The 72,089-nt window shown below is 38.1% G+C and overlaps 1 long non-coding RNA gene across 3 annotated transcripts; it reads right to left on the bottom strand.

The window, feature by feature from the left end:
• Positions 1-32,451: 32,451 nt before the first annotated feature.
• On the bottom strand, positions 32,452-56,483 carry LOC145626935 (uncharacterized). Of its 3 annotated transcripts, none has more exons than XR_014111193.1 (3): positions 56,469-56,483; positions 33,914-34,036; positions 32,452-32,692 (listed from the first exon to the last, which is right to left on the bottom strand). It is a non-coding gene; the product is annotated as an uncharacterized LOC145626935 (long non-coding RNA). The 3 variants fall into 3 exon arrangements; XR_014111191.1 differs by lacking the exon at positions 56,469-56,483 and adding an exon at positions 34,500-34,924; XR_014111192.1 differs by lacking the exon at positions 56,469-56,483 and adding an exon at positions 34,520-34,924.
• Between the last annotated feature and the right edge of the window lie 15,606 nt (positions 56,484-72,089).

Here is a 72,089-nt window from a genome sequence, read left to right as displayed (position 1 = left end):
CGTGCCTCACATTGGTGTGGGCCACAACCAAGCTGAGACACTACATGCTTGTGCACACAGTCTTTGTAGTTTCTCAAATGGATCCACTTAAATATCTATTCAAAAAGTCTACACACAATGGGCGCATATCAAGGTGGATAGTCAATTTAGCCTAGTTCGATGTAAGATTCATGCCTCTAAAGGATATCAAAGGATCCGTGGTCTCGGACTTCCTAGCGGATTTCCCAATAGAAGATTCGACGCTAGTACATAAACGAATTTCCAAACGAAGACTTGATGGTCATAGAAGATGATACTTGGAATTTACACTTCGATGAAGCCGGAAACCAAAAGGGATATGGCGTTGGAGTACTCTTAGTATCACCTAAAGATGAGCACGTTCCAATCTCTACAAAGCTAGATTTCGACGTTACCAACAACGCTGCCGAATACGAAGCATGCGTAGCAGGCCTTAAAACAGCTTTGGCACTAGGAGTGAAGAAATTACGAATATTCAGAGACCCTTCGGTTATCATTAACCAAATTTCCGAAAGATGGAAAGTAAGGAGTGAAAGTCTAGCCCCTTACCAAACTTATCTGGAAACTCTCACCAATCAGTTCGAAAAGGTAGAATACACCTATCTACCCAGAGAGGAAAACCAATTTGCTGATGCCCTGGCAAGACTAGCCTCAATGGTTAGGATTCCTACGGAAATCGAGAAAATGCCTCTAACTATAGAGAAAAGGCATAAACCGACTTATATTCAAGTCATAGAAGACGATGAAGGGGTCCAAGATGAAGAAGAAGAAGAAGAAGAAGAAGAAGAAGAAGAAGAAGAAGAAGAAGAAGAAGAAGAAGAAGAAGAAGAAGAAGAAGAAGAAGAAGAAGAAGAAGAAGAGTGGTATACGGATATACTTAATTAGGTCACCAAAGGAAAATACCCTCCTCATGCTGACAAAAGAGCAAAACGAGCATTAAGACTCTTGGCTTCCCAATACGTACGCATAGACAACGAGTTACATAAAAGGGTACCTAAAGTTCGAGCTCTCTTATGTGTAGGGAAAAAGGACGCCCAAAGAGCTATGAGGATAGTCCACGAAGGCATTTGTGGAACCCATGTTAATGGGAAAGTGCTAGTCCAAAAAATAATGCGAGAAGGGTACTATTGGACTACAATGAATAGGGATTGTCATCAATATGTAAAAAGATGCCCTAAGTGCCAAATTTATGCCAATATACAACATGTTCCTCCATCTCTACTTTACACCTACACTTCACCATAGCCATTCTCCACATGGAGAATTGATATTATAGGTAAAATTACCCATTCTAGGACAAGAGGTCACGAATACATTTTTGTAGCAATTGATTACTTCACAAAGTGGGTTGAAGCACAATCATATGCTAAACTCACTGTGAAACATGTAGCACTCTTTATCGAAAGGAATATTATTTGTCGATACAGAGTCCACATAAGATGATAAGTGACAATGGAACTCACTTTCAAGCCGAATGTGAAGAATTACTACAAAAATATGGCATTCAACACCATCATTATTCTTCCCTCTATAAACCTCAAGCAAATGGAGCAGTTGAGGCAGGTAATAACAATCTAAAGACTATTATCGAGAAAATGACAGAAAATTACAAGGATTGGCCTAACAAACTCAATTTCGCACTTTAGGGTTATTGCACGTCAATTTGCACATCAATAGGAAATACGCCATTCTCCTGAGTTCATGGAATGGATGTCGTACAACCTGTAGAGCTAGAGATACCATCTTTACACATTGCACTAGAAAGTAAACTCGATGAAGTCGAATGGACTAGAGCAAGGTATGAAGAGCTAATTCTACTTGACGGAAAGCGACTAGAAGCTTTACATCATACCCAATGCTATCAAACCCATATGGCTAGGCATTTTAATAAGAAGTTCAAGACAAGAAACATCAAAGTAGGATACTTGGGGTTAAAAGCATTAAGGAAAAATGTTTTGGATCCAAGAGGCAAATTTAGGCCTAATTGGTCCGGACCTTATATTGTCAAAACCATCCTATCAGGAATTGCAGCAAAACTAACTGACATGGATGGAAATAAGTTATCAAACATGACAAACCTTGACCAACTTAAAAAGTAGTACCCATAATTACTTGAGTAGGACACTTAAGAGAGCTACGTTTGGCCTGTTTTCTTAGGAAATGATACGTAAGCAACCCTTTACAGGGTGCGGCCATTTTAATTTTTGCAAACCTCGCATCCCAGAAGAAATAGAAATTCGACAAAATAGCAGCACCACAGAAAGAGGTCTTTAACCGGCCAACGGACTGCAGCGCGAAGCGACATCCTTTGTCACTCGGGGACAGATAGCAACGCCTGGCGACAACTGCAAAACGGCGGCGCTGTTTTTCTGGGAATATCTGGGCAAATGTCGGTGTTTTCTGAAAAATTTCGACTTCCGTACTCGAAAAAAAAATTCCTAGAAAAATAAAATAATTTAATTTATTTTCATTGCTTTAATAAATTAAATTTGAAGAAGTTGATTTAAATAAAAAGCTGAAATTTCATTAATAAAAAAAAAAAATTACATTATTGATGGATTTTAAATGAAAGCTTAATAAAACAAAATAAATTTAAATTTAAACTAGTTTAATAAAAAGAAAGTTAAGCAATACTTCAATCTTTCTTATCTTTCATTGCCCTTTTCTAATTTTAATCTACATCCTCTTCATCATCCATGACTTTAGCTAGTAGGCATCCTTTAGAGGACCAACGTTCAATCTTAGAATAAATGGTTTCTCCCTTAGCTAGGACTCCATGTTTCTTTTCTACCTAAACCTTCTTTTCTGAAGTGTCAGCTTTTCTTTTCCCTTTATCCTTTGTAGAGTCTTTCTTCTTAGGCATCACAGGTGTTTTGAATTTAATCTTTTCACCCATGCGTTCCTTAACAGGAATCACCTTGTCACCTAGACAATTCTTCACATTGGTTTTACACTAATTTTTCTTCATGTCCTTTGCAGGCTTATTAAGAAGCCATCTCTTCACATCATCGGGCAAGGAAGGAGGGAACCTTTGGGTAATCACTTCCCATAAAAGGCCTAGCACTCCAATATGTGTCAAATTTCTCTATTTCTTGTAAAACAGGGAATTCATAGGGACGACGGAGATCCCCAGAAGGAATTGTTTGAAGTAGACCGTACTACCTTTTCACCCTGCAGGGACAATAAAAAGTCATCTTGGTTAAGCTAAGAAGGCGGCAGAAGGGTCGCTTGTTGTAGGGAATAGTTTCAAGCCTTTATCATACACTAAAGTACGGTGGCGTCCAAAAGGGAAGAAGATAGAGCAAAAGAGTCGCTAACAAGTTTTTAAGGAACCTGTAAACCGTTCACGAGGTGAAGGTTACACCCCTTAACGATCCAAGAGATCGTCAACTCCATAAGGCCATGAACCAAATAAGGGTCCGGGGATGATGGTACAAATCCAACCTAAAAGAGATTGAACCTGCCCTAATAATAGGCCTCTACTTTATTCTGCTCGTATTCATGTGCGCTTTCTGATTAACATACAATCAATAGGATTAACCCTAAACCTGTTTAATCTATGTTGGTTGAATTTAATGCACATACAAATCTATTATTGGCGATCACTTGAATTATAATCACAATTAACCTAATAAGATTATTAATTATCTTATTAAGCGTGATTGCAAATACCAATTCCCTTTAACATACATAAAAGGTGATCAAGCAATAACAATATATAATATATATCAAGCAACATAATAAATAATCAACATCATTAATAATAATATTACTAATCATAATCATAATCATCATAATCATGTTAAAGCACAGCAAGATCCTAGGCATGATACTAACAAGATTAATAACAAACCCTAGCATGTCACTAAGCAATAAAAATCAAATCTTTAACCCTAACATGATACTAACATGAATAAATATTAGGAAGAGAATAAAAGGCATCATAGCAATCATATTTAACATTAAAAATACCCTAGACATGATACTAGGAATCATAATAACAATATGAACATTATTTCTACATCATAATATCAATTAATCAATTAAAGTACTTACTTTGATGCCTCGTACCTCTTTCTAATAACAAAATACACACGTTAGTAACTTCAAGGAAAATAATAATCAAAACAATTAAATTAAATAATTGAAAGAGAGATTTGGGACCAAACCCTCAGAAATTAAAACCTTTCACGTCTAGGGCGAAGGCAACTTCGAATATGGCTAGGTGCTTCAAGATCTTGTGAATGTAGAATTTTGTATGAAAAAGCGAGAAAGAAAGAATGCTAAAAGACTAATGCTATTGAGAATTGATAAAAGAAAGATGATGAATAAAGAGAATTGGATGAATTAGATGATTGAAGAAAAATAAGGAGAATTGATGAATGTTGATGATTGTAGATTGTAGATTGTAGATGAATGAAAACGGAGTTTTCGATACGATATTTATAAAGAAAATCGGCCAAAAAAGATAATTTATCAAAACAGAGTCTGAAGATCACAGAAACAACTTGGCGCCAGCCCTGGCTCATTGGCTTAGGACCAGTGGCTAGCGCCAGGCGCCAATGGCTGGCGTCTGGCGCCAATCCTGGTTCCAGGCGCCAAGGCCTGGGGTTGGACGCCAACCCGGCTTTTAACACGTTTTCGAAACTATGATAATTTTACCGTACTGGAAGATAAAATAATATAATTTCAGTCGAAAATGCTATTTGATCTAATTAAAACTCTAAAGAATCCTAATTGAATTAAGAATGAAAATAACCTTCTAGAATGTACTAGAAGACTAAAAGCATTCCTAATTACATTAGGAATGATAAATCATATTAGGCCCTCCCCTAGATCATTGGGCCGTACTTAAAACTCAAACCGGGCCCAGTTTAGTAAATTGGCCATAACTTCCTCAATATTCATCGGAATTGGGCTTATAATATATCGTTGGAAAGGTCTTTGCAAGCCCTATCCAACTACACCACTATTGGACCCTTATCATGGACCAACCAAACTGGATTGGCTGTTTTCTTAAAATAAAGTTTTCAAAAACAGAGAGAAGAGAAAGGAAAAGAAATAAAACTTTCCGCAACACTAGACCTTTCCACACTTTCGTTTCATTCGATCATGATTCGACGTGAAAGGTACTCATCACTGGGTTTGGTTTTTGGGGAGACACAAATGGGTGTCTACAGAAGCCCCCACTTTGACTAAGTTTGGAGAAACGCAAGTTTCGAAAACGAAAGTCAAAGTAGCGATAGGGACGGAGAATGATTCAGAACGTTATGCGATCCTAAATCAATCTTGTAACGCCGATACCTGCAAAACTTAGCATTAGTTAAACAGATAAAAGAGTTAAGAAACGCGTATCTTGCACCGTCGAGCACACGTCTCTGAAAGTAACCGATTTGCTGTTGCTGTTGTTGTTTTGACGACCTCCTGCAAGCTAGAGAATGCCACCTCGCTTGAAAACCGCTACGCCTTGTAACTGCTTCCAAATTAGAAGATTGCTTCGCTTGAAACTACCTTCTCCCTCCGCAATGATAATATTCCGCGTCCAAGGGAATATCATCGAAGATTATTTCTCTCGAAACAATCCTTTGTGACAACTTTCCACAATCTAGGGAACGCCACCTTGCTGTTTCGATGTTCACTCGTCTCTGAACAAAGAGCTTCTTTTGCCCGCTGTGATAGTCTTCGAAAAGATCACTTCTTCTTAATGTTTAATGATGCTATGCCAGTACGTCGGTGCTTTGCTGCTTGTGAACCAGTATGTCGGTGCTTTTGCTGTGATGACAATCCTCTTTTCTTTGGGAATAGTTGCCAACACAACTCTTGTATGATGTATGACAATCCGATTTAGGGAAAGTTGTCAATGCCACGTAACAATCCATCCATGGAAATGTTGCCACGATGAAGTGACAATCCGTATCTCAGAAAATTTGCCAAAATCCAATTTTGGGAAAAGTTGCCAATGTTGTGCGACAATCCTTTTGGGAAAATATTGCCACTATTGACGATCCGCTTCTTGGAACATTTGTAAAAAAGAGTCGACCGACAATCCACTTCGGGAAAATTTGCCACTTACTGAAATGAATGACAATCCACGTTGAGGAACTTTTGCCGATATTTATAATGAATAGAGACCTACGACAATCCTTTGGGAAATTTTGCTATAGGGAACTGGGTGTATGACAATCCAATTTCGGAAAACTTGCCAGAGATGACAATCCAATCTTTGAAAAAATTGCCAAACAAAGAAGGAGCACGACAATCCACGCTTGGAAACTTTGCCATAGATGACAATCCAATCTTGGAAAAATTGTCGTTGAAGAAGATGCACGACAATCCATTTTTGGAAATATTGTCAGTTGGGGATGACAATCCAATTTTTGGAAAACCTTGTCATTTAATAAGAATGCGCGACAATCCATATTTGGAAATATTGTCGTTTAAGTGCTTGCTTTTGAACCGATTGTAATGAGCCAATATTTTAGGCGCTTAAGCTAAGTGACACGATTTTTTGTCAGGTCAATCACTTACTACGATTGTAATCGAGCCGACTACTAATCATGTCAAATTGCTTATAGGGGCTAACTAGCGTACCAAGGAACCCGAAATTGTTGCATGAAGTCGAAATCACCTTTCTGAGAGGCTTCGAGCTCTGTTGTTGTTGAGATATTTCTGGCGCCAAGAATTGATTCTGTCGCCCAACGCTGTGATAGGGTCTTCCCTGTTCTGCTGCACCTGTATTTATTTTTGACTATAGAACTTTGGCAATTTCTTTAATTATCTTAGGGTTGACCTAAGGCTTAGAATTATCTTAGGGTTGACCTAAGGTTTAATGTTGCTTGACTCATCGACTTGACACGACTCAAGGTATAAACTTGACTCGATATGATTGACTGACTCGAGGTTGACTCGACTCGAAGTGTAATGACACATGTGTTAGACTCAAATCAAAATGATATGACACGACATGACTCAATGTGTACATGACTCGTGTGTGCATTGTAATGTGATCGTATGACTCGAAAAAAGCAAAAAAGAAAAAATTTTCCGTCATTTTGTGGAGGGTACCGACTTTCTCCCGAAAAAGAAAGACGCGAAAAAGAATCGAAAGTGAAGTTTGAAGATGCATGTTGAATGAGCTTAGTCAAATGTTGTTTGATACTATCTCTCAAGGTTCAAGGATTAATTCATCCTAGGCTATCTCAACTGTTGACTCCATGATGAAAATATTTGGGTAACTTAGGCACGGAGGGTAAGCACTTCATACTTCTATGTAATGACAATTATGAGTGATGAGTGATAAGGCATGCTTCAATGTTGTGTTAAGATTTCATGACAAAGGGTTCCTAAGGGAAAGACTATTTGGTCATGTATCTGTGCGGTGTGTGAAAGTGACACTAAAGCTAGGCCGCAAGAGCTAAGTGTGTGGAAAGATATTATTGTTAGAAGAGCCAAATAATGGTGACTCTTAGGCTAGGTAAGCTAATGATGTAGGGATCAAGCCCCCAAGTCTAGCTCTAAGTGAATAGGGATGAGCATTGGAGATCCCTTGATATGATCATGGTGTAAGTGTGTGAATGTGAATATGAATGCATGTTTATTGCGGCCGCACCTCGATGTAAGGTTGCCTACGTATCCGTTAGGAATCAGGCCGAACGTAGCTCTAGCCAAACCTCGCACAAGTGTGTATACCTCAAAAAGGTCTTTTTTAAGGGTTGTAACGTGGTTAGGCTAAAGGTTTAAAGAAGAAGGGGATAAAGGCTCAAGACCCTAGATAAGCCCCCAAAGGTGTGCAACCTTGCTTTTGAATATTTGTATTTTCATGCTTGAGGTTTTCTACTCTTTTTTTTAGCTCTTTCGTTTGCTTTAGCATTTATTTTATTTTAATAAGTGTGGGCAATCTCGATCATGCGGTCTATCACTCACTTGGCATTCATGTTTCTCAGGCACGATACCGAGTACTCGATAAGAGACGCAATCTGAGACGTGTTCTTATCGAAGATACTTTCATATCAAAGACATTGGAACACTTGCCCTTTTGTACACTTGTTTTCGTTTTTTTATTATTGCTTATTTTTTTGCTATTGCTTTCTTTTGAATTTGCTCAAGCTTTCTTTAGAATTGCATAAGTTGCACACCATCCCATCCCAAGGTTAGGTAGATGTAGGTTGAAAAAAGAAGGGTCTATCGTTAGACGAGGCTCAAAGGGGTTTATGAAGAAAGGATTGTATAATTGAAGGGCGAAAGGAGATATGATGTGGCTACAAGGGGTGCCTCAAATCATTAGTATACCTTGTGCTTAATTCGACATGGATTTTTTTTTTATTTTATTTTTATATTTGATGCAATATAATGAAATGATCATATATAAGGAAATAAATGCTCATTTTATAAAAAAGGGAAAAGAAAAGAAAAACTACAAAAATAATCTTAAGGAAAAGAAAAGGTGCCTATGCTAGACTTATTGGGGAAAGGAAAAAATGAAAAAGAAATAGAAAAAGAGGTCATGAAATCTTTTCGTTGAAGCTCGCCTCTTGTCTTGTGTTGTTTCATCATTACCCTCATTTTTTGTTTGTCAATCATATGACTCAAACTCGATTCAACACACATGGATGGAAGAAGTGAAGAAAGATGGAATAGAAAGTGAAAAAAGAACAAAATGATGGAGGTGGAGGGATATGAAGAATTAGGGATAGAATGTACCCCCCAACTCAAATGACGGAAAAAACCGACTCATGCATGAACCTAAGACATGGCCATGGTGACATGTGCTCGAAGTGTGTGCTAAGACTAGTGAGTGTAGATGACATGTTAAGGCTCGTGTCATGACCATGTGGCTAGACTATGTGACTAGACTGAAGCAAAGACTAAGTTAAGACTTCACGTATATGCATTAAACTGGACAGACTGTGGTATTTTAGTCATAACTTTTGATCTGCGACTCTGATTGGGATGAAACCAACGCCAAATTAAAGAAAACACTCGGGGCTACAGATCCATAGGTTGTACGACTCGTAGTTCTTTCTAGAACTCCATCTATGACCAAAACAAGTTGACGTTTGTGCAGTATACGGGAATAAAAATCCGGGTTGACTTAAAGGAACTTTGACTCGATTTTATGTTTATTTATTAGCTCAAATTAATTATTTAATTAATTAAACAGAGTCCTTTTGTCATTAATTAGTTTATTTAGTCTTAACACAATTCAAACAAACGGTTAGGAAAAATCACATAGAGTATGCACAACAAATAATGCACAATTAGTCAAGTAGGCACAATATGATGCAATGAGTTTGCAACCTAACCATGGCTCTAGTTCTCTAAAGTTCGGGATATGGTTTAGTCAAATAGGGTCCATGGTTAATTGTCCAGATGCACCGCGTAGAAGCCTAACCGTGAAAGGTTAACGCGTGTGGATAGGACACCGCAAGTTTTTAGAAAAAACTCAGTTCCATGGTTTGGTGAATTCAACATCTCAGATGTACCCTTTGTTGCCAGGAGCGTTCAATCGGGTAGATAGAGCATGAATTCCCAGAGGGTTATGTCCATATGTAGAACACATATGGGTTTCAGAAAAGTGAGAAAAAATTCAGTCAGGAAGTAGGATCGAGCAAACAATACGAAAAACCGGTCGAAATTAGAACGCATATTTCTGGCTCGGTATTGGGGGAAATTGGCGCCAACAAACAGAGACTGGCGCCAACTTTTAACTGTAGCGCCTGGCGCCAATACTGGCGTCTGGCGCTACGGCTAAAAGTATGGCGCCAAGCTCTGGCCCCTGACGCTACGTCCGACATGCCTCAGCAGCTTTCTATGCTCAATAAAATCATCCAATTTCGCGCGGTGTTATTTCAGTCCTAGTTGTGAAAGACATTTCTCAAATTTCCTACGTGTAAAATCCTTATGTTTTTGACTCATTACGGATGGTCTTTCCAATGAGAACCTTTTTATGCATATGCCACAATGTTAATCAAAATTACGCACATGAAATACTTAGAACTTTTCGAGTCTCATCCACTCATTCTAAATCATTGCCGAAACAAATTCAGGAATTAAAATAGAAATCCTCCCCAGTGGAGTCGCCAAAAACTGTAGGGAATAGTTTCAAGCCTTTAAAATCCCACTAGCTTGAACCCCACTGTGATCATACACTAAAGTACGGTGGCGTCCAAAAGGGAAGAAGATAGATCAAAAGAGTCGCCAACAAGTTTTTAAGGAACCTGTAAACCGTTCACGAGGTGAAGGTTACACCCCTTAACGATCCAAGAGATCGTCAACTCCATAAGGTCATGAACCAAATAAGGGTCCGGGGATGATGGTACAAATCCAACCTACAAGAGATTGAACCTGCCCTAATAATAGGCCTCTACTTTATTCTGCTCGTATTCATGTGCGCTTTCTGATTAACATACAATCAATAGGATTAACCCTAAACCTGTTTAATCTATGTTGGTTGAATTTAATGCACATACAAATCTATTATTGGCGATCACTTGAATTATAATCACAATTAACCTAACAAGATTATTAATTATCTTATTAAGCGTGATTGCAAATACCAATTCCCTTTAACATACATAAAAGGTGATCAAGCATTAACAATATATAATATATATCAAGCAACATAATAAATAATCAACATCATTAATAATAATATTACTAATCATAATCATAATCATCATAATCATGTTAAAGCACAGCAAGATCCTAGGCATGATACTAACAAGATTAATAACAAACTCTAACATGTCACTAAGCAATAAAAATCAAATCTTTAACCCTAACATGATACTAACATGAATAAATATTAGGAAGAGAATAAAAGGCATCATAGCAATCATATTTAACATTAAAAATACCCTAGACATGATACTAGGAATCATAATAACAATATAAACATTATTTCTACATCATAATATCAATTAATCAATTAAAGTACTTACTTTGATGCCTCGTACCTCTTTCTAATAACAAAATACACACGTTAGTAACTTCAAGGAAAATAATAATCAAAACAATTAAATTAAATAATTGAAAGAGAGATTTGGGACCAAACCCTCAGAAATTAAAACCTTTCACGTCTAGGGCGAAGGCAACTTCGAATATGGCTAGGTGCTTCAAGATCTTCTGAATGCGGAATTTTGTATGAAAAAGCGAGAAAGAAAGAATGCTAAAAGACTGATGCTATTGAGAATTGATAAAAGAAAGATGATGAATAAAGAGAATTGGATTAATTAGATGATTGAAGAAAAATAAGGAGAATTGATGAATGTTGATGATTGTAGATTGTAGATGAATGAAAACAGAGTTTTCGATACGATATTTATAAAGAAAATCGGCCAAAAAAGATAATTTATCAAAACAGAGTCTGAAGATCACAGAAACAACTTGGCGCCAGCCCTGGCTCATTGGCGCCAGGACCAGTGGCTAGCGCCAGGCGCCAATGGCTGGCGTCTGGCGCCAATCCTGGTTCCAGGCGCCAAGGCCTGGGGTTGGACGCCAACCCGGCTTTTAACACGTTTTCGAAACTATGATAATTTTACCGTACTGGAAGATAAAATAATATAATTTCAGTCGAAAATGCTATTTGATCTAATTAAAACTCTAAAGAATCCTAATTGAATTAAGAATGAAAAGAACCTTCTAGAATGTACTAGAAGACTAAAACCATTCCTAATTACATTAGGAATGATAAATCATATTAGGCCCTCCCCTAGATCATTGGGCCGTACTTAAAACTCAAACCGGGCCCAGTTTAGTAAATTGGCCATAACTTCCTCAATATTCATCGGAATTGGGCTTATAATATATCGTTGGAAAGGTCTTTGCAAGCCCTATCCAACTACACCACTATTTGACCCTTATCATGGACCAACCAAACTGGATTGGCTGTTTTCTAAAAATAAAGTTTTCAAAAACAGAGAGAAGAGAAAGGAAAAGAAATAAAACTTTCCGCAACACTAGACCTTTCCACACTTTCGTTTCATTCGATCATGATTCGACGTGAAAGGTACTCATCACTGGGTTTGGTTTTTGGGGAGACACAAATGGGTGTCTACACTTGTTGACACCAACCATCTTCTATATTTTCCACCATGGGACAACCCTTTCATAGCAAAGTTGCAAGAATCAAAGACTTTATTCCACTCTTGGCGCCCCATCTTAGAGAAACGTTCTTTCTCCTCCGAAAGCAATTTGGAGTATATTTTTCATTATTGTTAGGAGGACTAATTAATTCTAGTCTCTCCATTTGTCATATCTGCAAAAAAATAATGCAAATAAATTAGTAATACTATACAAAAATATCTAATTGATTTCTATAATTAAAAACATTATTTTTCAACCTGTAATAAAATTGAAGAGCCCCGAAAAGGTGCTTTTGGATTTTCTTCAATTCGTCAAGACTAAGCATAGTCTCTCCAACAATTAATGGCATTGGATTTCTTCCAGATTTAATTTGTTCCAAAATAGTTAATATAATTGCTTGACCCTCATTAGTTCTACCACTACTGAGAAGATATTGATTAAGCATGAAAAAGAGAAAAGCCCTTCTTCTATAAATATGAAAAGATTTAGAATAAGGTCTATTAAAGTAGTGGCGTGCAAATTCTTTTGAATTAACTACGCTACCCATAATATTTGCTAGATCTATGTCTCTTAAATTAAAGAAGCGCTCAAAATCTTTATAAAAATATTCATTTACTCTAGGGATTACCGTAAGATTTAATGAAGGGAAGCCTAAGATAGCACCAAATTATTCCGGTAATAGAGCTGATTTCATCACACCCTAGTCTAAAGCAATGTGTATATGTATTCCAATATTCTAAGGCGGTATGAATAAAATCTATATCAAGATCTACCCCCTTAAAACCATAAATACCTCCCATGTGGAAAAAGTCTAGCTCTTTTCTCTCTTGAGCAGTTAAAGATCGACACCATTCACGAGTGAAATTGCTAAAACTCTTACTAACCAAAGATATGATTATTTGTTGAGAACCTAAGATTGTAATAAATCTGTTCGAATTGTACAGAAAATCGGCAGATTAGGGGGCTATTTATTTACAAAAATAATGCAGTTTGACTCTGGAAAGGACTCGGAATCAGCTCACTGCAGCGCCGAACGACATGCTTGTCGCCTGGCGACAGCAGCAGCGCTCGGCGACAACACAAAACGCGCGGCGACATGCGGCGTTGCAGCGCTTCCTCAACGAGTTATGCAAACCGCGTTTTTCTGGATACGATTCAAATTCGTACAATGACTTTACAATTTTTCCCTTTGTTCAAATAGCCCATATATATATATTAATTTAATATATTTTCCTTCTATTTTCTTTTTGGATTTATTCAGACTTAATTAAATTTAGGTTTGTTTTCAAATTCAATTTATTTTTCATTTTTTTTCTTTTTGGGGGAGAAAGTGGGATACCCTCCATTAGTAATAAAAATGACGGAAATTTTTGCGTAAAATTAATCACAATTTTATCACAATTTTTTTGCACACAAACATATGCACATAAAAATGAAAAATAAATGCAAAGATAATATATTCATAATAGATAAAAGTCTGTATATACAAAATACGTCTAACAAATGTGGATAACAAACGAGTCGGTTTGGCAAAGTCCTATAAAAGTCAAAATAAATAAAAACACAGGTACAACTAAAGCGCTAGAGGACGCAGATGATGAGGAATTATCATCATATCGAAGAACTACGCAGATCGCGGAGTATGCTCCCTACCAGCTTCGGTCTCTCCATGAGGAGGAAAACTCAACTCAGGACCAATCCACCCAGGGTTTCCCTGGTGATGAATCAGTAGCAGCAGAGGCTGCGGAGGCTGCTGCGACGACGAGCCGACCTCGTACGTCCCACCACCTCACAGAGCTGAAGTCGCCTCTCCATGGCCCATCGACCCAGCTTGTGCACTCTCAAATGAAGAGCCCGAGCCCTCCACCGCCTCGGTCCGAGCAGCATCAGATCGGCCACCCTGACCACCAGAAGTAGTGCGCGACACCTCGAACTAGACCTAGCCAGCTCTCTCCGAACCTCAGGTCTCATCCAAATACGGGAAGGAATAGGCTGTCCTTGCAAAAATAAATCATGTTAGACGCAAAGAAAATATAAATATAAAAAATAGAGAAATAAAGAGGAAAAGCTACCTCCCGAACAGTGTCATCGCGACGACAGGAAGCCACATTCCTCACCCGCACGAGCTGGATTCGAAAGGCGTCTATGCACCTCGCCATCGTCGTAACCACCTCGCGCGAGAACTTTCAAAGAAATAAAATCAGTAACAATACAAGAAAGATATAAACAAATAGCAAGTAAATAACTCACCCGAGTCGGGTGACGAGGGATGGATCGCTCAAAAAAATGCTGATCCTCGAGTGCCGGAGGGTTCATCTCCTCAATAGGCCCGTATGTCCCCTTATAGTGGATGGACATTCAACGGGGAACAAACTTAGTAGACTCGGCCTGGCAAAAAGCAAACCAAAGTGAATAAAATTCCATTTTGGGGCTACTTAGTAAAAACATAAAAGACAAAAATCATACCGTAGCCTCCTTAGATAAAACAGGGGTCGGAGCTAACAACGGCAGCAGATCCTCCTCGTAGCATTGCCCCGAGCTAGCATGAGATCGCCAAGGGGTACTAGCAGGTGACCTCTCCGATAAGTTGAGGAGCATCGCGTCATGGAACATGTGGCGTGGCGGAGGAGCAGGGACGAAAAAAATCTCTAAGGAGTGATGAATAGCAACTCTTTCTCCTAGGTACACCGCCGCCTCATACGTCCCCTGGAAGTAGCGACGCTCAGTAATGTACTGCGCAGCCAGCGCAAGAATAACCAAACCGCCCCATTGCAGGTATAACACATCAGGCTCCTACAAAGAATGTCTATAAGATAAAGATCTACCAAAAGCGATACAAAGATGTTAATTATTCAAAAAAGAACTTATCGAGAGGATCAACTCTCGAACACGGGCAGTAGTTGCCTGGTTACTAAAGCGACCTCCCCAACAGGAGCCAACAGGGAACTCGCGTGGAGATGGTCTTGCCGGTTCAAGTGAAGGAAAATACTCGTAGATCCAAATCTACAAAGATAAAAATATATCCGAAAGTGCTAATAAAAGTTTAGAGCCAACTTTTAAGAGATAAAGTATACCTCTATGACTCTCCAGAAGCTAGGGAGAGCGATGTCTCCGGTGTAAGACCGATGTCAACGAGAATTTGGCAATCCTCGCAAAAAGTCAGCATACGCTTAGCTAGCCAAATCGTAAGTCCTGATCAGCTGAAGATCGCGGACAACAGGAAGGTAGTAAAGCAGCACCCTACTACCATTGTTAGGGGAAAAGGTCCCTGATAGCAAAATAAGTGCAAAGATGCACACCCGCTGCTCTCAAGTGGTCGCATCGTCCTCGAAATCCAACTCCATAGTCGACCAGTGAATGCACTTGGAGCTGAATCGTGATGGCTTCACCTTAGCACGGGCTCGAACAACAGTTGAACCTAACAGCTCATCGACCTCAAGAGAGAAAACGCTAATGGAGCTATCAAACGGCAGCGCGGTTGAGCTAAACTCCAGTCCCGAGATGAGAATGAAGTCGGCTGGGGTGACAGTCAACTCACCCCAAGGAAAGTGAAAAGTGTTGGTGGTGTTCCAAAAGAACTTTACCAAAGCGCGAACCACGTGGTGGCTCGCGTCAAATGAGTACATGGCCTCCGTGGCCCAAAACAGGGCAGTCAGCTTACAAGACTTACAAGGAAGGCGCAACCCCTCATCACTGCTGAAATACTTGTCGTACAGCTTGCCTAGGGTGTCATTGCCCGAGCCATGGTTGCGCGTCGTACTGCTAGTGTTCCCGCGATGCACCCTCTCTGAAATTTGATGCTCGGGGGCAAAAGACAACGTCCGCTTGTCCCACTCAGGGAAGGGACTGAGTCAAGTGGATGGGTCGGCATCCACCTTAACGAGCTCGTGCTCCTGTCGTGTGTCTCGGTACCGGGAACCAGAACCTCGCTGTCTAGCTATACTACATTGTACAAAATTGACAAAAATTAAGGTTCTATATTATCTAAGGTTCGCCTAGCCGCATGATACTATGTTTGCAAAAAATAGAGTATGTAGTACTTAAACAAAGCACAATTTCAATTCAAGCATATATGGCATTTTTCAAGCAACCAAACAATTTCTTACAATATGATAATAATTATTGTGACAAATTGAACAAGAATTGCAAGCAAAAACATCAAGAACAAGTCACATTGTTTTCCCGACCTTAAGAGGTTCAACATTGGTGAATCGTTTTTTTCTTCACCAAATTGAGTAAAACAAGTATCAAAATACTCCCAGGGCAATATACAAATATAATCAAGCAATTTCAAGCCATAAAATTTGGCAAACAAAGCAAATTAAGAAATATAAGTTTTGAATTTTTGAGAAATTTGTGAATAAACATGTGCGAAATTCATCAAAATTTGAGTGAGTTGGGAAAAAACTTACATAGATCAGCAAACTAGGTGCACAAAGCTTAGATTTGCAACAAATTTGAGTGAACTTGGTTAAGAAAAGAGCCAGAACAAGCAATTTGAAGTTTTCGCGGCGAACTTGAACGAAAATGAAGTAGTAGTTGCAACACGAGGAAGAAAGGGGATTTATATGAAAATCTCGACTATAGCGTCTCACGACAGCTCTATCGCCGTGCGATAGAGTGCAGCGCCAAGCGACAGGGAAAAATCGCGGTGCCAGTGACATTGCAGCAGCGACAGAGTGTGAAGCCTCTCAGAGTGATGATTACGACCTCATACAGCAATTGTGGGTTCCTTGGTACGCTAGTTAGCCCCTCAAAGCAATTTGACATGATTTAATAATCGGCTCGGTTACAATCGCATTAAGTGATCGACCTGATAAATGATCGTCTCACTTAGCATAAAACGCCTAAACATTAGCTCACTACAAAGGCATCGACATACTGGTTAACAAACAACAGAAGCACTAAAATACTGGTTCACAATTCAGAACCACCGACATACTAGTTCACAAGCAGCAAAAGCGCTGACGCACTAGCATAGCAAAAGTAAAGTTCAAGCGAACTTTACAGGATTGAGAGGCGTTGGTCTTCAGTGATACTATTCTGATTATTATCGCAACAAATGAGGATAGCTTTTGGCAAAGCAGTCTTCGATCATGTTCTCTAGCTTGCAAAAAATGGTCACAAAGCGCTAGAAGATCGTTTCAGGCAAAGCAATCTTCGATAGGGTTCTCTAGCTTGCATAACATTATCAAAGCAGAATTAGAGGCAGTTACCGGCGTAGCAGTCTTCAGGCGGAATCCCCTAGCTTGAGGAAGATCGTCAAACAAAAGAAGCTCTTTGTTCAGAGACGCGTGAACATATCATAAAAAGCTTTTTGCTTAAAGACGCGTGAGCATATCATAAAAAGCTCTTTGCTCAAAGACGCGTGAGCATATCATCAAAGCTCTTTGTTTAGAGACGCGTGGATACGTCAACAATAAAATAGCAAGATGGCGTTCCATAGCTTGTGGAAGGTTATCAACAGCAAATGCAACAAATCGGTTACCTCAAGAGACGTGTGCTCGACGGTGCAAGATACACGTTTCATAAATCTTTTATCTGTTTAACTAATGCTAGTTTGCAAGTATCGGCGTTACAAAAGTGATTTAGGATCGGAGAACGTTCTGAATCATTCTATACTTGCGTTTTGTTTTTGAAACTTGCGTTTCTCCAAACTCAGTCAAAGTGGGGGCTCCTGTGGACACCCATTTGTGTCTCCCCAAAACCAAACCCAATGATGATTACCTTTCACGTCGAATCATATTCGAATGAAGTGAAAGTGTGGAAAGTCTAGTGTTGCGGTTAGTTTTTAATTCTTTTCTTTCTCTTTGTTTATGAAAATCTATTTTATTAAAATAGCCAATCCAGTTCAGTTTGGTCCGTGGAAAGGGTCCAATAATAGTGTAGTTGGATTGTGCTCGAAAAGATCTTTCCAACGATATATTATAAGCCTAATTCCGAGGAATAATTAGGAAGTTATGGCCAAATTACTAAACTAGGCCTGGTTTTATTTTTATATGCGGCCCATTGATCTAGAGGAGGGCATTTTATGATATATGATACCTAATGCAATTAGGATTGATTATAGTCTTCTAGAATCTTTTAGAAGGTTCTTTTGAATCTTAATGTGATTAGCATTGATAATTGAGTTTTAAGAGTTTTATTTAGAATAAAAGAAGTGTTTTAAAGGAAATTACAGTTTTACCCTTCGTGCGCTTAAATTTTATCAAAATATGAAAACGCATGAAAAAACTATCTGCAGCGCTGCACTACAGGCTGTCGCCTGGAGACAGGCGCTGCGGCGACACGTCGTTCGCTTGGCGACATGCATTGTCGTTTGGCGACAGGGGCGTGTGTGGCGACAGTGTCGTGTTTTATTCTTTTTGAAACTCTGATTACTTACGAAATAAAACTTGTGAATTTGTGAATTACAGATGTCAATTTTTTTTTATCGGCTAGTCCGAAACTCTGATTCTTTTTCTAAACTAGCCGATAAAAAATTCACAAGATCTAGACACACCTAGCCAAGTTCGAAGTAGCCTTCGCCTTAGACGTTAATGGTTTGATTTCTAAGGGTTTGGTCCCAAATCTAGTCTAAAATTTCTTAATTCTTTCTTTCAATTATTTAATTGTATTGTTTTGATTTTCCTTGAAGTTACTAACGTGTGTATTTTTTTATTAGAAAGAGGTACTAGAAATCCAAGTAAGTGCTTTAATTGTTTAATTGATATTATGATATAGAAATCATGTTTAGATTGTTATTTTGATTTCTAGTATCATGTTAGGATGTTTTTCCCAGTATCATGTTACGATGCTTTTCTTAGTATGATGTTTAGGGTGATAACAATAAGTTCCTGTATCATTTTTAGGGTAAAGAATATAATGTCAATTATGATTTTTATTATGCTTCCTATTTTCTTTCTTAATAGCATGTTAGTATCATGTTAGGGCTAAAGCTTTAATTTGTTATGTAGAATGACATGCTAGGGTTTGTTATAAATCTTGTTAGTATCGTGCCTAGGATCTCACTACTATTATGCTTTAACATGATTACGATAAATATGATAATGATTGTGATGATTATTATTTTGATGATTTATATTAATTGTTATTGCTTGATCACGCCTTTTATGCATGTTTAAAGGGAATTTGTACTTGAAATCACGCTTAATAATATAATTAATAATCTTGTTTAGGGTTTATTTGATTATAATTCAAGTGATCGCCAATAATAGTTTTGTTTGTGCATTAATAATCAACCAACATAGATAGACAGGTTTAGGGTAAACCTATTGATTGCATGTTAGTCAGAAAACGCACATGAATACGAGAAGAATAAAGTAGAGGCCTATTTTTAGGGCAGGTTCTTTCTCTTTTAGGTTGGATTTGTACCTTCATCCCCGAACTTCCAGTCATGGTTCCAGACCTATTGGAAGTGATCACCACCTAGATTTGATTCAAAAAGCTTTGTTTGAATGTGTTTGACTTTAATTTCATTCAAAAAGATTTGTTTGAATGTGTTTAACTTTCATTTGATTCAACTGGCTTTGTTAAATGCATTTGACTTTCATACGATTCTAAAAGCTTTGTTTTAATGTGTTAAAATTTCATTTGATTCAAAAAGCTTTGTTTGAATGTGATTGACTTTTATTTGATTCAAAAAGCTTTGTTTGAATATGTTTGACTTTCCTTTGATTAAAAAAGATTTGATTGAATGTGTTTCACTTTAATTTATCAATTTTCTTCATTAAATGCATTTAACATTCATTAGATTCTAAAAGCTTTGTTTGAAATACCTTGATTGAATGCATTTGAATTAAATTCAATTCCAAAAGCTCTGTTTGAATGTGTTTAAATTTCATTTGATTCAAAAAACTTTATTTGAATATTTTTTACTTTCATTTGGTTCGATTCGCTTTGTTGAATGCATTATATTTTCATACGATTCAAAAATCTTTGTTTGAATTTGTTTTCTTTCATTTAATCAAAAAAGCTTTTGTTTGAATGTGTTTGATTTTTAATTGATTCAATAACTTTCATTGAATGCATTTGACTTTCATTCGATTTAAAAATCTTTGTTTGCATGTGTTTGACTTTCATTTCATTCAAAAAGATTTGTTTGAATGTGTTTGCCTTTCATTTGATTCAATTGGCTTTGTTGAATGCATTTGACTTTCATTCGATTCAAAAAGCTCTGTTTGAATGTGTTTAAATATTATTTGATTCAAAAAGCTTTGTTTGAATGTGTTTGAGTATCATTTTATTCAAAAAGTTTTTTTTGAATGTGTTTGACTTTCATTTGATTCAAAAAGCTTTATTTGAATGTGTTTAATTTTCCTTTGATTCAAAAAGATTTGTTTGAATGTGTTTGGCTTTAATTTTATTCAATTTTCTTCGTTGAATGCATTTAACTTTCATTCGATTCAAAAGGCATTGTTTGAATGTGTTTGAATTTCATTTCATTAAAAAAAACCTTTGTTTTAATGTGTTTGACTTTTATTTAATTCAAAAAGTTTTGTAATAATGTGTTTGACTTTCATTTGATTCAATGAGCATCGTTAAATGCATTTGACTTGCAATCAATTCAAAAAGCTTATTTTAAATTTTTTTGACTTTCATTTGATTCAACTAGCTTGGTTGAATGCATTTGACTTTCATTCAATTCTAAAAGCTCATTTTGAATGTGTTTAAATTTCATTTGATTATAAAAGCTTTGTTTGAATGTGTTTTACTCTCATTTGATTCAATTAGCTTCGATGAAAGCATTTGATTTTTATACGATTCTAAAAGCTTTGTTTAAATGTGTTTATCTTTCATTTAGTTCATAAAGCTTTGTTTGAATGTGTTTGACATTTACTTGATTCAGTAAGTTTCGTTGAATGCATTTAACTGTCATTCGATGGAAAAAGCTTTTTTTTAATGTGTTAGAATTTCATTTGATTTAATTGGCTTCGTTGAATGCATTTTACTTCACTCGATTCAAAAAGCTCTGTTAGAATGTGTTTAAATTTCATCTGATTCTAAAAGTTTGTTTGAATGTGTTTAACTTTCATTTGATACAAAAAGCTTTGTTTGAATGTGTTTTACTTTCATTTCATTAAAATGATTAGTTTTAAAGTGTTTGACTTTCATTTCATTCAAAATGATTTATTCAATTGGCTTCGTTGAATGCATTTGGCTTTGATTCGATTCAAAAAGCTCTTTTTAGATTTGTTTAAATTTCATTTGATTTAAAAAGCTATGTTTGAATGTGTTTGACTTTCATTTGATTCAAAAGTTTTGTTGGAATGTGTTTTACTCTCATTTGATTCAATCAGCTTCGTTGAATGCATTTTATTTTCTTACGATTTCAAAAGCTTTGTTTTCATGTATTTGTCTTTCATTTGATTCAAAAAGCTTTGTTTGAATGTTTTTGACCTTCATTTCATTCAAAAAGCTTTGTTTGAATTTGTTTGACTTTCATTTGATTCAATTGGCTTCGTTGAATGCATTTGACTTTCTTTCGATTCAAAAAGACTTTGTTTGAATGAGTTTGACATTCATTTGATTCAAAAAGCTTTGTTTGAATGTGTTTGACATTTTTTTGATTCAATAAGCTTCGTTGAATGCATTTTAATTTCATTCGATTAAAAAAACTTTGTTTAAATGTGTTTGCATTTGATTTCATTCAAAGAGATTTGTTTAAATGTGTTTGCCTATCATTTGATTTAATTGGCTTTGTTAAATGCATTTGACTTTCATTCGATTCAAAAATGGGTTTTTTGAATTTGTTTGACTATCACTTGAATAAAAAATCTTTGTTTTAATGTGTTTGACTTTCATTTGATTCGAAAAGCTTTGTTTGAATGTCTTTTACTCTCATTTGATTTAATTAGCTTTGTTAAATGCATTTGATTTTTATACAATTCAAAAAGCTTTGTTTGAATGTGTTTGACATTTATTTTATTTAATAAGTTTCATTGAATGCATTTGACTTGCATTCGATTCAAAAAGCTTTGTTCGAATGTGTTTGACTTTCATTTCATACAAAAAGATTTGTTTGAATGTGTTTAATTTTCATTTGATTCAATTAGCTTCGTTGAATGCATTTGACTTTCATTCGATTCAAAAAGCTCTGTTTGAATGTGTTTAAATTTCATTTGATTCAAAAAACTTTGTTTTAATGTGTTTGACTTTGATTTGATTCAAAAAGGCTTTGTTTGAATGTTTTTTACTTTCATTTGATTCAAAAATCTTTGTTTGAATGTGTTTGACATTTTTTTGATTCAATAAGATTCGTCGAATGCATTTGACTTTAATTTCATTCGATTCAAAAACCTTTGTTTGAATGTGTTTGACTTTCATTTCATTCAAAAAAATTTGTTTTAATATGTTTGACATTCATTTTATTTAATTGGCGTCGTTGATAAGTGACTTTTATGTCACTCTTAGGGAGTAGTTTTAAAGTCATTTGCGTGCTCGTTTATTTATCTTATTTTCCTTTTTATTCTTATGTTTATCGTTAATAAAATTTCTAGTAATTTTGATATGTTTTAGTTTAATTTCTTTATTTAATTGGTTTCTAGTTTATTTTCGTATTTTATTTGCTTTCGATTTATTTTATTTCGTTCCTTTTCTTTGTTACGTTCATAGTTTTAATTAGCTTTATGTTTATTTTGTTATTTTATTTTACTTTATTCGCTTGTATAGTCTTTGTCTATTTTTTATTAGTTTTAGTTTTATTTCTCTTATTTTCTTTTTTTTTTTTTTTTTATTCCCATTTCATTTATGTCCTTTTATTTGTCTCGGTTTCAACCTCGGATTTGTTTATGTGTAGGTTCGAGGTCCAAGCCGAATTCCCAAGCCTTTCTCATCCACCTAGCTGCTATCACCTTAATTGATAAGTGACTTTTATGTCACTTTTAGGGTATTTTTATACTTATTTTTCGGTTTAGTTTCTAATAATTTTCCTACTTTTAGGCTTTATTTATCTCACGTTCTTATTTTTCTTATTTGATCTTTAATTTGAGTATTTTTGTAATTTTTAATAGTTTTTAGTTTATTTTCGTATTTTTAGTTAATAATTCGTAGTTTCTCTCATTTTCTTATTTTATTTTATTTTCTTATTTGTTTTCTTTATTTTATTTAATTTCATTTGATTTTATTTTTTAGTTATTTTATTTTATTTTATCTTATTTTATTTTATTTTATCTCTTGGTATTACCCTCGTGTTTTTGTTGTAGGTCGAGTTTGGTGTTCCGGGTTTCAAAGTCATATTCGAGTTCAAGGTCCGAGGTTCGAGGCACATAATTTGAGCCAAGCAAGCTGCTGCCCCTTACCTCCTTTTGCTGCCAACTTATCATACACCCCACCTTCCTTATCCTCCACCACATCAACCTCACACAAATTAGCCCAACAATTCACGCACCCACCAATTCACCACCCCTGCTTTCCTCACCAACACCAACAGCTACAACAACAAACACAACACCATCAGCCACAACCGCACACCTCCCATTTCGCCACCAAAATCGCCAACAATTACCACCATGAACCGCTCCCCTGCTCCCATAAACCGCACCTTCCACCAGCCACCAAAATCACCACCAACACCCCGCAACTCCAATCAACCACCAATCTCAGCCACCTCACCCAACGCGCACCACCTCAACTCAGCGCACCCAAACCACCTCAACTCCAATTCACTTGCTGCGCCTCCCTTCACCAACCAATCCCCTGCTTCTCCAATCAATCAATACACCAGCCCTTCACCCACAATCAACCACCAACACCCTGCAACATCCAATTCCCCCATTTAATCCACCTGAACCACCAATCACCCCCCGTAACAATCTCATCCAGCCCTTCACCCACAATCGACCACCAATCTCCAACCCAATTACTTACCAATTACAGCCGCAATTCGCCCAACACCAAAAATCACAGAGCAGCTAATCACGGCCATGCAGCCCTGTCAGAAAGCGCAAAAAATAGAGTTCAAAATTGAGTTAAGGCAGTAGCTTTGCGCGACTTGCTGTGCGACTTCTGTGCGGGCGCGCAATTGTGGGTCAATCACGAGCTTTTCACGTGATTTTTAATAAAAATCGGACGGCTGCGAAGAAATAATTGCTGATGATGATGGAGTATGAACGGTGATGATGATGCATGAATGGGTGTTTGAATTGGAGCAGCCAAATTCGAAAGTGAAGGGGGAAAGGAGGTCTGGTGAAATCGTGGGTTTGGGTGGGAATTTTGGGATTTCTTTCTCCAATTCTTTTTCTTTTATTTTATTTTATTTTAGTTTTGTTTTTTGTATTTAGTTTTAATTAGTCTTGTTTATTTTTTTTATTTAACTTGTATTATAAATACCCCTTTGGGGTTATTTTCTCACAACTTTCAATCAACTTTTTTATTTTAGATAGATTAGATTAGTTTAGCCTAATTTTATTTTATCTCTCTTAGGGTTAGTTTAGGAGTAGTGTAGAGAGAGAAAGCTTGGATTTCCATGGAGTTTTTGAGAAGTTGAAGAAGCAACTTTGTGGAACTTATTCTCATCTATTCAATGAGCATTTTCTAACTTTCTCTCATCTTTATTTCTTTGCTTAATTCTTAGTTTTTGCTTTTTGTTTGTTGATTTGAGTAGATTAATTAGTTTGTTTGTTTAAGCTTGTTTTTATTCTTATTTTACCTTGTTTTCCATGTCTTTCTTAATTATGTTAGCTTAGATCTTGTTCTAGGGAATTGGATGAAGGTTATATTAATGAATTGAATGATTGATTGTGATTAGTATGAAATTGTTTCTTGATTATTGTGTAAGTAGGTCAGCAAGTGGGTTACTTTACACACTAATTTGTGTGTGAATGAATAGATGAGGTAGAAAGGAAGTATCACAAAAGTACAGCAACTAAAAGTATTAAGAAAAGTTTTTGAGATTTTAAGTATTTATTTGCCTTTAAACGAGTTTTCAAAGTTTTCGTACCTAAGTTTCGAGGACGAAACTTCTTTTAAGGGGGGTAGACTGTAATACCCCGTATTTTTATGTATTTTTATAAAGTATTTAAGTATTAATAAAATGTATTGTCAAGGGCTCAAGTATTTTAATTAAATATTTTAAAGGGTTAAAGTATTTTAAATATAAAGTTTTATAAAAGTAAAATATGTTTTGGGCATTGTAAATTATTCCTACATACTCTTATTGGAATAACCCATTCCAAAACCCATAACTTAAGCCCTATCCCATAACTCAAGCCCACATTTTTTTAAGCCCAAACTTAACCATACACTTTTTACTCTATAAATACCCCATGAATCCCCAAAAATTTCCCACACAAAAAGGTTAGTCTTATTTCTTCTCTCCTTTGTTTTATTAATTTGTGTAATTATAACTATTGATCTATGGGTTTTGATTTTATTGTTTGAAATTAATTTAACTAGTATCAAATTGTATTTTGATGATTGAACTTTATAATTTTTCAGATTTTGTAAATTTTATAACCTAGGGTTTTTAATTATTGAAAATCATGATTTTAGGGTTTTTATGAATAATTGATTTAGGGCTTTTATAGTAACGATGTTTTGAAATTTTGGGGATTATAACTACTTATTAGTTTAACTTAATTCCAGATTTATTTCTAACACGCAAATTCATGTTTTAATAATTAGATTTCCGTTCGTTAATATTAATCTCGTTTTAATCCCGATCAGGTTCAAAACTCCTCCGATTTTGATAAAAAAAAGTAGTGTTTTTCGAGTGGAAACAACGTTTTAAGAAAGACTCACTACCTTTGGTAGTGAGCACTATCCTTTCGTGGCCAAATTCAGCCTCTAAATACGATTTACGAGCAGTTTTTGATTTTTAACGAAGTTTTTTTTTTTTATGCTTTAAATTTTATCTTTGAGTTAAAAAGGGGTAAGAGATACTTTAATGTTCCTATGGATAATTTAAGTATAAAGATGTATTTTGATGAAGTTTTAAAGGATTTTTTATTAGTTTAAAATGTTGAAATTTTATTTAAAGTAGTATAATTGTGTTTTTTAATAAAAGGGTGTGATTATCCATTAAAAAGGAGTTTAATTAGGGGTTTTAAAATAATTTTCAGATTATTATAAGTTATTTAAAGTGAGTTTAAGTTGCTGGAAATTGTGTATACAAGGGTAATTAATATAGTATTATTGTCCCTTTATGTAGGAGACTTGGTTCGGGAATTATTGTAGTGTAATCGGCTACTTTAAGGGCTTATTTGAGGTACGTTCGCGTACTTAGCATATTTTGATGATGTAGAATCATGCTAGGTTTAATTTCAATCAATTACAAGTAGTATCATGCTAAGGTTTATGTATTGAATCGTGAATTATTGGTATTGGTGATTGAATTGTGAAGCATGAATTATTTGTGATGGTTTATGGATTTGGAAAATTATATTTTGGCATGATTATATGGACTACATATTTATTTATGGCATGATAGAGAGCATGTTTAATTAAACTAATTGTTTAATTATGTTTGGAATATTGAAAAGAAATTTTATTATGGTTCATAAAATTTTTATTGATGCTTTAAGCATGAGAAAGGAGCTATATAAGTGTCTATGTACACAAGGAATAAATTGTATGTTGGTGCCTTTGTGCACTTAAGGTGTTTTAACACCGAGGTATAGGGTTGTTGGCGCTTTATGCGTTTAAGGTGTCTTCGACACTGAGGTAGAATTAAAAAGGGTTCAACATTAAATATTATGTGGTCACTAATCAAGAATTAAATTGGTATATTTGTTTGATTGAATAATTATTGTTGATTGACTTATTATGCCTTGAGAGTCATCACCAAGGCTAATAATATGTAAATAACGTAAAGTGAAAGAGATTAAGCACCAAAACTCTTGGAACGTATATACCTTGAGTATGAACATATGGGGGGAGTTATGTGACTTTATATTTGATCATAACTTCTAACGGAGTACAGGACGCTGTATATTCCTTTTTATGCGCTGGAATTCCGCCACCTATGTGTGGCGTAGGTTTGTTGCTGGCACGGTTAGCTCCCGTGTCAGTTAACCCCAATTTATTGGGATAGGATTAGTTGGAAACCCGTTCGATGCGTAATCAACGCTAAATGAATTATTTAGTGTCTAGTTAAAGTGTCTTGTTGATTGTTGTGTGTGCTTGTAAACAGGTGCATTGAGATAAGTGTGTGTTGATAGGTGAAGCATGTTAGTGTGTTTAATTATGCTTATGTACTCAGCTTTGCTGATTGTGTGTGTTTGTGTGTTTGGCCATGTCTTTATCTTGGCCCTATGATGACCCATTTTTAATGGAGAGTAGTGGAGACAAGTAGAGATAAGCTTTTCAGGTATTGAGGCATATTCATGATGGGGCACGAGTGAAGAGCGATTCATGCTAGTTTATATTAGTTACAATGTGTTTCTGCTTTAATTATTTATGCTAATATTTATATGTGGAGCTACTATCAAGTTTGGATTTGGTTTGGTTTTTAATAAGGGCCTTTAATGGTTCCAAGTTGTAGGTTGATTTTCATTTACTTCGCACATTTTGGTTTTAACTTTACTTTCGTTTGGTTAGCTTTTCAAGTTGGTTTGTTTTGGAAAGGTTTTTAAAATTAGTCTTCCGCTGTGTATCTTTGATAGTTGCCTTAGCCGTTTTCACGGTGGCGGTAATGTCTTAGATATTCCTTAAACGTATTTTTAAAAGAGTAAAGTGTGTATTTAAAGGAAAGGAATTTCTAGGGTGTTACATGCACAATGTAGCATGGCTAGACGGCGAGGCTCGGGTTCAAGGTCCCGAAATACCCGACGGGAGCATGAGCCCGTAGAGGATGACGTCGCACCTTATACTTCGCTTGGTCGACTTCCCGAGTGGGATAAGCAGACCCTGTTCTTCGCCCCCGTCCACCACATTTCTGAGAGGGTGAGATGGGGCATCACGGTCGGGAGGACGCGCTATCACGGTTCCGGCTGTGATGGTTTGGGAGATTTGTACAAGATGTACATCGCCGGGGATCTTGAGACGAGACTCCTATGGAAGTCTTGTGGACTGACTACCATGTTCGAGACCTCCGAGGCTATGGTTGCCTCCAGTGGTGGTCACCATATAGTGCGCGCTTTGGTGGAGTTCTTCTAGAACACCACCAACACTTTCCATTTCCCCTGGGGTGAGATGATGGTCACCTCTACGGACTTCAGTTTCATTACAGGACTGGAGTTCAACTCTGTGCCACTGCCGTTCGAGAAGCTGCGGAGGTCGTGGAGCTGTGTGGGCCGATCGCTATTCGGGCCCGAGCTGAGGTCGAGACGACTCAGTTTAGTGCTAGGGGAATTCGCCGCTCGACGCTGGCAGCGGCCTTTGATGACGATGCGACTACCCGAGAGCAGCGGGTGCGCATCAATGCGCTGATGCTGTTGTCAGGGACATACTCTCCTGACAAGGGTAGTAGGGCGTTGCTTTATTACCTTCCCGCTGTCCGTGATCTTCACCGCATCGAGACTTATGACTAGGCTGGCTTGGCCTACGCTGACTTTGTTCGTGCACTGAGGGACTCGTGTCGACATCGATCCTTTTGGACGAATGTTGCTTTGTCTGCCTTTTGGAAGGTCGTAGAGGTAAACATTATTCCCTATAAAGTTTAGCTCTACATTTTAGCTAGCATTTACTCACACTTTTTATTCCTTGTAGATCTGGTTCTACGAATACTTCCCCTCTGTTGCGCCGGCGAGACCATCGCCGCGCGGATTTCCAGTGAGGGCTTCTTGGGGCGGCCGCCATGTGGATATGTCCACTACACATGTCCGGAACTGGATCATCGTGGTACGACTTCTTATTATTTATTTGCTGCGCTTTTTCGCGATGCTTAAGGTATACTCTCGCCTGATTGATGTTCTTTGTAGGGGCCTGAGGTGGTGTACCGGCCGTGGGGCGGCTGGACAGTCCCTGGGTTAGCCGCACAGTATTCTGCTGAGCGTCGCTATTTCCTGGGGACTTATGGAGCGATCACGTACTTAGGAGAGAGGGTTGCTAGACAACATTCCTCTGATGTCTTCGTCGTTCCTGCTGCTCCACCGCGTCATATGTTCGACGACGCGTGGTTGTTGAGCATGTCTGAGGGAGCTGGTACCCCTTGGCGGTCCTACGCAATCCCTGGGCAGTGCTATGCTGAGGAGCTATTACCGTTGTTAGCTCCAGCCCCCGTACCGGCTGAGGATGTGAGGGTAAGATTTTTCAGCATTTACTTTCCATGAAGTAGCCCCCCAGTAATGTCTTACTGACTTTTGCTTTATCAGGACGGTGCTGCTGAGTTTGTGCCACCCCGTATGTCCATCCATTACCAGGGGACATATGGGTCGATCGAGGAGATGATTCCTCCGGCTCTCGAGGGTGAGCGCTTCGTAGAGCGGTCGATTCCTCGCCACCAGACTCGAGTAAGCTTGGTTTATTTGCAATTTCTGTCTATATATTATGCATATTTACTGACTTATTTCTCAGATAGTTTTCGCGCGAGGTAGTTTCCGCGATGGCACGATGTAGAGATGCCTTCCGGAGCCAGCTCGTTCGGATGAGGAATGCTGCCACCTACCGTCAGGACGACGTCATTCGAGAGGTAGTCTTTCTTTACATAAATTTTGCATTACCGCTTCGATTTTGCCTTATTTCTGATTTCATTCTTTTTACAGGGCCAGCCTATTACTTCTCACACCCGCATGAGACCCGAGGTGTGAAGGGATTCGGCGAGGTCTAGCTCGAGACGTCGTCGTACTTCGTTAGGGGGTAGAGGTGGTCGCTTTGAGGCTGCTCGTGCTGACGTTGCAGAGGGCTCGGGATCTTCCTTTGAGGGTGCTTACGCTGCACCGGTAGGAGAGGCTACCTCGGCTTTCAGAGGTGGTGGGATGTACGAGGTAGGCTCGTCATCGCAGCAGCCTCCGCAGCCTCAGCCTCAGGTTGATCCTGGGTGGAGTGGTCCTACATTGAGTTTTCCTCCTTCTGCGGAGACTGGAGCTGGAGCTGGGGCTTGAGCTGGTGGAGAGGTGACTCCTCGTACGGCGCAATTTTATGATATGATGGGTATACGTCCTCCGGCGCCGTAGTTTGTTCCTGTGTATATTTTATTTTGACATTTTATAGAACTTTGCCTTGGACTTATTATTTTTAGACACATTTTGTATATTTATGCTATATTGAGTTTATTTTGTTTGCTATTATTATGTGTATGTTTGTGTGTGCAAGAGAAGTGTGACAAAAAATTTTGCGCAAAAATTCCGTCATTTTTATTATTGATGGAGGGTATCCGACTCTCTCCTCCAAAAGAAAAAATAAAAAAAGGAAAAATCAACTAAAAGCTTGTGTGTATATAAAAATTTGGAAAATTAATCTAAATAAATAAAAAAAGAGAATAATATAATTAATATAATATCTATATTAATTAACTTAAAAAAGGATAAAAAAAGATGTTTAGAAAATATAAACGGAGCCGTAAAGTCATTACCCGACTTGAGTTTAAGATAAAAACGTGATTTAAGCAGGCGCGTCTGACGTGGCAACTTAGGCCAACTAGCGCCACGCAATGGCGTGTAGCGCCAGGCGCTACACCTAGCGTGTGGCGCCAATTGACGCTGATTCCGTATTTCATTCTGATTAAGACTTCTTGCAATTTGTGTATACATAGCACCATGCCTAGCCGATTCTTCTCATAATTCTAGCAAGTAAAATAATTCTTTGCTTTAGAAAAAATATAATCATGTCTTTCGCCACCAAAACTTTCACCCAATACACTCATGAATGGTGTCGATCTCTTAATGCTAGGGAGAGAAAAGAATTAGATTTGTTCCACTTGGGGGGAATTTATGGCATCAAAGGGGTAGAACTTGACTTATATTTCATACATACCGCTCTAGAATTTTGGAATGTTGGTACTCATTGTTTTAGAATAGGGTATGATGAGATTAGCCCTTTGTCAGAAGAATTTGGTGCTATTTTAGGCTTCCCTACAATAGACCTCATAGTAATCCCTAGAGTAGATGCGTATTATTATAAGGATTTTGAGTGCTTCTTTAATTTAAAAGAAAGGGATTTATCAAATATAGTAGATGGCAACATAGTGAATTTGAAAGAATTTGCACGCCATTATTTTGATAAACCTCTTTCTTAATTGTTTCATATATATAGAAGAAGGGCGTTCTTATTTTGCACGCTTAATCAATTTTTTCTTAGTAGTGGTAAAAATAATGAAGGTCAATAAATTATAACCACCGTATTAGAACAAATTGAATCAGGGAGGAATCAATTGCCATTTATAGTTGGAGAGACTATGATTAGTCTTGATGAACTGAAAAGGGACCTAAAAGCACCTTTACGCGGCTCTCCAATTTTATTACGGGTAGAAAAATAATATTTTTAATTACAGAAATTAAAAAAAAAAAAAAAATTTGTATTGTAATAATAATTTATTTGCACCGCAATTTTTTTTACAGATGTGGCTAATGGAAAGGCTAGGATTAATTAGCCCCCGCGGACGATATTGAGAAGTATACTCCCAATTGCTTTGTGAGGAGGAAGAAACGCTTCCCTAAGATTAGACTCCATGGGTGGAGAAAGGTCTTCGAATCCCGCAATTTTGCTATCAAGTAGGTCTTCCCATGGTGGAAAATAGAAAGGATGGTCGGTGTCAACAAGCAACCTTTCTGTCGTCTTCCAAGTTTTTCTCGCGTGACTTATTATTATCCCTGCAGGGTAAAAAGACAATATGGCTTCACTAGTAGAAAAAGGCTTATTTGCGTCGCTCATTTATAGTGTATTTGCGTCGCTTCTATGAGCGACGCAACTGCTCGCGACGCAAATGACTTAAAAGTCATTTGCGTCGCTCCTAGGCGCGACGCAAATAAGAGTCATTTGCGTCGCTCCTTTATAAAGGAGCGACGCAAATAACTCTTCTAATAAACTTGTTTTTTGTTATTTGCGTCACTCCTTTATAAAAGAGCAACGCAAATGACTCTTATTTGCGTTACTTCTTTATAAAGGAGCGACGCAAATAACTCTTCTGATAAACTTCTTTTTTATTATTTGCGTCACTCCTTTATTATGAGCGACGCAAATGACTCTTCTGATAAACTTCTTATTTGTTATTTGCGTCACTTGTTTATATTGGAGTGACGCAAATGACTGAGTAGACAATACAAAATTGTTGTATTTGCGTCACTTGTTTGTTTAATGAGTGACGCAAATGAGGTGAATTTTTTTTTTTTAAAAATTATAATAATTGCCTTGTATATGTTTGTAGTACCTGTTTTCCTTGCTAGTGGTATAAAGTAATATGCTAACGCTAATAATTTAAATTAAAATGCAATATTATTGAATGCAAATGTAAATTTCAGCAGAGTCTCAAAATTTTACAACTCAAAATTATTGATATCATCAACCAACACAAGAACAAAGACCAACCCAAAATGTTGGTACCCCAAATACATTCATTTCAAGCCTAAGAACTAAAACAAAAAAAAGTCTAACAAACAAATGGATTTAGCTAAGTTTAAATCTAAATTTCAACATTGATCATGAAATAGTTTGACTAAATATCTCGAACCTCATTTATCTCCTCCCCATTATAAGGTATTGTTCTTCAAAAATCCTGTTAACACAACACAAAAACAAAAACTAATCAATTCAAGAGTGTAGCCAATTTAAAATAAATTGATGAATTAGTAGTGAAAGATATGACAACACATACTAACAAGATCCTCATTACTACGGTGATGTTGAACTGTTTCAAACATATAGTACACGACATAGTAGCCACATCTCACTTCCTCCCAATTTTTGATGACACTACACGCTCGTATCATAGCCACAAAGTCAATAGAATCATTCAACTCATTTCAAACAAGATAAAACCTAAGCATGAAAAATAAGAATACTAATCATATCATTCTCACCACATTTTAAAGAGAAAAACATCTCGGATTAGAACTTAATTCACAACTTTAAAGAGAAAAACAGGCCATTATATTCAGTTTTGATAAATTTATATCCATGATTTAAGGATCATACATATATTAAATCAAAATCAATCTTCTTCAATAATTCTTCCTGTAAATTCTGCGATTGCAACTATTACAGTAACTAATGGGAATTCTAGTAACGTATTATTCGAATTTTGCATTCTTTACAATGTTAGCATCATTCATTGACTCCAGAGTAAGATCATGATACCTTCGATTCGAACACTTGGTGATGAGGACTACTAAATATTAGATTTCAGCTAGAACTCTACAGAGTTAATATACTGCTGGAAGGTTGGGTGATTATTTCATTATTTGATTAATAACATACACAAAAACTATGGACCAATTTAAGCTACAATTGCTATTAATCACGGCCCTAATAAGTTTAGTCCTGTTTTACCAAAGTTTATATGTCTAGCTTAAACATGTTCATTGTACCTGTCTTCTCGTACACAAAACAAAATGAAAATTGTAGTGCTATTATTCTCTTAAAATACGAAATGCAAAAACAGAATGCCATCAACTCATAATCACTTTATCAGTAAGTAGTAATTAACATCATCATTTCAATTTGAGGTAAACAATATCATACACAAAACAAAGGAATAACATTGTGTCATTATTTTGACTACTTCTCTTAAAATTCTTATTCGGTAATGAAGAACTAGATTATGCCGCTTCAATTGTAATTTTTTTTTAAAAACTTCAATTTTAATGTTAAATTACCTTTAATATGAGAGAAATCAAGTAAGAAATTAATTATTACCTCAAATTATATAACAACTAAACCAGAAAATTCACTGAATAACAATAAGATTAGAGTTAATCTAAATATAAGAGAGAGAAACCTTGACATTATCCCCTGCAATTCACAAACAACTCAACAACAAAATAGCTATCTGCAAAAAATTGCCCACTACACTAGGCCAGACCACCGCACTCACCATCAACCACAAGCACCTGCTGCATACCTGCACCAAGTAATTCACTAATCTAACTTTATATCTAGATACAAACACTCGATCAAACAAGAAAAAGTCAATATAATTAAGCAATACTCTAGAAGTAATCTGATATAGAAACAAATACTTTATTTTTATAATGGAAAATCTACAAATTTTGTAATAAGAATCTATTATTACACTAAATCAATAATCTGACAAAATTCCAATCAACATATAACAAACTAAACAGAAATTCAACTATAACACCAAATTAATTTTTTTAATTTCACGCCAAAATCAATACACACTCATGAAATTAAATTTTGACCCTACATCATCTACTAAGTTAAATTCCTTATAAAATTAAAATCATTTCGCAACTCTAATTACAGTAAAATTAAAAACATCATATAAATCAATAGCATAAAACGATAACTTAATAAAATAGTTTAAATCAATCAAAATTAAATCATTTCGCACTTCTTATTACCTAAAACGATAATTTCGCACCTCTTATTACTGTCAACCATCTCCACTGCTTCCCCTGCTAACCATCAACAGCAACACCAACAAGCAGCAATCCCTTGCTAGCCTCGATGTAGAGTATTTCATCTCGACTATCAGTGGTTTTAATAGTTCGAATTTCGTGGGGGTTTTGGTCGATTTTTGCTCAAAAATAGGGTGTTTTGCCTCGGATTTGCTTGAAAATGGGGGGTTTTGGCTTGGATATTTTGGGGTTTTCAATTACTGGTTGAATTTATTGATTTTGGGGTCAAATTTGTTGGTTTGGGGTCGAATTTATCAGGGTTTTGCTGTTGAATTCGCTAGGGTTTTGCAGTACGAACGACAACAAGGCAGCGCTGGAGATTCGGCTATTTAGACGAATTTCTTGAGGTTTTGATGTTGAATTTTAGGGGAATTTTAAGTTGAAGCTGCTAGGGTTTTGAAGTTCGAACGGCGACAGGCAGCAAGAGTGTTTTATATTGAATGTGAGGAAGAGTTGAGTGGAATGTAATTGTAATAGTCATTTGCGTCACTCAATAAAGAAAGAAGTGACGCAATTTACTCACAAAGCTATTTGCGTCACCTGTTAATAAATGAGGGACGCAAATAACATTATCTTTTGCGTCGTTTTTATTTATGAAAGCGACGCAAATATGAGTAAGCTGAAATATATCAGACTTTTGCTTCGCTTTGTAGTTAATGTGCGACGCAAATTACTTATAGTGAAGCTAAAATATATTATTTGCGTCATTTGTTTCTACGAGTGACGCAAATAAGGTGACGCAAATGAGCATTTTTCTACTAGTGCTTGCTTCAGAATATTCCTTCCGGGGATCTTCGTCCTCCCTATGAGTACCCTGTTTCTCAAGAAGTGGACAGATTTGGTGCTTACTGGAGTGCTAGACCTTTATGGGAAGTGTTTACCCAAAAGGTTCCTCTTTCTTTTCCCAATGATGTGAAGAAGTGGTTGCTGAGGAAGCCTTCGAAGGATTCGAAGAAAGATCAGGGTAAAACTGATGTGAAGAGTCGTCTAGGTGACAGGGTGATTCCTACCAAGGAACGCTTAGGTGCAAGAGTTGAATTCAAAACACCTGCAATGCCTTGGAAGAAAGGTGTCACCAAAGATAAAGGGAAAAGGAAAGCTGACACCACGAATAAAAAGACTTGGGTGGAAAAGAAACATGGAGTATTGGCTGAAGGGGAGACTATCTATTCTAAGATTGAATGTAGGTCCTTTAAAGGATGCCTACTAGCTAAAATTATGGATGAGGAGGAGGAAGCAGACAAAAATTGGAAAAGGGCTAGAAAGGAAAAGAAAGATTAGGAGCATTGCTTAACTTTCAATTTATTAGACTTAGTTTATTTTTCATTTAAAGTTAATTTAATTCAGCTTTATATAAATTCCATCAATAATGTAATTTTATTTTATTAATGAAATTTCAGCTTTTAATTAAATTATTTACTTTAAATTTATTTTATTAAAGCAATGAAAACCGAAAAAATTGATTTTTCAAGAAATTCTTCGAGTACGGAAGTCGAAAATTTTCCAAAAAACACCGAGATTTGCCCAGAATTTATTTTGAAATTGGCGCCACTTATTTGCGATTGGCGCCTGCCAGTGCAGTCTGGCGCCAGGCGCCAATTCCATCGGCTGGCGTTGATGGTTGTTGGCTGGCGCCAAGTTTTTCTCTGCGACGCCGATAATTCGCCGATCTTCTGTTGAATTATTAACTAATTCTGGGACACGAGAATGTCGAAAAATAAAGTGGCTGCACCCGTAAAGGGTTGCCTACGTATCCTTTCTTAAGGAATCAGGCCGAACGTAGCTCTCTTGAGTATCATACTCAAGTAATTATGGGTAGTATTTCTTAAGTTGGTCAAGATTTGTCATGTTCGAGAATTCATTGCCATCCATATCAGTTAGTTGTGCTGCACCTCCTGACAGGATTGTTTTGACAATGTAGGGTCCAGACCAATTAGGTCTAAATTTACCCCTTGGATATAAATCATTTTTCCTTAGTGCTTTTAACACCAAGTCTCCTACTTTGATATTTCTTGTTTTGACCTTCTTATTAAAATTCCTAGCCATACGAGTCTGGTAACACTGAGTGTGATGTAGAGCTTCTAGTCGCTTCTCGTCGAGTAGAATCAATTCTTCATATCTTGCCCTAGTCCATTCGACTTCATCGAGTTTACTCTCTAACGCAATGCGTAGAGATGGTATTTCTAGTTCGACAGGTTGTACTGCATCCATTCCATATACCAAGGAAAATGACGTATTTCCTGTTGATGTACGGATTGACGTGCGGTAACCCCACAATGCGAAGTGAAGTTTGTCAGGCCAATCCTTATAATTTTCCGTCATTTTCTCGATGAAAGTCTTTAAATTTTTATTAGCTGCCTCGACTGCTCCATTTGCTTTAGGTCTATAAGGGGAAGAATGATGATGTTGAATGCCGTATTTTTGTAGCAATTCTTCACATTCGGCTTGAAAGTGAGTTCCATTGTCACTTAACATTTCATGTGGGACTCCGTATCGACAAATAATATTTATCTCGATAAAGAGTGCTACATGTTTTGCAGTGAGTTTAGCGTACGATTGCGCTTCGACCCACTTTGTGAAGTAATCGATTGCTACTAGGATATATTTGTGGCCTCCTGTTCTTAGGGGAGTAATTTTGCCAATGATGTCAATTCCCCATGTAGAGAATGGCCATGGCGATGTGTAGATGTAGAGCAAAGATGGAGGAACATGTTGAAAATTGGCATAAATTTGGCATTTAGGGCATGTTTTTACGTATTGATGGCAATCCCTATTCATTGTAGTCCAATAATATCCTTCTCGCATTATCTTTTGGACTAACATTTTACCATTTATATGAGTTCCACAGATATCTTCGTGGACTATCCTTATTACTCTTTATGACTCCTTTTTTCCTACACATAAGAGAGCTCGACCCTTAGGTACCGTTTTATGTAGCTCGTTGTCTATGAGTACATATTGGGAAGCCAAAAGCCTTAATGCTTGTTTTTCTCTTTTGTCAGCATGAGGAGGGTATTCTCCTTTGGTGACATAATTGAGTATGTCCGTGTACCACGGTTCTTCTTTTTCTTCTTGGACTACTTCATTGTCTTCTATAGCCTGGATGTATGCTTGTTTGTGCCTTTTTTCTGTAGTTAGAGGCATTTTCTCGATTTCCGTGGGAATCCTAACCATTGAGGCTAATCTTGCCAGGGCATCAGCAAATTGGTTCTCTTCCCTAGGTAGATATGTGTAATCTACCTTCTCTAACTGATCGGTAAGAGTTTCCAGATAGGTTTGGTAAGGGGCTAGGCTTTCGCTCCTTACTTTCCACCTTTTAGATATTTGATTGATAATCAAAGAAGAGTCTCCGAATATTCTTAACTTTTTCACTCCTAATGCCAAAGCTGTTTCAAGGCCTACCACGCATGCTTCATATTCAGTAGCATTGTTGGTGACGTCAAAATCAAGCTTTATGGAGATTGGAACATGTTCTTCTTTAGGTGATACTAGCAATACTCCAACGCCACATCCCTTTTGGTTCAAGGCTCCGTCGAATTACAAGGTCCAAGTATCATCTTCAGTGACCATTAAGTCTTCATCCGGAAATTCATTGTCTTGTATTGGCGTCGAGTCTTCTATTGGAAAATCTGCTAGAAAGTCTGACACCACGGATCCCTTGATAGCTTTTTGTGGCATGAACCTCACATCAAACTGGGCTAGATTGACTATCCATCTTGATATGCATCCATTGAGTGTAGATTTCTCGAATATATACTTGAGTGGATCTAATCGGGAGACTACAAAGACGGTATGCACTAGCATGTAATGTCTTAACTTGGTTGTGGCCCACACCAAGGCGAGGCACAACTTTTTGAGCGGTGTATAGCATGCTTCGTGTTTGAGCATTTTCTTTCTTAATATAACCTAAGAGCTATTCCGGGAAGTGCTGGTGCTAATACGGGAGGGTTTGCGAGATAGGCTTTGATCTTTTTAAAGGCTTTTGACACTCGTCATCCCATATCACCGGTACATTCTTCTTGTGCTTCTAGAAAATTGGTTCACATATTGTCGTCAGTTTTGATATGAACCTACTTATGTATTGCAACCGGCCAATAAATCCTCGAATCTGTTTCTCAGTCTTGGGCGGTGGCATTGACATGATTGCCTTGATCTAAGTTGGGTCTACTTCTATTCCACTAGAGCTTATGACGTAACCCAAAAGCTTGCTTGAGGTGAATCCAAAAGCACACTTAGATGGATTCAACCTCATATTATATTTTCTTAGCCTTTCAAAAAATTTCCTTAAGGCTACTTGATGGCCTGGACGGTCTTTTGATTTTACAATCATGTCGTCGACATATACTTCGACCTCTTTATGCATCATGTCATGGAGTAAAGCAGTTGTTGCACGTTAGTAAGTAGCACCCGCATTTTTTAACCCGAATGGCATTACCGTGTAGCAGTCAGTGCCCCATGGTGTTATAAAGGTTGTTTTCTCCATGTCTTCTTCTGCCATGAGAATCTGGTTGTAACTTGCGTATCCATCCATGAACGAGATAAATGCGTGATTTGCCGTGTTATCTACCAGAATATCAATGTGTGGCAAAGGGAAGTCGTCCTTTGGACTTGCCTTATTTAGATCTCGATAGTCGATACATATCCTTACCCTTCCGTCTTTCTTCGAAACTAGGACGACGTTGGCGACCCATTCGGGGTATTTGGATACCTTGATGAAACTTGCAGTTATTTGTTTTTGAAATTCTTCTTTTATTTTAAGAGCTACGTCAGGTTTCATTCGACGTAACTTTTGTTTTACGGGTTTCATTCCTGGAATTAGTGGTATAGTGTGTTGAGCTATTTCTCTATTAATGCCTGGCATATCTTCATATGACCAAGCAAATACATCGATAAATTCTTTAAGTAAGTTAATTAAATCGGTTCTTTCTTGTTTATTCAGTGTTAATCCGATTTTAACTTCTCTTTTATGAGTTGAATCATTTGAGATATCAACTGTTTCAGTTTCTTCAATTACCGGTGTTTTCTTTTCGAGTGTTTCCATGGCTTTAATAATTTCTTTGTCTTTTTCATTGTTAGTTAAGCAATGCTCGTCATCTTGGGTTAGAGAAGAACACGAGAAGTAAGGAGAATGAGAAATATTATTATACTCTGAGATCATTACATCAAAGAGTGATATGTCCTCAGGAACTAGATTATTTACTATCATAGGAGGAGAAATAGGAGGGGGAAGTGCTACTACTAAAAATTAAGAAGACTCTAAAGGGAAAGACTCAGACTCAGACTCTGACTCAGACGACTCTTCAAACATCGGTCCTTGCCCTGTCATGATGGATATCTTCCTTTTGCTTGGAGTAGTCACCTTGATAGTCTTGCGCCATCCATGTAGGGATTTTTCAGCTAGAGTGATTAGCTTCGAGGGATCGAAGCTTTCGCTTTGTAGGACTGTTTGAATGAGCGAGGAGTTATCCTCTTTATAAGTTGGCTCATTCTTTTCTTGCCCGAACAGTAATCCCATGACGTTAAACTCAAAGCATGGGGGTGCTTTCTCCTTGTGGACGGGAGTTGGGATTTCATTAGTGAAGTAGCAATCCAAGAAAATCTCGAATCCCGGTTGTCTTATGCCGTTTACAACAAATGGCTCGGGAAATTTATGGCATGGATAGTCCTCCCCTTCTTTTATAAATTGACCATTAAGCGTAAGGGGGTACTGGTCCATTGTGATTGCTTTCTTTTGAATGCGAGCGTCCCTACGTGCTTTTGAATTTTCCTAGGCTCGCTTGAGATCTTTCCGAGTCGGTTCGAAACCAAGTCCAAAAGTGTCTAACTTAGGGAGGTCAGGTGACTCCAGCGGTTTTGCCACTCCTTTCTTCTTTCCTAGGGTCATCCCGGGAAAATGTCCTTGTTTCTTCAGCATGGCATTGACAATCATGTTGGAATGGGGGTCATGGAAAAGAGGGGTCCTTTCATCCTCCTGGATTAAAGAGACTTCTTCGTTAAAGCCCCATAAATCTTCATCATCCTCATCGTGCTCCACATTAATGATTGGGTTCTCTATAGATTTGATCCTCATAGGCGAAGCATCGATGGTGATTAGAATTCCTCCAACTATAGCTTTTACTTGTTGGTGGAGAGACGAAGGGACGACCTTTAGATCATGAAGCCAAGGGCGTCCCAACAGCAAGTTGAACGAAGCTTTAATGTCTACTACTTGGAAAGTAGTAGCATGTTCTATTGCTCCTGCCGTTACATTTAGGGTAATCTTGCCAAGGGCTTGACGACGAGTGTTGTCGTAGGCCCTTATTCCTTGTGTAGACGGAGTTAAATCTTCGTCCCTAATGCCGAGCATCCTCGCAGTTCTAAGTGGACAGACGTTGATGGCCGATCCATTGTCTACAAGAGTCATAGGAACATTCATCCTCTTGCAAACTACTGTGAGGTTTAATGCCTTGTAATGTTTGTCACCTTCTGGGGGTAAATCTTTGTCAGAAAAGGTGTTCAATTTAATTGGACTAGGAAGGTCACTTCTGAGGAAGTTGGCCAATCCCTCAGGAATAGTGTCAGAATCTATCCCAATTTTGTCCAAGGCATTCATTACAGCCAGCCTATGTTCTCGGGATGTTGCCAGAAGTTTCCATACATTCATCTCAACTTTTGTCTTCTTAAACTGCTTAACAATATCGTTGTCTTCAATGATAGGTATGGTAACTTGTTGTGTGGTTGGCATAGGTTGTGTTGAAACGGGAGGTTGCATTCTCCCAAATCTTGTGAGGACGTCTATCGATGATACTTCTTCAGCCCAAATGTCATCTGTGGTGTATGACACAGAAGGTGTAGGTCCTACTAGGTCCTTTAGATAGACATCTTCTTCATCACTGTCCCAAACTCCATTAATGGTAGCATCCTCTTTTTGTTGAATTTGGACTAGTTTCTTTTCATCAATCATTTTCTAAACCAAATCCTTGAATTTGAAACAGTTTTCTATAGTGTGACCCCAGATTGATGATACTGACAGTAATATCTATCTGTCCTTTTCAATGATTCGAATGATCTCGGTTTGAGAGGTTTGATCTCGCCACTCTCGGAGAGCATTTCAGTGACTTGTAAGGGAAAATGCTTTGCCTCATAAGTCGTTCCCACTGGTGTGAATTCTCTTTTAGGTTCATCTTTCGGAAGTGGAAACTCATCAAATTTCTTTTGGAATTCGTTCATAGCTTTGAGAGCTTCACGTAGTTGATGCGATACTTCCCTCATAGACAGTGTGAGCAATTGTATATCTTCCTTACTTGCCAGTTCTGGAAGGTTATCCTTGACATCAAAAAAGATTTCCTCTTCCTTTTCTATGGCACGGCTTTCTTTGACAGGTCTAATGAGAGATGAGGGGTCAACCTCGTTTTCTTCATCAAAAATAGCCTAGGTATGGGCGAGAGCTGCATTGTCAATGCTTGGCTTCTTACTGGCAGGGGGCAATGGTAGCTTGTTGTTATCGATTAAGTCTTGGAGAGCTTCCTTAAGCTTCCAACAGTTTTCGGTGAGATGGCCCCTACCTTGGTGATACTTGCAGTGTGCATAAAGGTTCCAATTAGCCGACCTCTTCTCAACTGGTGGGTCCCCAAATGATCCAATAGGAGTTATAAGACCTTTTGCATTTAATCGATCAAATGCGGTGTCATAACTCATGCTAATAGGAGTAAAGTTCCTCCTAAATGGTTTCTTCTGTCCTTGATTGTTCATAGCAAGGACTTCTCCTAAATTAAAAGTGCTAACGTTGTTTGAGTGGGCGGTTTTGGAAGAAGAAGGATCGTCGTTCTTCTTTCCTTTCCAGCCACTGTTGGAGTTATTGTTGGCAGCTTTTAACTTAGCCAAGTCATCTTCAATATTGATCTCAATGTCATAAACGGCTTTGAAGGTATGGAGGTTATTTTGATATTTAAGATGCTTGGAATATTTTTCTTGAAGATTTTTGATGAAAAGCCTCACAGATTCTTTTTCACTTGCCACCTCAATCATCTTAGCTGAGGTTTCCCTCCATTTGTTAAAGAAAGAGGTGAAGCCTTCATTCTCTTTCTGCTTGAGGATTTCAAGTTCCCTAGCTATGGTCAGTCTCGACTTGAATGTTGCACTTGTACCTATCAACGAAAGCGTTTGCTATGGACTCCCAGGTAGAGGTCTTTCCTTCTCAAGAGAAAAGAACCATTGTTGGCAAACGGTCTCGAGAGATAGTGAGAACAATGAAGGGAAAACTTTCTTATCGATACCCTTAATACTCATTACTGTTTCAAATGCTCTCAAATGAAAGTAAGGGTTGTCAATGCTCTTAATTTTGGGATGTCGTTGGCGTTGAACTTCTGTGAAAGAAGATCTTTGTCCACCGAGACCCCTTGTGATGTAAGTTCTTAAAACTTGTAGTCGCTAGACAACTTGCTTAAACTCTCTTGCATGAGGTCCATCTGTTGTTGCTTCACGGGATCATCGATCTTGAGTGCAAGAAGCTTCAGTGTCTCAGTCACGGTAGCCAGTTGGTTCTTAAGATCATTGACTTCTTCTTGTGTTGCCATTATAGTCTTAGATTTTCTCTTACGAGCTATGGGTTTGTCGAAAAGTTGGACTTGTACGAAGAGGTTGTCTTTGATTAACCGTCCTTCCTTTCTTGACCACGCGCTGTAAATTAAACCATTTTGCGTTTTAATTACTTGACTTGAATCAACTTGACTTTATGGTTTATTTTAAGGAGGGGAGAAAAAAAAAGAATAAAGTAGAAAAGGGTGCATATTTTTGGCAAAAATAATGTACATATTTTTAGGGAACTAAGTGTTGAGTCACTTAAGGTTTTGAGTGATGACAAACAGCTGACTAGCTGGTTCTTGTTGGTTTTATATTATATCAACTGACATTTTGAACAGGAACAGCTATCCCAAGTACTTGAGGCAATATGAAGTTCTTTTGAATCAAAGCATTCAAGAAATCTGTATCAGAATGTTCTATCAAGGAAGGCCGTCAAGACTTGAAGATTATGAAGTCTCTCAGATTAGGATAGTTGATCTTTGTAGTCTTTATAATGTTAAGTGTGCATGGATGTTTGTACGTGAGCTATCTGTATCCCTTACTTAGAATATTTAGTGTTGTAGAGATCAGGAAAAGTTGACCTGATCTCTAGGACACTAACAGGTTGGGAAACAGCTGCTTCGTAGCTTGTTTCATGAACCTGGACATTAGTTCAGTAAATATTTTCTGGAATATATATTTCCTATCCTTAGAGAATATTTACTAAACTAATTGATTCAGTTTATGCAGAGTTGGAGATGAATTATTTCGCATATAACTTAGAATATATTATTCTACCCATTTATGGAAAGTAGAATAATATCTTAGAATATCTCTTATTTACAAAATAAAAGATATTCTATTTACCTAAGTTATGATCTGAAAAGATCACGAAAGAATTCATCTCCCAACCTTATAAAAGCATATACTCGATCAGAATTTCGAGTGAGCTTTTCTGAAAAACTTCTCTATCTTTGAAAGCTCGAAATACACTCTAAGGGAAATAGTTAGTTCATCTCTTACAAACTATTTATGCACACAGTAAGGATTGTTTTGTAATTATCTCTTGTAAGCTTTGAGTAGGAAGCATTTAGAGGGAAACAAAGGGTTTGTATTGAATCACTAAGAGGTTAGTGATTGGGTAGCATTTACGAGTGTGAGTGCAAGTGCTTGTGAGTTCAAGTGCGAAGTGACACCTAGAGTTAGGTGTGGGGATCACGAGTGTGATCATTTGTAATTGCTTTTGTTTTTCAGAGTTGATTAATAAAAGTAATTAGGGTAGTGGAGGACGTAGGCTCAGAGTTGAGCTGAACCTCGTTAAATCTTTGTGTTGATTATTTATTGAATTTTCTGTTTCCGCTGCAGGACCAGTTCATCACCTGGTCCCCCTACATAAATAGAGAAGAAAATCCAATAATTCTTAACACTGCCCTGTACTCAATTCAACCCCCCCCCCCTTCTTGAGTACCAGCTGCACTTTCAATTGGTATCAGAGCCTCGGCTTCTTGTAAGGGTAACACCTAGAGAAGTAGATCATGAGTACTCAGGAAATGAATGCTATGGGATATGACAACAAGACACCAAAGTTCAATGGGAAGAACTATGCATGGTGGAAGAACAGAATCAAGAATATCATCATTGGCATTGATTATGAATGCTGGTTGGTTGTTAAGAATGGTCCCTTGACCATTGAGAAGTCTGATCCAGAAGGGAAGCTAGTCCCAAAGACTGAAGATGAATACATCTCCACTGATTACAAAAAGCTGGAGAAAAATGCTAAGGCTATGTCAATACTGCAACAGGCCATTGCTGAGAATGAGACAAACATGATCTCAGCATGCACCACTGCCAAGGAGATCTGGGATACCCTTGAACTTGCCTTTGAGGGTACCAGTGAGGTAAAAAGGTCTAAAATTGATTTACTTATGTCAAAATATGAATCTTTTAATATGTTTAAGGATGAAGATATTAATACTTGTTTTGGTAGATTCATGACTATTGTAAATGATTTAAAATCTCTTGGTAAAAGCTTTACTGATGAAGATCTTGTTAGAAAGATTTTGAGAAGTTTGACAGGTGAATGGACTCCCAAGGTTACAGCCATTTATGAGGCAAAGGATCTTTCAATTCTATCAGTTGAACAGCTGATAGGTTCCCTCATGACCCATGAAATGCTGGTTGGATCTAAGTCAGAGAAGGTACCAGCAAAAGGAATTGCACTAAAGGGAACAGTCGAAGATGAGGATGATGAAATAGGAATGATGGCTAGAAGGTTTGAAAGAAGTTTCAGAAACCAGAAGGGAAAATTCATCAAGGGTAAGTTTAATAATGCATCAAATAAAAAATCTAACAATTTCTCTGCAACAGGATGCTTTAAGTGTGGTGAGAAGGGACACCTTGTGAAGAATTGTCCTCAATGGAAGGACAACCAGTCCAAGGAAGCAGACAAGATGGCCTACAAAAAGGCCATGGTTGCTGCTGTCTGGGGAGATACAGACAGTGATGAAGAGGGAGATGATTCAAGTCAGTCAGATGTATGTATGACAGCAATACTAAATCAAAGTTCAGAAGAAGATACCAGGTACAGCAGAGGAACCAGCTCAGATGTCCACTGCCTCATGGAAAAGAAGCACCCCTTGGATCAACATCAGGTAAACATTGATCAGATCAAAAAGGATATGCTCTTTTATGATAGAGAAAACTTGATGGAATGTGCTAGTAGTGCTTTAGATCAATGTTTAGAACTTGGAATTGCTTATCATGATTTTAAGAGAAAGTTTAAAGAAAAGTCTAAAGAATATGATATTGCTAATTCAAGTTGTGATTTGTTGGAAAGTGTCTGTGCTAACTTGAAGCAGGAAGTAGCTGAACTAGAGATTGCTTTAGATCAAAGCAAACTTGAAATTCAGAGAATAAAATCTGATATGGGTTTATGTGATGACAGTGATGATGAATGTGAGAAACAGTTTACAAGTTGTGTCATTAACGTGCTTGATTATAGTGATGATGACTTGTACGACTTTGATAGTATAAAATCTAGGGCAAGTGCTCTGAATAGGTCTAAACTGTTAGAAGGATTCAACTTGTTAGTTGATGATGTAGAGAAACTATATAAAGCATATGTCCTAGTTAAGGACAGCAAAAGTACTGGTTCTGAAACTGTTTCTAGTAATATGCATGATGAATGTGAAGCTAAAATTTGTAGCTTGCAGGTTGAGTTAGCCCAGCTTAGAAAGACTAATTCATGTGATCCTGTAGTTTTGCATGATTCAAGTATTTCAAAATTGCAAGCTGAGCTTGAAAGAGCTAAGCTTGACTTTGAGATAGTTGTTGACCAGAAATTATCCCTGCATGAGAAAATGAATTTAAAGGATAGAGAGTTCATAGAATTTAAGAAGAGAATGGATAAAGTCCTCCAATCCCAGAACTCATTGAACCAGTTAACCTTAACTGCTGGAAACAGTGGTAGAAGGGGACTTGGTTATACTGGGAAGGGGAACAGGAGGAACTGGTCTCCCAGAGATACTACATGGTTACAGGAGTATAAGAAAGGTAAGTATGTCTTAGCAAAAGACATGCATGTGTGCTATCATTGTGGCAAGAATGGCCATAAGAAATATGAGTGTAAAGACAGGAAAAGTAGATTGGATAAAAATGAGAAAAATGTTAAACAGATTTGGGTTAGAAAAGACGTGCTTGAATCTGTTGTTGGAAAGGGACCCAAAAAGATTTGGGTTCCTAAAGCTAATGTTTAAATTTTTCCTGTGCAGGCTGAAGTGAGAGACAATACCTACTGGTATTTGGACAGTGGCTGCTCAAGACACATGTCAGGGGATAGGAAACAGTTTCTCTCACTTACAGCTCATGAAGGGGGAAAGGTGACTTTTGGTGATAACAGCAAAGGTACCATTCTTGGAATTGGTAAGGTTGGTAAGTCACTTTCCCATGCTATTAGTGATGTATATTATGTTGATGGTTTACAACATAATCTCTTGAGTATTTCACAATTATGTGATAAAGGTAATAAAGTTGAGTTCAAAGACAACCTTTGTCACATAGTGAATTTGCAAACAAATGAACTTGTCTGCCAGGGATTCAGACATGAAAACGTTTACATTACTTATTTAAACCAAATCCCTGAGAACAAGTCCATCTGTTTGAGTGCTGTTTCTGATAGGGACCAGTGGCTTTGGCATAAAAGGATGGGACATGTCAGCTTTAGACTTCTTAACAAACTCAGGTCTCAAGAATTGGTGATAGGCCTGCCTAACATCAAGTTTGAAGCAGATAGAGTTTGTGAAGAATGTGCTAAAGGGAAACAGGTCAAATCCTTTTTTAAGCCAAAGAAAACTATCAGTACCAGCAGACCTCTAGAACTTATTCATATTGATTTATGTGGACCCATGAGAGTCCAAAGTAGAAATGGTTCTAGATATGTGTGTGTCATTGTTGATGATTATTCCAGATACACATGGACTCTATTTCTGTCTTCTAAAGATGAAACTTTTGATGAGTTTATTGTATTAGTAAAGCAGGTTCAGAACAAGATCAATCATCAACTGGGTGCCATAAGATCTGATCATGGATCAGAGTTTGATAACTATAGCTTCATAGAGTTCTGCAGGGAACATGGAGTTTCTCACAATTTCTCTGCCCCAAGAACTCCTCAACAAAATGGAGTAGTTGAGAGGAAGAACAGGACTTTGGAAGAAATGGCAAGAACAATGCTCATTGAGAGTTGTCTCCCCAAGTCTTTTTGGGCAGAAGCTGTAAATACAGCTTGTCACATGTTAAATAGGTTGATGTTAAGGCCTCAAATGAAGAAGACTCCATACGAACTTCTTAGAGGAAGGAAACCAAACATAGGATACTTCAGAACCTTTGGTTGTAAGTGTTATGTGCATAATAATGGTAAGAACAGCTTGGATAAATTTGATCCAAGAAGTGATGAAGCTGTTTTCCTTGGTTATTCTTCTCACAGTAAGGCATATAAAGTATTCAATAAGAAAACTTTGTGTGTTGAAGAAAGTGTTCATGTAGTCTTTGATGAATTTAATATGTGTTGTGAGAATGTGCAGGTTGATGACTTAGATGAGATAGGACTTTTGTATTTTACAGGAGAATCAACTGATGTTTCCTTAGAAAAACCAGGTTCACATACTGGTTCACCAGATGCTGCTGGTGAAGGACTTGGTCACAATGAAGGAGATCCTCAACAAGTGGATACTCATGAGGATGGAGATGAAGGCCCCCAAGTAAATGGAGAAAGCAACACCTCAGGGGGAACAGAAAACTTTCAGGACAAGTTTTCCACCCAGGTAAGGGAGGTAGGGGGAACATCTCAGCATACTGGTCCATCTGTGCAAAACCAATTCGATGGCACAAATGAACCAGGGATGCATGATGGTTCTGATGGATTAAATGAGAATGCACCTAGATCTAGCATTTTTAAATATAAATCTTCTCATCCTACTGAACAAATTCTGAGTGATATCAGTAAAGGCATTCAGACTAGGAGAGCAGTTTATGAAAACTTTTGTGCATTTTTCTCATTTTTATCTAATATAGAACCAACTGACTACAAGATGGCTTTAAAAGATCCTGATTGGGTTTTGGCTATGCAAGATGAATTAAATCAATTTGAAAGAAATAAAGTGTGGCATCTTGAGCCAAGACCTGAGAACAGGTCAGTCATAGGTACCAGGTGGGTCTTCAGAAACAAATTGGATGATCTGGGTACTATAGTCAGAAACAAAGCTAGACTGGTCGTGCAAGGTTATAATCAGCAAGAAGGCATTGATTATGATGAAACCTTTGCCCCAGTAGCTAGACTTGAGGCAATAAGGATCTTGATTGCCTTTGCTGCTCATAAGAACATTAAGCTCTTTCAAATGGATGTTAAGACAACATTTCTTAATGGTTATTTGAAAGAAGAAGTATATGTTGAGCAGCCCCCTGGCTTTGCTGATAGTCAATTCCCAAATCATGTATATAAGCTGGACAAGGCGCTCTATGGTCTTAAACAAGCTCCTAGAGCTTGGTATGAAAGGCTGTCCAACTTTCTGATGGAACATGACTATAGAAGAGGAACGGTTGATAAGACCCTCTTTATCAAAACCAGGAATTTTGATTTGATTGTAGTACAGATATATGTAGATGATATAATATTTGGTGCTACTAATCAAATTTTGTGTAGTGAGTTTGCAGATCTGATGCAAAGTGAATTTGAGATGAGCATGATGGGAGAACTAGGATTCTTCCTAGGATTGCAGATCAAGCAAACAGTTGATGGGATCATGATACATCAACAGAAGTATCTAAAGGAACTAATCAAGAAGTATGGATTGCAAGACAGTAAATCATATGCAACTCCAATACCTACAAATGCAAAGCTAGACAGTGATGATAAAGGAGAGAGCGTGGAAGCTACACTGTTTAGAGGTATGATTGGTTCTCTTCTCTACTTGACAGCTAGTAGGCCAGATATAGTGTTTTCTGTGGGATTGTGTGCACGTTTTCAAAGCAATCCCAAAGAATCTCACCTAAAGGCTGTCAAGAGAATATTTAGATACTTAGTAGGAACAGATGATCTGTACTTGTGGTACCCCAAAGGTGGTTCAATTGAACTATTAGGATACACAGATGCAGATTATGCTGGATTCCTAGTAGACAGAAAGAGCACATCTGGTATGGCACATTTCTTAGGTCCCTGCTTGATTTCATGGGGATCAAAGAAACAAAATTCTGTTGCTTTATCCACAGCAGAATCTGAATACATAGCTGCTGCAGCTTGCTGCTCCCAGCTGTTGTGGATAAGGAACCAGTTGAAAGATTTTGGTATTTTCTATGAAAATGTACCTATTTTATGTGATAATACAAGTGCTATTAACATTTCTAAGAATCCTGTGCAGCATTCCAGGACAAAGCATATTGAGATAAGACATCATTTCCTAAGAGATAATGTTGAGAAAGGTCTTGTAGAGCTGAGTTTTTGCAACAGTGAAGAACAAATTGCAGATATCTTCACTAAGCCATTGGGTAAAGAGTCTTTCTGCAAGTTTAGAGTCATGTTAGGTCTGACTAGGTCAAACTAAGAGACCTCTCTCAGCTGTTTTTCCCCAATGATTGGCTAATTAAGTATTCTTTAAATGTGTGCGTGCATCATACCTTTGCAATCTGTCTATTATCTCAATGTTAATTGCTTATCTCTATGTGAGCAATATTGCAGCTAATCACTTTCAGGATTGAAGGCCATATTGAACAGATAAGCAACTGTTTCAGTAACCCTACCAGCAGAGGAAACAGCAGCAAATACAAACGGATTAATTTTGAAATTAATTTCAAATTAAACCGTGAGAAAATATTTTTTATATTCTTATTTGATTTTAAAATCTTTAAAATATGGCAGTTATTTTCCTCCAACGGCAATTTGTTCTGACAGTTGCAATTATGGGCAGTTGTTCATTTATGGAAGTTATTTCCAAATTAAAATAACTTCCAAATATCTTCTGATCCTCTGATTTTATTTCTGATTGTCTCTATAATTCCTCTTGCTATATATTTGCTTCCCTTTCTTTGCTCCGTGATTATTCATCATTCATCAAAAATTCTCAACTTCTCTCTCTACACAAGATCAATTCTTCGAAGCTTAGACAAGCAACAATGGTGAGAAAGGCTGGAACTGGAAGGAAAGGAGGAAGGAAAGGAGGTTCCAAAGCAAGTTTGGCTAGTTCCCCCTCGTCAAAATCTCAAGAAACAATCAAGGATGTTCTTATGAACGTCTCTAAGCAGACTCCTTCACAAGCAACACCAGAAATCAACCCCTCTGAAACTGAACCCATCAAGGCCGTTCCCTTGAGACAAACTCCTTCAAAAGAGAATGTCTTGAAGGAAATACCTGCTTCACCATCAAAGACTAAAACTTTAAACCCTTCTCCACAAAAATCCAAATCCAAAAAGGCCCCAAAAGAGAAATCCATCGAAACCCTCACTCAAATAACTGAAACCGTTTCTTCAAACCCCAAATCACCTTCTGAGGGGGAACCTGTTAAAAAGATAGCCAAGAAACTTGAAAAACAGTTAGAGGAAGTGGCTGATGAAGGATTGGATGAGGAGAAGGAGGACAAGAAGATGGAGGAGGATCTAGATGTAGTGGTGACCAAGGTGGTTGCTGGTACCACTACTGGCTCTGTAAGGAAAAGGCAGACTAGGGCTGCTTCAAAGGTCATTAAGGGCTCAGAAGAGAAGGAGACTACACCATCTGAGCCTAAGAGAGGAGAGAAAAGGAAAGCAACATCATCTGTTTCCCGTATCTCCAAGACTGCTAAAGGTAAACAACCTGTTAACCCCAGTACTGGTGCAACTTCTTTAAGTTCTAGGACTGTGTTATCTGGTTGTGGTGTTGAGAATGAATATTTTGATATTCCTGCTTTGAGTCAAGTTAAGGAACTTCTTGAGTTCCAAGGATGGATGTCTCTGTTTAATGATTTAAATGATGCTTTTGTTGGTCCTGTTCGTCAGTTCTTTGTTAATCTAAAGCAAAACATTGATATGTCTGTGGCATCAACTGTTTCTGGTAGTATTGTACATGTTTCTGAGTCTGTTTTATCTGAGTTGCTGGGTATACCTAGAGATGGTTTTGGTAGATATAGCAGTGATGGGTGGCCCCTAATGGGAGGAGTAACACCTGAGGAGGTTACTCAGTTTTTGTTTGGAAAGAAGGAAGAAGCTGGTTCCCCTAGTGACTTTAGGGAGGCAATTATGTTGGTTCTGCACTCCATGTGTTTGAAGGTCTTTCTGCCCAAGGGTCAAGGCAGAGGTACAGTTAGGATCATGGACATGGTCCTGATCTATCTGATCCTGAAAAAGGTTAAGGTTAATCTGCCTGCTCTAATGATGGAGCACATGTTGTACTGCCATGCTTCATCCCACAACTCCCTGCCTTATGGTTCTTTTATCTGCAAAATCATCAAGGAGCAGAATCCCAAGTTTTCTTTTTCTGGTGAGGTGGTGAGTCTTCAGTTGTTCTCCAAGAAAATACTCACTCAGAAGAAGATTGACTACTCTGGAAAGAGGCTGACTTTTGTAGGTCAAGAAAGTAGCCCAAGGGATGCAGGGAACCAGGAGGAAATCACTCCTGAGGATGTGGCAATGCTTCTTGCCAAGTTGGAAAGGCAGGATGAGAGGATCATAAAGTTGGCTGCCAGTCTAGTGCAGGCTGAAGAAGAAAGGAAGCTTGATAAGCTTATGAACAACAGGAAATTCCTCACTATTTGCAGGGTGATTGATCACCTGTTGCCCCCAGAGTCTGGGATGCAGTTTGACTCTACACACTGTAGGATCATTGAGACGGATGATGAGGAATCCTCCAGTGAGAAGGGTCCTGATGCTGAAAAAGGAGAAGGTTCTGAAGAAGAGGAAAATGAATCTGATGAGGAAGAAGAAGAAGAGACAGAGGAAAAGGAGAAGAAGGAAGAAGAAAAGACAGCTGAGGAAGGTTCTGACTTCGAGGAGGAGATCAACCCAGAGGATGAAGAAGAGGATGAAGATGATGATGAATGATCACTTCAGTCTCCCCCACCCCTTCCATTAACTGCCATAATATTTGCTGTTCCCCCACACTGCTAGACTGTTTTTCATGCAGTGTGGTTTCTATTATGTTTCTAACCTTATGGTGTGTAATCCTGAACAGTTTTAAGCTTTTTCTGTTTCATGTGATTGAATAACCTGTTTGTGCTACCCTACAGCATTGAGATTGATCAGTGGTTGAAACTACTGATTTTTGGCTTACTTGCGATATTTTGGTGTGCAATTCTATTTTTTGAATGCTTTTTAATGATGCCAAAAGGGGGAAAAGCAGGTTGATGTTTCTGAAAAGGCCTTGTTAGACAATTAGATTGAGTCTTTTATTTCCTTGAGTCAGATAATCACAAAAACAAGTTAAAATAGAGAGAACAGTTAGATTAACTAACTGTTTCAGTGTCTTTTTCCAAAAATCCAAAAACAAGTTGTTTCTTTTAAATGAAGATGGCTATCCTGGTCAGTCATCAGTGTCATAAGTCTTTTACACAAGATATCCCCTGTGTAGAAAGTCTAGTAGAAAGTCTTGTCTTCTTAAGTGTAGATTAGAACTTTCTTTACTTTGCTGTTTCTCACTAACGTGCAGGTGCAGGAAACTTCAAAGTGTTTGTCATCATCAAAAAGGGGGAATTTGTTGAGTCACTTAAGGTTTTGAGTGATGACAAACAGCTGACTAGCTGGTTCTTGTTGGTTTTATATTATATCAACTGACATTTTGAACAGGAACAGCTATCCCAAGTACTTGAGGCAATATGAAGTTCTTTTGAATCAAAGCATTCAAGAAATCTGTATCAGAATGTTCTATCAAGGAAGGCCGTCAAGACTTGAAGATTATGAAGTCTCTCAGATTAGGATAGTTGATCTTTGTAGTCTTTATAATGTTAAGTGTGCATGGATGTTTGTACGTGAGCTATCTGTATCCCTTACTTAGAATATTTAGTGTTGTAGAGATCAGGAAAAGTTGACCTGATCTCTAGGACACTAACAGGTTGGGAAACAGCTGCTTCGTAGCTTGTTTCATGAACCTGGACATTAGTTCAGTAAATATTTTCTGGAATATATATTTCCTATCCTTAGAGAATATTTACTAAACTAATTGATTCAGTTTATGCAGAGTTGGAGATGAATTATTTCGCATATAACTTAGAATATATTATTCTACCCATTTATGGAAAGTAGAATAATATCTTAGAATATCTCTTATTTACAAAATAAAAGATATTCTATTTACCTAAGTTATGATCTGAAAAGATCACGAAAGAATTCATCTCCCAACCTTATAAAAGCATAAACTCGATCAGAATTTCGAGTGAGCTTTTCTGAAAAACTTCTCTATCTTTGAAAGCTCGAAATACACTCTAAGGGAAATAGTTAGTTCATCTCTTACAAACTATTTATGCACACAGTAAGGATTGTTTTGTAATTATCTCTTGTAAGCTTTGAGTAGGAAGCATTTAGAGGGAAACAAAGGGTTTGTATTGAATCACTAAGAGGTTAGTGATTGGGTAGCATTTACGAGTGTGAGTGCAAGTGCTTGTGAGTTCAAGTGCGAAGTGACACCTAGAGTTAGGTGTGGGGATCACGAGTGTGATCATTTGTAATTGCTTTTGTTTTTCAGAGTTGATTAATAAAAGTAATTAGGGTAGTGGAGGACGTAGGCTAAGAGTTGAGCTGAACCTCGTTAAATCTTTGTGTTGATTATTTATTGAATTTTCTGTTTCCGCTGCAGGACCAGTTCATCACCTGGTCCCCCTACATAAATAGAGAAGAAAATCCAATAATTCTTAACACTGCCCTGTACTCAATTCAACCCCCCCTTCTTGAGTACCAGCTGCACTTTCACTAAGTATAGTTTTTTTTTTATTGGAGGATTAATATCCGACTTACCCCCTTAAAAAAAATGACAGAAAAAAACGCGCGCACAAGACTCTCTTAAACATGGTCAAAGTATGTGTATTGGTGTGTGCGTTGAGTGTAATTGACATGCTTGGACTCTTGTGTAAGACCATGGGACTTAGTGCCTAAACTCGTTCATCGACTCAAATAAGTATTATTGACAGCGAAATTTAACCGAATTAGTTAGCAAACTGATTAATTAGACCCTAGGTGATGACTCGACCAATAATCCGAACTGTCGGCAAGACGCTAGGACTGGCGTCACACCGTGGAGATTGGCGCCAGACGACAGGGCAGTTGTCAGACGCTACACTCCATAGTGTGGCGCTACAGCTCAGACCTTGGCGCTAATATTGGAGCTTCTGTCTGGGACTGTTTTCGGTGTTATTAGCCAATTGGGGTATGCCTAAAGTCGTACTAAGTTAATTCTGATTAAAATAATAGACTTTATTGACTCAAATTAATTAATTAATTAAGCAAAGTTCTTTAAGTCATTAATTTATTTAGTCTCAACAGAAGTCAAACAAACGGTTAAGAGAAACATAGAATATAAATGCACAACAAATAATGCACATTTAGTCAAGTAGGCACAATATGATGCAATGCGTTTGCAACCTAACCATGGCTCTAGTTCTCTAAAGTTCGGGATATGGTTTAGTCAATAAAGGGTCCATGGTTAATTGTCCGGATGCACCGCGCAGAAGCCTACCCGTCAAGGGTTGGCGCGAGTGGATAGGACACCGCGAGTTTTTAGAAAAAATTCGCTTCCATAGTTTGGTGAATTCAACATCTCGGACGTACCCTTTGTTGCACGGAGCGTTCAATCGGGTAGATGGAGCATGAATTTCCAGAGGGTTATGTCCATATGTAGAACACATATGGGTTTCAGAAAAGTGAGAAAAAATTCGATCAGGAAGTAGGATCGAGCAAACAATACGAAAAACTGGTCAAAATTAGAACGCATATTTCTAGCTCGGTATTGGGGGAAATTGGCGCCAGCAAACAGAGACTGGAGCCAGCTTTTAACTGTAGCGCCTGGCGCCAATACTGGCGTCTGGCGCTACGACTAAAATGCTGGCGCCAAGCTCTGGCCCCTGACGCTACTTCCCACATGCCTCAGCAGCTATCTGTGCTTGATAAAAGAGTCCCCAACAAGTTTTAGGAACTTGTAAACCGTTCATAGGATGAAGGTTACACCCCTTAACGATCCAAGAGATCGTCAACTCCATAAGGTCTAGAACCAAATAAGGGTTTGGGAATGAAGGTACAAATCCAACCTAAAAGAGATTGAACCTGCCATAATAATAGGCCTCTACTTTATTCTGATCGTATTCATGTGCGCTTTTCAATTAACATGTAATCAATAGGATTAACCCTAAACCTGTTTAATCTATGTTGGTTGAATATTAATGCACAAATAAATCTATTATTGGCAACCACTTGAAATTATAATCACATTAACCCAAAAAAAGATTATTAATTATGTTATTAAGCGTGATTACAAAGACAAATTCCCGTTAAACATGCATAAAAGGTGTGATCAAGCAATAACAATAATAAATATTATCAAGCAACATAATAACAATCAATATCATCTTAAAAATAAATTATAATTAAAATAATCATATCAACATTAAAGCATAATAATAGCAAGATCCTAGGCATGATACTAACAAGATTAATAACAAACCCTAGCATGTCACTAAACAATAAAAATCAAATCTTTAACCCTGACATGATACCAACAATCATAAATATTAGGAAGAACATAGGAAGCATCGCAACAATCATATTTAATATTAAAGTTACCCTAGACATGATACTAGGAATATCATAATAACAATGTAAACATGATTTCTACATCATAATATCAATTAAAACCATTAAAGCACTTACTTTGATGCCTCGTACCTCTTTCTAATAACAAAATACACACGTTAGTAACTTCAAGGAAAATAATAAACAAAACAATCAAATTAAATAATTGAAAGAGAGATTTAGGACCAAACCCTCAAAAATTAAAACCTTTCACGTCTAGGGCGAAGGCAACTTCGAATATGGCTAGGTGTTTCTAGATCTTGTGAATGCGGAATTTTGTATTTGAGAAAAAGAAAGAAAGAATTAAGAGAGAATTAGAGAGAATTGATGATGAATGAAAACTAATTGTAGGTGATAATTCATGAGAATTGGTGAATGAAAACGGATTTTTTATTACGTTATTTATAGAGAAAATCAGCAAAAAGATAAAATTAACAAAACGGAGTCTGATGCACAAAAAACAGAGTTGGCGCAAGCCCTGGCTAACTGGCGCTAGGCACCAACACTAGCGCCAGGCGCCATGCCTGGTCCCAGGCGCCAATGCCTGGGGTCAGGCGCCAAGCCTGGTTTTAACACGTTTTCAAAAATCAGATAAGTTTGCCGTACTCGAAAATGCTATTTGATTTTGATTAAAACTCTGAAAAGTCAACAAAAGTCAATTTATCAATGCTACTTGACTGAGGAATGAAAAGAACCTTCTAGAAGAGTCTAGAAGACTAAAACCATTTCTAATTTCATTAGGAATGATAAATCATATTAGGCCCTCCTCTAGATCATTGGGCCATATATAAAGCTCAAACTGGGCCCAGTTTAGTAAATTGACCATAACTTCCTTAATATTCATCGGAATTGGGCTTATAATATATCATTGGAAAGCTCTTGGCAAGCCCCATCTAACTACTTTACTATTGGACCCATATCATGGACCAACCAAACTGGATTGGCTGTTTTCTTAAAATAAGTTTTCAAAAACAGAGTGAAGAGAAAAGAAATTAAAACTATCCGCAACACTAGACTTTCCACACTTTCGCTTTATTCGATTATGATTCGACGTGAAAGGTACTCATCACTGGGTTTGGTTTTGGGGAGACACAAATGGGTGTCTACACTGATCTAATCCTTCTTCACTCTAGGAACCTCCTTCTCTTTTTCAACAAGATCGACCTTCACCATTAATGTGTCTTTTGTAGCCCGAACCGTCACACCCCTAGTCGAACTTTGATGAGTGGCATTTATGCCACTCTTTTATCCTTTTTCTCTGAGGATTGTCCCCTCATTTGCACTTGTTTGGCCCTTTTTCTAAGCATTTTTACTTAGTTTTGCTTCCTCTTTTCTTTTCTCCTTTATCTTCCTTTTTCTTAGTCTTCTCGCTTTGTTTTTATTTTGATTTCCGTGCTTTTGTTTTTTAGGTATTATGTGCCGAAAGAAAGAGGATATCAAGAAGCCAAGCAGACTGTTGTGCGCGGGGTGCTGTGCGACTGCTGTGCGGGCGCACACCTTTGGCTGTGCGGGCGCGCAGCCCTGTCAGAACCCGCGCAGCTAGGCTGAAGAAACAGATCCTAACCAGAGAGTTTGCGCGACTTGTTGTGCGGGAGCGCAACCTGATGCCCGGGCACGCAGGCCTACTGTGCGGGCACGCTTGATTTTCCCGTACCCTCAAAGTTGCAGCCGCGCACTATGCTGAGAGGGCGCATACACCTACTGCGCGGGCGCGCACGGCTGGGTTTCTGATTTCTTTGCGCCTTGTTGTCCAAGTTTCTTTCTTTTGGGGGGAGACACATATATATAGACGAGACTCTTTGTAATAGAGGACACTCAGTACTAATTCCATAGAACATTAGCCTAATCTAGAGAGAGAAAATAGATTGTTATTCAAACATCCTTTATTGTATTCAACTTTGCTCAAGTTTTAATCTTCAATCAATCAAGCAAGAACCAAATTTTTCGTCTTTCATTAATCCTTTCTTTAGTAATCTCTTCTTCTTTCCTTTAGTATTATTTATTTGTTTTATTGTTACTTATTCTTGTCAATATTATTAGCTTATCTAGTTGTTATTGATTTCATTGATTTTAATCATGTTTTGTTTTGAGTTTCTTGAGTTTATTTCTAGTTTTGATATTATGTTTAATCTCCCTTCCCTATGCTAAACTTTTAGCTAGGGGAAGGGGGTGGAAGATATGATTTGATATTGGATGAATGATGATGGTTGGATTGAACTTATGCCATATATTGATGAAAGACATGATTTTTTTTAGCTTGGGATTATTGTTGCACTCTATTTGATGTTTTCTAGTTTAAATGCATGAAAGTGATTTGAACTAGATTAGGATCATCTTTATTTTAATGATTGCATGAGAATGAGTTATTAAAGTGGAGTTTTTATGGATTGTGCTTCTTTATTCTCTTGATATGATTGTAACTAATAGGATGCATGAGAATGATCCTTATTAGTGTAGTCCACTTTCATTGATTTTCCTAGACTATTGCATGAGAATGAATTATTTAGGTATAATCTTGTGTTCTTTGGCATATGTTTCATGATAATCACCATTATTCTCCTCTTTCTAATAATATTGGACACCCCCGTATCCCTAGCGACATTTTCTATTGATTTTAATCATCATTTTCTTTCTTATTTGTAATTTTAGTGTTCTTGCTCAACAAAACCAACAAAAACAATCCCCTTTTCACTCTTACATTAGTGATATTTGATGTTGAATTAGCGTGCTTCCCTAGTGGTTCGACCCTTTACTTGCCACTAACTAATTTAGTGTAGGTTTAGGTATTATAAATGATTAATTCGGTTAGGGTAGTAGCTTAACGACCTATCTAACCCGTGATCAAACTTTCACCCCTTTCACCTTTCTTAAAATTCTTTTGTTGTTTCTCTCTATAAACAATCTTCTCCTTACCCTTCCCTTTCGCATAATTCTTCTTTTTCGGCATTATAGGAGTCTTAAACTCAATCCCTTGTGTTCTTGGACCTAGACGATCTTTAGGAGGCGCTTTCTTATTTCCAAGACGGCTCATCACATCAGATTTGCGTTATTCAACTCGTTCCCTCCTACTTCTAGGATTCAACCATGTCTTGTATGGACTAGATAAGGGAGGAGGAGCTTGGTTACTTGCAGAAACGGTCCACAAAGGTCTTCCAATCCAATAAGTCTCGTATTTGTGAACGTTACATTCATGCAACGATACTTCACAAGGACTATCGTTATAGCGTGAAACTACTTGTTCAAGTCCATAAATGTCGCATCAATCGAGAAGGACAATAAAAACTCAGTCTTAAGATACTAGCAACACGGCAGTACGAAGTATCATTCGTACCAACCATCCTAGTAAGCCTCCGCCAAGGCACCACCAAAAAAATGGAAAATTCTCTCTTTGCAAAGAAAATCTTCATACGACATGTTCACAGAGTAATTCTTCTTCCTACGGACTACAACGTTAGGGCCATATTTTTCAATATCGTCAGGGGATACTCGGAGCGTGTTTTTACCTGAAGCAGTACTAGAGAGCCCTTCCTGATGGCTTTCCGGTCAGCTTTTGCTTCGACAAGGCCACGAAATGTTTCTCCAAGGCACGTAGGCATAGGAGACCTCCCAGATTCTACATATTCAAGCACAAATGCTAGACAAGCATGTCCTACCCTACCGTTTGCAAATAAAAGCTTGCTAAACATACAAAAAATATATGCCCTTCTAAGTCTACTAACCATCCTAGTAAGCCTCCACCTAGAGACAGGGCGATTGAAATATAAATTTGCAAGTTTTTCTAAGTCTACCTCATTACCACACACAATAATTCTATTTAAATCTGGATCTGTTAGATTCAGATGGCGTTCAAAGTCTTGGTAATAATACTCACGTAGGGTAGGCATGGCAATAAGATTTCTGGCAGGAAATCCAAAGATGGCACCGAATTCCTCCGGTAGGGGACAGATTTCATCGTAATCAAATTTAAAACAATGTGTTTCTGGACTCCAATAGTCTAAGGCTGCCCTAAGAAAATCATGTTCAATTGCTTCATGCCTCAGGGCTAGTAAACCCCTGACATGAAACAATTCCAACTCTCTTTTGTCAGCATTGGTCAAAGAAAAAGACCAGTTGCGCAATGTATTATAAAAATTCTGAGACATTATTATTGAAATATGAAATTCTAATTATTTTGTGTTTCGTAATTATGCATATCACGAATACAGTGGTCCTATTTTATAGCAAAAACGCTCGGAACTACTCAGAATCTATCTTTCTATATGCGTAAACCACACAGTTGTAGAATACCCGCACCGTGAAGCGGGAATTGCCATCGTGTCACGGGAATTTGTGCTGCGACACTGCAAATTCTACCGTGACACGGTGTACGGTGCCGTGTCGCGGCGCCCACGCGTTTTTATTTTTATCCTTTTCCTGTATCTATCCGGATTTTTTTTAGTGTTTTATCTTCACCTTTTATTTTCTAATTCTGTTTTTTTTTTCCGAGACTTTCATTTCTTATGAAATTCTCAACTTTTTTTTTATTAATATTTTTATTTTTTATCATTTTATTTACTTATTTATTAATTTTTATTATTTTATTCATCTTTATTATTTATTATTTTATTTATATTGTTATTTTATTTTTCTTTGGGGAAGTGATAAACCTTGTCCCATTTCCAAACATATTTATTTTGGAGTAGTTGTAAAACTTATTCATATTTTTCTTTTCTTTTTATTTCCTTTTCTTTTGGGAAAGGTCGGTACCCTCCACTTACTCCACTTACGTTTTTTTGTCGCGTCATTAATAACTACACTATCACAAGCAATGAGTCTCAAGCACACACTACCACACACTAATAAATACATAAACTGTGAATAATGTACAAAATGAGTCATAATAAATAAGCAGCATCAAGTGTCATCACAATATTGACAAATAAAGACCCTAGGTCAAAAATTTGCAGAACTAGAAGAGTTAGGATCATTGTCATCTCCAGCCCGTGTATATGGGAACGGTGAGCCAAAGAGTCCCGCCATCATCTGAGTACGAGGAGTAGTATCCCTACTAGTCCTTGTAACTCCAGTAGCAATCAAACTCAGAGCAGGACCCGTCCAACTAAAAAACGGTGTAGACTGAATATAGGCCCAGATCCACGGGAGTGATAAACTGGCCTGAACTCAGGCTGTGAAGGTTGTGAAAACGATTGTCGCTGCCACTGACCCTGACCCTGAAAGCGTTGGGAAGACTGTGGCTTCTGCCACTGAGCCTCCTAAAACGGAGGAAGAAATCTGAGGCTCCCGCTGAGAATGAGAATGTCGATGAACCTCAAGAGATCGTCTGCCATGACTAGGCTCCCCCTCGTCCTAGCCTCTATGCCTCGAGCGCGAGCGGGACCTCTGTCGCTCCTGAAAGATACAAAATCAAAAGATGTCAATGGCGAAAGACAGAACAAATGGTAATAATGAAAAAACTGAACATACCTCACGAACATCGCCAGAACCGCCTGGACAGCTCGCGCCACGCCGAAGCTTGATGATACAGTACTTCAAAGCATCAACTAGCTTCATGAAGCCCATTATGTCTGGGTGAGTAGGCTAAGAATAAAGAAAAGAGAAAAATCAGTAACAAGCGGTATTAAAACGGATGAATAGTGTATCAAAAGCTTATCGGCTCAAAAATATCAGGTAGAGACTCCAGCGCCTGTCTGAAACCCTCCGGCGCGTCAGCAATATGGTCCTCGGTAATACCAATCGGCCCTGGGTAGCGGACAGATTGAGGCGGAATCTCAATCCTCCCCACACGACGAACAGCCGTATGAAAATACGATCGAATAATCAAGTTATTCGACTATTTAAACAGAGACTAGCAAAAAACTCCTCAAAATAAATCATACCTCAGGAAGACTAGGTGGAGGAGCCAAAGAGGGAAGCAAGTCCTGCGCATAATCTCCCTCCTTACGCACAAGCTCCTGCCAAGGAAATGTGTAGCGCTCTCCCCTTTTTATCGACTCCCTAAGCAAGAGCAAATCCAGCATCGACTCCGGCGGAGACAAGGGCACCACAAAGCGATCACCACTGTGATGACGAACGACACGCTCCCCAAATTACCAGTTAGAGCGACCACAAACAGTACGATACGCTGAAAGCTGCAAGGCCTCGGGAAGATTAGTCATCCTAGCCCAAAGACGATAATAGACGTCAATAGCAACCTAAATACCATATAAAGTTGCAATGAAGCACCGGAAATAACGTCAAGATTGAAAATAACAGGCCACAAAAGTAATTCTTACTCCAACAGAAGAAGTGCCTCGGCGTAGCAGCCCACGTAGCGCAAAGACAGACTCCACCTGTGACTCTCCTCAGTCACGCCAGTTGGCCCTGACAGGGAACTCGTGAACCGCTCCACGACGCTGTCGAGTGGCCAATCCCAGAAAGTACTCGTAGAACCATAGCTGCAATGAAAAGTAATCTTTGAGCATATGAGTCGAACAAGAAGAGGAAATAAAATAAGAAGAGGAAAGGATCGTCACCTCTACGACTCTCCATAAACTGTAGACAATGATAGGGGACTCGTCGTTTAGCTGCTTGCAGCCATGACGTAACGAAAAGAGGAGATCGGCATATCCAAGGCTGGCCCAGCTATAGGATCCTATCTCACTGATCATAAGCAAAGAAGGAAGGTAGCAAAGGAGCGCACGCAAACTCCTATCAGGAAAAAAAGTCATGGAAATGAGAATCAAAATGAAGATCCGCACTCGCTGCTTAGGTGATGTCTCTTCCAAGTCAAAACCACGGGCCAGAACTGAAGCCAACTCTTATTGCCTGCTCCTAGGACCACCTTAGGACACTAGGTGAAGCCTGATGTGCTGAACGATCGGACCTAACAAATCGGCTGCCTCAGCCGCTCCCCATGAAAGATCAGACATCTATGCTACGGCCCGGTCAGTGAAGCGTAGACCACTGATCATGCTAAAGTCCAGAGGGGTCACTGTCATCTCCCCCCAAGCAAAGTGAAAGGTGTTGGTAGTATCCCAAAAATACTCCAACAACGCGCGAACGACTGTCGCACCACAACCTCGGGGGCTGCGAAACCCTACAATCGCCGAATAAAAGTCTACTAGACCAGCTGATTCCCATAAGGCGTTCGTACCAGGATCCCTCGTGATAATCCGATGAAGTCGAGGAATCAAATCTCCGGCTCTAGAATCGAAATGGCGAAGCGTGCCGTCGACTATGCCGGCAAGTGGACGATGAGAAACGTGGTTCTCATGACAGAAAACCAACTGGTCTGGTGTCCAGAGAGGTGGAGCCCACCTACCTCTACTAGTAGATGCCCGAGGCTCAGACTCTAAGACGTCATCATCCATACCCTCGGGAATCGTGGGAGTGTCCTCCTGAAAAGCCAGACGCCGGCCATGAGTAGAAATATCGCGATCTTGTCGTCTAGGCATGCTATTATAAAAATAAAAATCTAAATGCTTAGCATCATTTCCTAAGACATTTAGTTATTTATATCGAGTTTCATTTTAATAAAAAACCTAAATGCTTAGCATCATTTCCTGAGTTATTTATTGCATTTTCTATTTACGCTAAATTTTTACCTCAAGGCTAAAACTTAGCAAAATAATGGAATTATTTATAGTATTTAGTTTCTCCATGACGAACTAATACTATGTTCTCCTAATTGCCTGATACTATGTTCTCCATGACAATGTAGTACATACACAACACAAAACATGTCCCAAAATTGAACAAAAATAATAGATCGACACATCATGGCATACTTTACAAGATCTACAACCAATACGTCATCATTTCAAGTGCAAAAGAACAACATGAACAACAAGAACACCATTTCCACAAGTAGTACCAAGGTGATTTGCTCAATTCTTCACCAAATCATGCAATTTTTGTCTCAAATCGCTCACAAACACACATACATACATACACAAGTAAATTCATGGCAAGAATTTCAACATAAACCTTAAAATCAAAAAGTCCCCAAATTGATTTTACAGGGTTTTTTCATTAAATTACTCACTTGAAGCAAATTCGAGACAAAATCAAAGGAAACTTACATAGATCCTTGTGGAGAAACAAAAATGAATTAAGTAGAAAAAATTTAGAGCAAAATTGATGAAAATTTGAGCTCCAAAACTCGAAAAAACTGTGAAGATAGCAGATCAGGCCGCCGCGACACGGTCAGCAAAAACCGCGACACGGTGATCAGGTCCCGTGTCACGGTGATCGGATTCCGTGTCACGGTGATTCTAGGGGTTGACGGAGCTCCGATCAGCAGCAACGAACTCTGAACGGCAGCAGCAACCACGAGCAGTAGTGAAAAAAAAAAAGAGAAACCCAGCAGCGCCGCCGTGTCACCCGGTGAGAGGATTCGTGACGCGCTGTAAACGGCAGTACGCCGGCACAGCCTAGCCGTGGCACGGGAATAGAGAGGAGAAGTGAGAAGAAAAGAAGAAAGAGAAATAATTAATGAAAAAAATGGGAGCAATGTCTTATATTTAAAGCCAAAAAATGACCGTTACATGACCCCGTTACTGTTCCACATTTCCCGTTACTGAGTAATGGTGTTCAGGCGCGTGGTACGGGGCGCGTGGGATTTTTCCTGCCAAAAGGAATCATGCGACACGGGAATTCCTCCTGTCTGACGACAATTGAGCACCGTGTTGCGGGATTTATCCACGTGGCACGGATTTCAGGCTTTTGTCCTGCACACTTTTCGAAGCCGACAACGAATATTCCTGGCATTTTGACTAAAATTGCACGATTTTCCACACAAATTGGACAGTTAATTTTTCATTAAAATTATGCGGAAAATTCTAGCTGATGTTTGAAGGGTATCAAAATTACTATTTTGCCCCTAGGAAGCGTCAAAATCAATTTTGTCGATATTTTAAACACCTAATATGGTCGGATAGTCGACTTGAGGTGTTAATCATTTGCGGCCCACGTTCGAGGATAATCGAACCATCATACGCTTGCGAATTTCAACGATTACAATAGTTGTCGGCTTTCCTCAAGCATGGAAAGCTTTATCGGTGGATTTTTCTTCAAGTATAGAAAACCGCCAACTCGGCTTTCCTCAGGCATAGAAAGCGTTATCGGTGGATTTTTTTCAAGTATAGAAAACCGCCAAGTCGGCTTTCCTCAGGCATGGAAAGCGTTATAGGCGGATTTTTTCTTCAAGTATAGAAAACCGCCAAGTCGCTTTCCTTAAGCATGGAAAGCGTTATCGGTGGATATCTTCAAGCATAGAATGACACAAAATTCATACGTCGACTTTCCTCAGGCATGGAAAGTATCATCCGGTAGGTTTCTTTAGGCTTAGAAAGCTACCAAATTCCTCAGGCATGGAAAGCGTTTCAACAAACGTCATCCAGTGGATTCCTTCAAGCATAGGAAGTTGCCAAACTCATTTGTCACCGATACACTGGTGCAAGATACGTATTCTATCTTTTTACTCTTTTATTTGTGGAATTAACATTTTTTGCAGGTATCGGCGTATACAGAGTGATTTAGGATCACAGAACATCTTAAATCATTCTCCGTCCCTATCAACTACTTTGGCTATCGTTTTCGAAACTGACATTTCTACAAACTCAGTCTAAATGGGGGCTTCTATAGACACCAAAAAATGTCGCCCCAAAACCAAACCCGATGATGATCAACCTTTCACCACCATTATTGGTCGGGCGTAGTATTTAATCCCGAGAGTGCTTAAAAAATCGTATTTAATTAAATTCAATTTCTCTATAGACCATGGATCAGTCTTAATGTTTAGTCAAAGCATAGTTTTTAATTTTAGCCTAAACCTTTTTTATTTTATTGTTTTATTATTTATTTTGGCCCAAATTTTTTATTTTATTTTACTTATTTTCTTATTTTAGACCAAATAATAATAAAAAAAACAGAAATGACCCGAAAATATCAATCGGCACATACAATGTTGAACGAAATTAGGGTTAAAAATGCATTTAGTCGGAAAAAAGGACTAAAAATTCCCGCGTCACGATAATAGTCCACCGTGTCACGGGAAACTTTCCCGTCTGACGGTGGGATTTCCCGTGACACGTGAAACCTGCTGTGACACGGGAGTTTCCGTGTCCGTTCCGCATAAACCCTTCACGCGTTTTATTCCCCGTACCCTAAAATAATTCCTGCGTCACGCAACTGTTCATCGCGTCACAGGAATGTTTCCCGTCCGACGGTGGGATTTCTCGTGTCACGGTACACTTTGCCGTGACGCGGTATACTTTTTTTGGGTTTTTATCATTTTAGGGTTCCGTGTGTTCCCTCAGCACATTTTTTCTATAAATACCCCCTCATTTCTTATGTACGGGGCATCAATTAATAATCTATTTTTCTCTCTTCTATGCTCTAGCCTAAACACTAGCCTACCCTTATTCTTTCAAAATTCCTTCTTCAAGCACTCCAAGGAAATCGTACTTTACTCGTGGTTCTGTCCTTAATCCAAGGCGTGAATGGTAGAACCGTTTGAGGGTTTGGCCCCAAATCAACACTACTTCATTTAATTTAATTTAATTATTGTTCTATTATTATTTTGTTAAAGTTACTAACTCGTTTATTATTTTGTAGTTGCAAGCAAACAAAATCAAAGTAAGAATTATGTTCCTTTTATTTCTATTATTTTTCTAATGATTTTACATTGTTAGAATTATTGTTAAATATTGATGTAATTCTATTATGTTTAATGACCACCATATTGCATGTTTAAAGGGAATATGTAATTGAAAATCACGCCTAATAAGATAATTTGAACAACCGGTTTAGGATCCTTTTTAATCTTGTTGTTTACTCAAGTGATCACAAATATTTTAGAATTATGTGTTGCATTAATATTATACCAATTTAGCTTAATAATAATAGTTTGGAGCAAATTGAATCTTTGTTTGTATGCCTTTGAGATCGCAGGAATGCTTTTCACTATAAGAATCGAGTAGAGGCAATACAGGCGAATGTGACTCCATGACTCACTTCGTACCATTATCCCCGATCCTCCTTTCGTGGTTCTAAATATTATGGAGTTAGTAATCTCATTTATTATGAATGGGGTGTAACCTTCACGGGTCAATCGTTGTTGCCTATCGTTGTCCCTTGTCGCTTTTGCCTTTTTATGATCCGTGAACGGTTTACAAGTTCATTAAAAACTTGTTGGCGACTCCCTACTTTATTTGTCCCTAATTGTATTATGTTAATTCCCACTTCCTATGAGTGCCAAGCATATTCACACATGCTTTAACGTAGGCGCACTTCAAGCGACGCCTACAGTTCCCTGCATGGTCGGGCCTTCTTCAGCAAATCCGCCTGCTATAGTGTAGATCGACTTTTCATCGGTTTCGGAACTACAAGCAGGGTGGGGAGTCTTTTTGCAAGAATACCCCAGATTCTCTTTGAAAGTCAATTTGGACTTCACATAGGATTTCAGCACCCCTTTGTAAGCTAGCCGGTCAAGCGTCCTCTTGAGGTTGAAAGAGTCGTTTGTGTCATGGCCGACATCCTCATGCTAATGGAAGTGCTTCATCTTGTTTTGATTTTTAGTAGAACCTTTCATTTAAATCGGCTTTTTCAGGGTTAGCCGATCCTTTATCTCCATCAGGATGGAGTTGTTGTTCTAATTGAACTCGTACCTCGAAACGTACGGTATCCACTCTTTTTTCTTCTTCTAGGCCGACTGATCAGAGTAATCAACCGCCCTGATATCTTTTTTTTCTTGCTCTCTTCAGGTTTTAGAGACAGCTGAGAAGGTCAACTCTCCTTCTTCTTGTCAGAATTTTTGGAGTCTGACTGCTTATTTGAGGAGAAAAGTTTTATTGCCTGTATATAGGCTTCCGCCTCCATCAAGGCTCATTTGAGGGTGAAGATTTTCTTGCGGACGAGTTCCAACTTGAAGGTCGACCCGTCCTTCAGACCCTTGAAAAAGTTTGTATAAACCACCTCGTTAGACAGTCATAGGATCTAGATTTTCACCATATTAAATCGTTTTACATAGAAGCGTAGCCCTTCTCTATCTCCCTGCTACACATTGCTCAGGTCGAGGCTTATTTTCTTTGCCGGGATGTTTATAGATGTAGACACCTAAAAATGTCTCCCCAAAACCAAACCCGATGATAAATAACCTTTCACCGCCATTATTGGTCGGGTTTAGTATTTAATCCCGAGAGTGCTTAAAAAATCGTATTTTATTAAATTCTTGTTTTTGAAAGGTCTATGGATCAGTCTTGGTGTTTGGTAAAAGCATAGTTTTAATTTGTTGATTAATTTTAAGCCCAAACCTTTTTATTTTATTAATTTATTATTTATTTTTGGCCCAAATATTTTATTTATTTTTGTTATTTTCTTATTTTTAGCCCGAATAATAAAAGTCATAAAAAAAGCCCGAAATTATCAATCGGCACTTAAAAAAAGCCGAAAGAAATTAGGGTTAAAAATGAATTTAGACGGAAAAGTGGACTGGAACTGACCGTGTCACGGTCAAGCTTGACCGTGTCACGGGAACTCTTCCCGTCTGACGGTGGGACTTCCCGTGACACGGGAGGTCTGCCGTGACACGGGAAGTTCCGTGTCCTTTTCGCGTAAACCCTTAACGCGTTTTCCGTTCCGTTTTCTAAAAATTTCCCGCGACACTCCTAAACTGACCGTGTCACGGGAACTTGTACCGTCTGACGGTACAGTCTAACAGTGTCACGGTACAGTCTGACCGTGTCACGGGATGCATTTTTAGGGTTTTTATCATTTTAGGGTTCCGTGTGCTCCCTCAGCACATTTCCCTATAAATACCCCCTCATTTCTGATGAACGGGAGAAGGAGAATTCGATGATTCTTATTTTTCTCTCTTCTATGCTCTTAACGTAAACACTAGCCTACCCTTTTCACTTCAAAATTCCTTCTTCAAGCACTCAAAGGAGTCCATATTTTACTCGAGGTTCTGTCCTTAAACCAAGGCGTGAAAGGTAGAATCGTTTGAGGGTTTGGCCCCAAAATCAACTTTATTTTATTTAATTTAATTTAGTCATTGCTTTGTTATTTCCTTGAAGTTACTAACTCGTTTATTATTTTGTAGTTGCAAACAAACAGATTCAAAGTAAGGATCATGCTCTTTTTATTATTATTGTTCTTCTAACAATTTTTATGTTGTTGGAATTATGATTAAAGTGGTTTTTATGTTAATGTTTATTCTATTATTTATTTTGATCACCATATTGCATGTTTAAAGGGAATATGTAATTGAAAATCACGCCTAATAAGATAATTTGGACAACCGGTTTAGGTTCCTTTTAATCTTGTTGTTTAATCAAGTGATCACAATATTTTAGAATTATATGTTGCATTAATATTCAACCAATTTAGCTTAATAATAGTTTGGAGCAAATTGAATATTTTGTTTTTATGCCTTTGAGATCGCAGGAATCACTTTTCACTATAAGAATCGAGTAGAGGCCAATACGGGCGAATGTGACTCCATGACTCACTTTGTACCATCATCCCCGATCCTCCTTTCGTGGTTCCGAACCATATGGAGTTAGTAATCTCATGGATTATGAATGGGGTGTAACCTTCACGGGTCAATCGTTGTTGCCTATCGTTGTCCCTTATCGTGGTTTCCTTTTTATGATCCGTGGACGGTTTACAAGTTTCTTAAAAACTTGTTGGCGGCTCCCTACTTTATTTGTCCCTAATCGTTGTCCCTAATCGTAATGTCAATTCCCACTTCCTATGAGTGCCAAGCATATTCACAACATGCTTTTAACGTAGGCGCACTTCGAACGACGCCTACAATTTGGCGACTCCACTGGGAGGATTCTTAATTATTTATCGCTTTGAGTGATCGGTATTTAATTAAGATGAGTGGATGAGACTTGAAAGATTCTTGAAAAAATATTCCTGTGATTAATTTGGCATTTTTGCATCTGCATAGACGTTTTAACGTCGCATTCAGGTCTGTACCGTAGGATAAATTGGATAACTTGGTTGCGCGCAAAAGCAAACAGGGCACCAGTCAGATTTTCTGACTGCCGTGTCACGGCAGAGTCTGCCGTGTCACGGTACAGTGTACCGTCTGACGGCACATTGTACCGTGACACGGGAATTACTGTCGTGTCACGGCAGTCCTAAAATCAGTCCGGTGACCTATTTTCTTTTCCCAAAGTCGACTTCCTTCGATTTTTCTGAAAAAACGTATGTGTTCTACATGCGTCTTAGCCCCGGGGAATTTAAGCTCTATCAACCCAAAAACGCTCATGGCAATAAGGGTTCATCCGAGTCATTAAATTCACCCAAACCATTGAGTCGAGTTCGATTTCATCACGAACTCGCGGAGCCGCCCGTTGGCATACACCCTCAAGGGAGGCTGCCTTGCTAGCGCGTCCAAACTCTTAACCATGGTACCCTTTTGACACCATAAGCTTGACCAATAGTTGAACATAGATCTTGACTTTAGGTTGCGAACTTTTTATGCATCATCGTGCCTAAATGCTATGTGTTTGTTCGGTGCTAACCCTAATGTGTTTGCTCTTTTTGTTTGACCCATGACCGAGGGTTTTTATTCTCACATAGTAATTAGTACGGACTTAAAATCGATTAAAATCTGAAAAAAATCACAAAACTGACCTGGAACTGCGCACCGTGTCACGACATTTTCTGCCGTGTCACGGTGAACAATGCCGTGATACGGTAAAGGCTACCGTCTGACGGTAAGCCTTAACCGTGTCACGCTAGTCTGTACCGTGACACGGTGCCCAGGAAAGTGTCCCGTCAGTCTTTTTTCTTGATTTTTGTGTCCAGTATTGAGTCATGTCTAGTTATACGTTCAAAACACGTGTCTATAACCTCACCTAATCACTCACATATTATGTCCGCACTTTTTTTAGTCATGCACCACTTTTGACCGTATTTTAGGGAAGTTTCGTTTGTGTCGTTTTTTTTTTTTTTTTTCGGAGTAAGTCGGATGGTATCCTCCCATGTTTTCTTTTTTTTTTAATAAGTAGAGCTTCGATAAAAAAAAAAAAAATAAAAAAAAAAAAATAATAATTTTTTAATCCGGATAGGTTAAGGTCAAGTTTGGTCATTAAAGGTGTGTTTGTTCGGTGTCACAACACTTGGGCAAGAAGCAAGGGTAGATTGTTACGGTTCGAGTCCATACCTCAACAACCTCTTGTACCAAAGAGGCGTACAAGGAAACCACCTCAGTCATCTCCACAAGATCCGTCTCCAGTCTACTTTCAACCAATGGCCACTAAGGAAGACATCGAGAACCTCAACAGGACAATCGAAAGATTGTCTGACATGATGCAGATACTCACTACTAGAGTCAGCACTGTAGAGCAAGACAAGCAAAACAGTGTCACTACTGCTGCGATGGACAAGATCAAGGAACAAATGAGCAAGATTTCCGAAGAGTTCACTTATGTGGAACAGCCTATCACCTCCTCGTCTATAAGAGAGAATCTCCCTGAGAAGTTTTCCACTGCTGATATTCCCAAGTTCAAGCCTACTAATAATCCACTTTTCCATTTGAAGGCTTTTTCTGCAACTATGGCTCTTAAGGGAGTAGATGTGACACTCTTCCCTACGATGTTTCCTCTTTCCTTAGAACATGCCTGTCAACAGTGGTTCTATTCTCTGGAATCCAAGCATGTCACGACCTGGGAGGATGTTACTGAAAGCTTTATGAATCGGTAC

The sequence above is a fragment of the Chenopodium album genome, chromosome 4, assembly GCF_948465745.1.
Source record: "Chenopodium album chromosome 4, dcCheAlbu1.1, whole genome shotgun sequence".
NCBI classification, from domain to species: domain Eukaryota; kingdom Viridiplantae; phylum Streptophyta; class Magnoliopsida; order Caryophyllales; family Amaranthaceae; genus Chenopodium; species Chenopodium album.
Note: the sequence above shows the minus strand (reverse complement) of the source record. Positions and strands in the feature narration are given on the sequence as shown.